We start from the raw sequence: 72,089 nt of genomic DNA on the forward strand, positions 1-72,089 counted from the left end.
AAGCAACACTCTCTGAGCAGTGCCTGTTCCTCAGAGGCCTGAGTCCTAGCTCCGTGGAGTCTCTTCACACCACAAGAAGAACAAGTCTACCCAGGAAGCACACCCTCATCAGAGGACTCTGACCCAGCTCAGTGGAGCACCTTCTCTGGACTTCTCAGTTACAACGGCTTTCAGCTCTCTTTTGGTTCCTCCAGCCCCGGGAGATAAAGCTTCCTTCTGCACTTGCTGTCTCTTTATCATCTCAATGTTTGCCTCATGCCCTTATGGTCCTCCAAAACTTGTCTAACCAATTCCTGTACTAAATCTTCTCTGTGAAGTTGTGTGATATAGTTTGTTTCCCACTTGGGCGTTGATTGATGGAGGCCTCCCTTCATTGGGTGTTTGGTTTAATGCAGCAGCTGCTGCTGTTGCTCCCATGGTCTCCAGCAGGAGTGCTTTGGGCTCTGATCTAAATTCTACTCCCTCCGTTTCTGTCTCAGACACTTGACAGCAGGTCAAGGGAAAGAGCACATTCTGCTCCAGGAGTGAGGAGACAATAATTCTGATTTTGTCATTATTTCTCATGACCTTAGGTGATAGTTCTTATAAGAATTAAGAGTTCTTTCAGTCTTCCTCTTACAAATTTCAGGATCGTTTTAAAAAAGGTGTCAACATTTCCTCATTGCACAACTGGGCCGGAGAGGAATCTCTTTGAATGCTCTAGACAACTTTTTATCCTGACCTGATTCATGGTTTCAGAGTAGTTCGTTTATCTTTATTATCCCATCTCAGGATGACTGTCCTTGTTTTCCTGGTACACCTACCGCTGGGTGTAGGGAGAAGGCCTTTATCTCTCCTTCAATCAGAGGTAATTATTTTGGCATCTGGAAACCTAACCATGTGCATTTTTGGAGGTACTTTGTGAATTAAAGTCTCCCTTATCATCCTTTCTGGGGGTCTTTCATAGATCTTAGGATCCAGTTACATGATTACATGTCAGTGTCCTTGGTTCTTTGGTTAAAGACTTAGGGCCACTGTTCTCTTATTGCTGGAGGCTAATTATAGATTTGAGAGGACTCAGAGATTATAATGCAGTGTGTATAAACAAATTGAAAATAAGACCAACTATTAGGGTATTAATTGGATCAATATGTGTTATAAAACCTGCATAATTTTCTCCCGAAATATTCTTTTTCTGCTGGTATTACTATTTGGCTAGGATCAACTGTTATCATTATCTCAGTTCTGTCTCCTTATAGACTTCCATTTCATCCTGTTCTCTTACCACAAATACTTATTCTGTCTTCATCAATCTCTGTAATACCTCCTGAGGATACAGCAGTGAGAAAGATGGGTAAACATTATCTTACCATGTGGTTGGGAAGGCAGTTTAACAAATAATGAAAGTAAAATGTCATCAAAGGGAAGGCTTAACCACAGCAAGAGAATTTCACCTATAGGTCTCCTCTAACAAATGTCATTTCAGCTGATATCTAAAGGATAAGTCATGGCTAGAAGGGCTACTTTTGAGTGAGAATGGAGAAAGGAGAGACTATTCCAGGCTTAGATTCCTGGCAAGAACATGCGGGCAAGAGTGATTGTGGAACATAAGAATGGTTGGTCCAGATTAAGAATAGTGGGAGTTGACTCAGATGATAACATAGGAGGCTCCTGAACTTCCCTCCTCCCACAGACACACTAAATGTACAGCCACACATACAGCAATTCCCTCTGAAAGAAATCCAAAAACTAGCTGAGGGACTCCTACACATCAAGCAAATGTGAAAATACCCACAGCAAAATGGGTAGAAAAGCTAAGACGTACTCTCACCATAAACAGGACAACATTTAGTATCCCAACTTGTAAGACTCCCACCAAAGTGATGGAGTCCAAAACACCTAGTTCTGAAAGCCAGTGAAGCTTGTGTCCATGAGACTCACAGAACTATAGCAAACAAAGAAATAGTTCTTAACAGTATGTGAGCAGTTGCTATGGCTATCCCCCCAGGCCCAGTGTAAATGAACAGGAAATAAGGTCCATCTTCCAGTCTTTTTTAAAAAAAATTTTTTTTAACGTTTATTTATTTTTGAGACAGAGAAAGAGCATGAACAGGGGAGGGGCAGAGAGAGAGGGAAACACAGAATCCGAAACGGACTCCAGGCTCTGAGCTGTCAGCACAGAGCCCGACGTGGGGCTCAAACTCACGGACTGTGAGATCATGACCTGAGCCGAAGTCGGACGCTTAACCGACTGAGCCACCCAGGCACCCCTTCCAGTCTTTTTTAATATTTGGACATATGATTTCTTATGATAAAAGTACACAATTTAGTTGTTACTGCTATGTAAATAGGATTTGGTTTTATATATGACTGAAGTCCTCATTCAACCTCCCACTGATACAGTGCTAACATATGCACCCCTAAGTTTTCCTGTAGTCAATTTGGACATTTGCTTCATATACGTACAGAATGTAAAATGGATAACAAAAGCAATTTTTTAACATTGTTAAGTTAAACTTGTAACGGTGCCCAACTGAGCGATCAAGTAAGACTTAATAGCATTCAGATCATTGGCTGAATTCACTTAGAAGGATACAATAGGAACCATAGCTTACTTGAAGGGCAGTGTCAAGCATCCTTCTTCAGTGGGAGTTGTCCTTGCGGTAGTCTACATAGTCACCCAGGAGCTATTATCTTTGGCTCTCCAAGATGACATCTCGGGTGGAAGGAGACAAGATCTACATGTCCCACAAAGGCCAATATCTCTTGAATAATGTATTTTCAAAATTCATGTTTATCCTGGGACTTTAAATGTGAACCTACTTGGGAATCGGGTTGTTGCAGATGTAATTAGTTAAGATGAGTAAGTGGGTCCTTACTCCAATATTACTGGTGTCCTTCTAAGAGGACCTTCTCCAGAGGACTGGCGTCCTTCTGTATGTCTATTCATACAGACATACAGATGAAGAGAGAGAGAAAGACATTGGAGTGTGTCAAAGACTGCCATCAACCACCACAAGCTATAAAAGGGAAAGACAGATCCTTTCCTTGAGCCTTCAGAGAGAGCATCGCTCTAATGATACCTTGATTTCAAACTTCTAACATCTAGAACTATGAGAAAATGAGTTGCTGTTGCTTTAAGCCACCCAGTTTGTGGTAACTGTTATGTCATCCCTTGCAAACTAGTACAGGTGACTTCTAAGGTAAGGGAAGCCCAAAATTATGGCTTCTCATCAGGTATTAGTTCCTTATATGGAGAAGCAGCCAACCACTCATGGGTCACAATTGGCTTTTCATATTTATGAGATTTACAGGGGAACAATTCTAGAAAGTAAACAGAAGATCAAGTCAACATGCAGAAAAGGAAGGAACTTGGATAATTCTTTACCGACAAACATAAAAGGAAGTATTTGCTAATTTAAACAGACTGCTGTCATCCTCTTTTGCACTTAGAGGAGTTAAATCCTCACTATTACTATGGGTCTTTTACTCACACACAGGTTGTAGATTGGCTGGATATGATGCGATATGATAGCCGTGGCTCTGGCTGAAGATTAGCTTCAGGGGTGCTGCACATGTCTTCTCAGATTTCAGAGATATGTGGCCAACTGGAGCATGATCTGCTCATGGCTGATGGATGGATGTAGTGCAAGAAACTAAGCCAAACCAAACCAATCCATTTAAAGCCTTGACTTGTATAATGTCTACTAACATTCCACTAATCAAGCCCTACCTCAGTGGGATGAGGAAACATACTTGGCCTGCTCTAGAAACAAGTATTGCTACATCACATGGCAAAGGACATGGATATATACTTATTACAGGGAAGAGGTGAAGAATTGGGAATGATAAACTGGTCCTCCTTGATAACCCTCTTTCAGTTGTGAAAGGTGAATGCTACCTCCTATTTCCTCTGACTTTGTCTCAAACAAAATCCATGAAGAATAACTAGAAAAAAGAGAATCTTTGTCTGAGAATATAAGAAGAATTTGGTGGTTTGATGGGGGATGGAAGAGGGAATTTTGAGGGGGTTAAGAAAAGGCTATGACAAAGATAATCAAAGACAGAGAAAGGGAAAGAATAGAATATGGTGGAAGTGATATGGCACGATATCCAAGTCTAGGAGAACAGAAGCAGTATAGCTTATTCTGTCTGGTTCTGTCTCTTGGGATATTCACTTTTAAGCCATCACATAAGATATCTACTTTGAAGCCACCACCTAGACCATCTAGAGAGACCATCTAGAAAAACTGTATGGAGACCTAGATACTGGAGGAGCCCTCAGCTCTTTGAATCTTTGTAGTTCAGATACCAGTCATGTAAGTGATGAGACCTTCGACCCCAGGCCCAGTTATTGTCTGACTGCAACTGCATGAGAGATTCTGAGTGGGAAACACCTAGCTGAGCAGTATTCCCTGGAATAAACCTCATTTTGCCATGGTATAGAATTCTTTGTATGTATTGCTGAATTCTTGCTAATTTTGTGTTAAAGATTTTTGTATCTATATTTATGAGGAAATTCTGCCTGCAGTTTTCTTTATATACTGTCTTTGGTTTTAGTATCAGGGCATGATATGGACTAAACTGTGTCCCCCCAAATTTATATGTTGGAGCCCTAACCCCCCATGTAACTATATTGGATACAGGAAATTTAAGGTGGTAATTAAGGTTGAATGAGATCATAAGGGTACAGTCTTAATTTGCTAGAGCTGATGCTCTTACAAGAAGAGGTAGAGACACCAGAGTTATCTCTATCATGTGATATTGTGAGAAGGTAGTTGTCTGCAAACCAGGAAGAGAGCTCTCACCAGAACTTGACCAAGATCAAGTGATCAGCATGTTTTATAGGCACTTGAAAGTAATGTGATTTCTTTGTTGTTGGGTGGGTATTCTATAATTGTTAGTTAGAACCTGATGGTTGATGATGTTGAGTTTGTCTATATCCTTACTGCATTTTTCTTTTTTTGTCTACTTGTTCTGTCAATTGTTGCGAGAGGGATGGTGAAGTATCCAAGTGTAATTATTAATTGTCTTTTTTGCTTTTCAGTTCTATCAGTTTTTAGGTTATGTATTTTGCAGCTCTCTTGTTTGGTGCACACATTTAGGATTGCTGTGTCTTGATATATTGACGTTCTCATTATTGTGTAATGTCCCTCTTTGACTTTGGTAATTTTCTTTGCTCTGAAGTGTCCTCTGTCTGATATTAATATAACCACTCCTGCCTTCGTTTGATAAGTATTTGCATGGAAGTCTTTTCCTATCCTTTTACTTTCAAACTGCCTATATTGCTGTATTCAAAGTGAGTGCTTATAGATATCATATAATTGGATGATGTTTTAAAATCCATTTTATCAATATTTAAATTGGTGTTTTCATATTTAATGTAATTTTTGATGTTTTAGGGTTTAAGTATGCTATTTTACATTTTGTTTTCTGCTTGTTTTTCATTTCCATGTTTTCTTTTTCCTGTCTTCATGTGGGTTACTTGAATTTTTTTAATAATTCAATTTTTATTTATCTATAATGCTTTTGAGTGTATCTTTTTATATCTTTTTAGTGGTTGCTCTAGGTATCATTTCCTATGTTTAGAGAACTTCCTTTGGTCATTCTTTTAGGATAGATAAACTGGTGACAAATTCTTTTAGTTTTCCTTCATTTGAGAATGTCTTTATTTCCCCTTCATCCCTAAAGGTTATTTTCACTGGATGTAGGATTCTGTGTATTGATAATACTTTTCTTTCAGCACTTGAAAAATATTGTGCTACTTCCTCTAGCCTCCATGGTTTGTAATGAGAAATTTACTGTCATTTGAATTGTTCTTTACCCTGCGAGTAAAGAACAAATGCGAGTTTGGGGAACCTGGGTAATGTGTTGTTTCTCTCTTGATGCTTTCAAATTTTTCTTTCTCTTCAATTACCAGAAATTTGAATATGACATGTATTGGTATGGATTTCTTTGAATTTATCCTATTTAGAATTTATTCATCTTCTTGAATTTGTAAGTTGTATTGTTTGCCAAACTTAAGAAGTTTTCAGCCTTTGTTTCTTCCAAGTCCTTTTCCAGTCCCACTCTGTTTCTCCTCTTTTTCAGACTCCAATGACACAAATGTTAGATCTTTTGTTATAGTTCCACAGGTCCATGAGGTTATATCTTTTTTTTTCAGTCCATTTTCTTTCAGATTGGTAATTTCTATTCTATCTTGTTAAATTTTTAAAAATGTTTATTTATTTTTGAGAGAGAGAGAGAGAGAAAGAGTGAACAGAGGAGGAGCAGAGAGATAGGGAGACACAGAATCAGAAGCAGGCTCCAGGCTCCAAGCTGTCAGCACAGAGTCTGACACGGGGCTCGAACTCACAAACTGCAAGATCATTACCTGAGCCGAAGTTGGACACTTAACTGACTGAGCCACCCAGGCGCCTCTCTATTATTCTATCTTGAGTTCATTGATTTGTTCCTTTATCTTCTGCATGCTGCTGTTCAGTACATCCATTGAATTTTTTAAGAAACTTAGTTATGATATTTTTCAGTTCCAAAATTTTCATTTGGAATTTTCATTCTAATTTATGCCTGTTATTTCTTGACTGGAATTTCTTTCTTTTTTTAAAATTTTTTAAATGTGTATTTATTTTTGAAGGAGAGAAAGACAGAGTGTGAATGGGGGAGAGGCAGAGAGAGAGTGAGAATCAGAAGCAGGCTCCAGGCTCTGAGCTGTCAGCACAGAGCCCGACGCGGGGCTGGAACTCACAAACCGTGAGATCATGACCTGAGCTGAAGTCGGACGCTCAACCAACTGAGCCACCCAGGTGCCCCTCTTGACTGGAATTTCTATTTTTAAATTTGTTTCAAGCATGTTTGTAATTGCTTATTGAAGCATTTTTGTGATGGCTGCTTCACACTCTGTCAAGTAATTCTAATACCTTGATGTACATTAATTGTCTTCTTTTATTTAAGTTGAGCTCTTCCTTGTTCTTGGTATGGCAAATTATTACCAACTGAAACCTGGGCATTTAGCTCTTATTTAAACTTTGGGTTTTATCTGGTGTTCTTTGACACTGTTCTGGCAGAGTAAGAGAGAGCTTCATCTTATTACCACAGATGGATTTCCCACTTGAGCTTTCAACTCGACCTTAGTAACATAATGCAGTTGGGAGTAACTGAAGTTGGTATGTTACTACCTTAGTAACATAATGCAATTTACTTTGTAAATTCTGGGAGGATTATATGTACCCTATCTTTGAAGATTTTCATGGAGGATAATGGACATTTGGGAGTCCATGTTATTATATTTGTGTACGTAATGAAAGGGTAGCTATGATTTTTATATTATAATTTTCTTTTTTTTAACAATGCCCAATTAGTAGCCATAGGGATCCTAGAGGGACATTGACCTCTAAATAGCTTTGTTCTGTCTTCTAACGAGGCCTAGGATGTCTGGGGCCCGCCCCCTGGCCCTGGTTGATCCTGATTGGTGTTAAGAGAGTCCATTGCTAAAAATATGATGGTGAAAATTAAATTCACTTTCATCTCGGCTTCCAATGACATGTGTGTTCTTCTCAACCTAGAGAGGTCAGGAAGCGGAAATGCATTTTACCTGCCCTGGAATTCATTTAAGAAGAATACCGTGTACAAGAGACCAGTTTGAGTGAGGAGGCTAATGTCTTCCACCATGCCCCAGAGCATTTGCCCAGCAAGCAGGGTCTCCTGCTGGTGGTGGCTGATGTAGGAGCAGAATGCGAGTTTGGGGAACCTGGAGCCTGCAAGGAAGGTATGAAAGCTTTTTGGAGTTCCAAATTAACTCATTCCCAGATTCCAGTAGAACACTGAGGACTATATGTATGTGATCTCCTTTCTTTCCCAGGATTTCATCAGGCAGGATTGCCATGGAGCTTTCCCTTTGGTTTACCCCAGTTTTGGTAAGTTCTGATTTTGTATGAAGAAGCATGCTTAGTCAACGTGATGCACATTTTGGACTTTTCTCTAGGACAAATTAGGGTCATTTCAAGTGCAAATGTTTCTCTCTCTCTCTCTCTCTCTCTCTCTCTCTCTCTCTCTCACACACACACACACACACACACACACACACACACACACACACACACACTTCTAAGTTCCTAGACCAGCATTTTGGTTTGCTGGAAGAATGAGGAGAGGGATACCAAGTTCTGCTTACTGTGAGTTGCATCTGGGTAAGTACATGGCCTTAGTGTGATTGAGTTATTTTGCCATTAAATTTATTGTAAATTGAAGCAGAATCCGTTCCTCTTCAAGCTGATTTGCTATACTTAAAATAATGGGGTTTGGCTAAATCAGAACTAGTTCAGAAATCTGAGATGAACACTAGTTGACCAGAACGACAAAGCCTCACATAGAGAAGTTTATGGATTTAAAGGGTAATGGAGTATTTTATTTAGGTAGACAGTAGAAGAGACAGTGAATCAGAAAATAATTGCCAGAGTCAAGGCATGTAATTTCTCTTTCTGTCCTCAGGCTAGTATCTCTAAAAGTATGTACTAAAAGGGTCAGAAGATAGAGATTCTCCCTTAGAACTGACCACTTAGCACAGGAGGAAGGGAAAACTCTCCTTTCTTACTGACTGGTCTCAAGCTCTGTAGGAAAATGACCTGGCTTCTATCTCCCACAGTATAATTAAAGTCCATCTGATACTCTAGTACTCTCACTTTAGAGGGCTGCATCTGGGACCATAGGAAGTTTTCCTGTAAGTAATGTTATGGCATCAAATATGGATAAAAAATCCTAAGGACATCATGGGGGAATAATTTTTTGTGGGATGACCTACTCATGACTGTAGTTTTTTTTTTTCCCTAAGGCTACAGTTTTCCTTTTGCAATATTCACCCTTTGATGATATTGATGATATCAGTGGTATCTTACCAATAATATGTTGCATGATCAGATATAAAAGTAAAAGAAGGGTTTTTTTTTCCTGCTCGGCAATAGAGTACAGAAAAAATGGCTAACACTCTTAAAATTACATTATCCTTTATGAAAACTTGTAACCATGTGCACAGTTCTTTTTTTTTATCATTTAACATAAATATATTCAAGATAAAATAATTTATTTTTACTTAATAAAGTATAAAAACTAGACATAAAATATAATATTTAAAATAATTAAAAAATCCAGTCACCACGCTTATACTATTTTATTTTTTATTAGTTTTTTCCCCTTCTTAAATTTGAAAAAAATTATAGTTGACACACAACGTTACATTAATTTCAGGTATACAATATAGTGATTCAGCAACTCTATATGTTATGCTATGTTTACCACAAGTGTAACTACCCTCTGTCATCATACAACACTATCGCAATATCATTGACTGTATTCCCTATGTTATACCTTTCATCCCTGTGACTTATTCATTCCATAACTGGAAGACTGTATCTCCCACTCCCCTTCATCCATTTGATGACACTGTTTTATATGTTTCACAAAGTTCTTAATTCTTCAGTCATGATATTCTACAAAATAGCTCAGAGAGTTGAAGAAATGGAAAAGTCAGTGATAGGGGATACACGAAACTGGACAGAAGTTCAGGAATTCACTCTGGAGGGCTTTCCTGCTGTCCAGAACCTTGGAAAGGTTCTCTTCCTGGTACATCTGCTGGCATACCTGGCCTCCATCATGGGAAATACACTCATAATCACCATTACCTGGACTGACCATCGCCTCCAGACACCCATGTACTTCTTCCTCCGCAGTTTCTCCTTTTTTGAATGCTGTTTTGTAACCACTGTTATTCCTAAGTTGTTGGCCATCTTTCTGTCAGGGAGGCAATCAATTTCTTTTGTGGCTTGCTTCACACAAGCCTTTGTCTTTCTTTTCCTGGGAACAACTGTTTTCTTCCTTATGGCGGTATTATCCCTAGATAGGTACCTGGCCATTTGCAAACCTCTGTATTACTCAACCATCATGAACCCAAGGATGTGTTTCCTTCTGGTCACTGCCTGCTTATCTTTGGGATTTGTCCTCATGGTGGTTCCAATTATAATGCTTTCCCAGTCATCCTTCTGTGGCTCCCATGTCATCCCTCACTTCTTTTGTGATTTTGGGCCACTGATTCATCTCTCTTGTTCTGACACCAGATCTACTGAAATGTTGGCCTTTATCCTTGCTTTGTTTATCCTTTTGACATCCCTTATCATAACCATCATTGCATACAGCAACATAGTAGTCACAGTTGTGCGACTTCCATCAGTCAAGGAGCGACACAAAGCTTTCTCCACCTGCTCCTCTCACCTCATTGTCCTCTCTCTGATGTATGGCAGCTGTGTCTTTATATACGTGAAACCAAAGCAAACAAACAGGCTGGACTCTAACAGGGAGGCTGCCCTTGTGAACACGGTGGTGACTCCGCTGCTGAACCCTGTCATCTACACTCTGCGGAACAAGCAGGTCCATCAGGCTCTGAGGGATGCTCTGTCCAGGGTTAGATTGCAGAAATAGAACCATAGACTGTCAGAGGGAGAATGCCTCTTCTCCATCTAATGCAATCTCCATCCTATTTCTGGAATCTCTTACATAGTCTTGCAACTGTGTTTTTAAAGTTTCTGCTCGTTTATTCTTAGAATAAGGGCCAATTTATCTTATAATCCAATGTAATCCACTACTTGAAAGCTCTAACATTCTTGTTCATATTGAAATGAAATTATCTTCCTGCTCTGTGATCTTCTGTTCACGAGTTTTAACTCGATAGGATTCAACAAATTTTAATGAGGAGTCTCATATCCATGATTCTGTTTGATGCATGTGAAATCTCAAAGTTGAGAAGGTGTGGTTTCATGTACCTACTTGTGGTAAGTACATAGGGATGGAAAATGAAATTCACAAGAATTAAGAATATCAAGTTGGTTCAAGGATAGATGTAACATGGTCACTATATTGATTTTTGAAGGACACATGTACATAACCGTCATGATATTAATAGCATTACTTGAAATGACTCAATGCAATTGTTTTCAATTGTGCATTGTCTGTATATAAATAGAATATAAATCTTTACAATTCTAGTTTACGCTATAATGAAGATACATAAATGTCTCTAATTGAAATTGAAAGTTTCCTTTGGTTATGCTCATCTGCTAGTACTGATTTCAGTACTAAAGACCCGAGGATGGAGTACCAGAGAGAGAGAAGCATTATGATTTCTGGAACAAGGAATTGAGTGGTTAAGATTGTTTCCCTACTACAGAAAAGGAATTGAGGGGAATCTAACCAAAGGTGGAAAGGAGTCTGATTGTGACTGTAGAGTCTTTCTAAGTAAATCTATAAGCAAGTATCTTTATTTGTGAAATGAGAGCTTTGATGTGATAATCTCTGGCTGTCCATTATTAGTACTAGTGTGAAATGACACGGCTGATACCAAACATGACACAAAGACACACTGTAATAGAAATACAACTTGAGCGTAGAAAAGAGAAAATGATGAGATGTTTTTGTTTGTTTTAATTTTGTTTAGTGTTAAGTTCACGCATGACATCTTTAATGTGTTTTTTGGCCATGTGTATGTCTTCTTTGGGAAAATGTCAGTGCAGGTCCTCTGCCCATTTTAAAATCAGATTATTTTTGGGGCTTTTTTGGGTGTTAAGTTTTTAAATATATTTTGGATATTAACCCCTCATTGGATATGTCATACGCAAATATCTTCTCTCATTCAGTAGGTTACCTTTTGGTTTTGTTGATGGTTTCCTATGCTGTGAAAGTGATGAGATATTTTAATGAAGAATTACAACTATAATTTAGTTATTCAAGATTTTGGTAGGAAAGGATAGATTTGGACACAAGACACAGTAAGAAAAGTCCTTGAGCTGGTGTTTGCTTGGCATAGTTGGCTATCATGCTTTGCTCTGACCACATTATTCTGTGGTTTCAGGCATAATAATTGACTGTGTTATGAAGATTTCTGGCATACAATTACTAATGAATTTGAAGAATAGACTACTCAATTAACACATTTTTGTTCACCCTTTGCACATATAAAAATTTCCAAGTATTTTTTTGTGTAGGCTTATCTCTTTTTATGACATTTGGTATATTCCCTTTGCTCAAAGCATCACATTGTCAATGATTTTTCCCAGAATGGCCAATTAACAGTACAGTTATTGGCAGAAAGGTCTCCCCATAGGAATGCACATGTCAGTGGAGGCTGGTGATGGCAGTTGGGCTATAGCATGCAGCTTGGGGGCCTAGCTGAAGGTGAGCCCAGTGGTGCAAGCTAGTGACAGGAGTCAAGGCCAAATCTGGGGCCACATGCAGCTAATTCAAAATATATAAAGAACTCATACAAATCAATGATTAAAAAAACACAACTCAAATAAAGTAATTGGCAAAGGACCTGAATAAACATTTTTTCCAAAGAAGACATTTAAATAGCCAATAGGTATATGAAAAGATGTTCAACATCATTAATCATCAGAGAAATACAAATCAAAATCACAATGAGATATTATCTCACACCTAAGCTAGGTTAGAATGGCTATCATAAAAAAGTGAAAGGAAAAGAAGTATTGGTGAGGATGTGGAGAAAGGGGAACTTTGGACACTGTTGATGAGAATTTAAACTGGTGCAATCACTGTGGAAAATAATATGGAGGTTCCTCAGGAAGCTACCTAAGTGTCCATCCATAGATAAGTGGATAAAGAAGCTTTGGTGCATACACACACACACACACACACACACACACACACAATGGAATAATGCACAGGCAAAAAAAATGAGATATTGCCATTTGCAACAACATGGATGATTTAGGGGATATTGTGCTAAGCAAAATGAGTCATTCAGAGAAAGACAGATACCATATAATTAACTTCTATGTGGAATTTAAGAAATAAGTGAACAAAAAAGAGAGACAAAAAACCAGACTCTTAAATAGAGAACAAACTGGTGATTGCTGGACAGGAGGTGGCAGGGTGGGGGCGGGGAGCGGGGGGGAATGGGTGAAATAAATGAAGGGAAGTAAGAGTACACTTTCATGATGAGCACTGAGTTATGTATAGAATTGTTGAATCACTATATTGTACACCTGAAATGAATATAACACTGCATGATAATTATACTTGAATAAAAAATGGTTGAAAATTTAAAAATATATAAGAAAACTACTGTATAATCCAATGATACTACTTCTGGATATATATCCAAAGGAGTCGAAATGAAGATATTGAGGAGATATCTGCACTCCCCTGTTCACTGCAGCGTTATTTATTATAGCCAAGATATAGAAACGACATAAGTGTCCATTGATGGATGAATGAATAAAGAAAATATGCACAGCTTTCTGTATGTTAATCATAATTGAATAAAATGGTTTTAAAAAAGAAAATTGCACTTTTTTGATTCAAAATTTTACTGAATAGTTTTAATAGATGAGATGAGTAGAATATTAGACATGCCAGGTGAAAAATTAGCATATTCGAAGATATAGAAACTTAAAAACACACACACAAAGAAAAAATAATCCAACTAAAATGATAAGAGCATCAGTGAAATATGGGACAAATTCAGGCAATCCAACGAGCATATAATTCGATTTCTGAAACAGAAGTTTGTATGTGGAGAGGGATGACAAAAAAAGATTTAAGGACACGATGGCCAAAATTTTCCAAATTTTCTGAGAACAGAACCAAAGGTCTAAGCAAAACCCAAGCACCAGAAACATGAAAAAATCCACACCAAAATGCATAATACATTGCTCAAAACCAGAGATAAAGAGAAAATCTTAAAAACAGCCAAAAGGAAAAATTACATGTTTCATACTGAGGAACAAAGATAAAGATGACATAAAATTCTCTTTGGAAAGAAGTAAATGAGAATTCAGTGATACAGGCACTTTTGAAGGACTGTGAATAAAAATCTGCCAACCTAGAATTTGATACCTGTAAAACTATCAAAAATGAAGGCTTACGAAAGATAAAAGGATTAATCACTAGCAAGCCTACAGAATAATAACTGATAAAGTCAGTCCTTCCAAGAGAAAGAAAATTACACCAGATGAAAATATGCAGAGCTATGAAAAAGAATGAAGAGCACTGGAAATAGTAACTATATGGTAGGTATTTAAGATATTTATTTTAATTATTTAAATGTCTGAAAGATAATAGACTCCACAAAAATAGTAACAATGCAGTGTGGAGTTCATAACATACGTGGAAGGAAAATATATGACAATAATATCATAAAAGCTGAGGGGGTAGAAATAAAAGTATACTATTATAAGTTTCTTATATGTGAAGTGGTAAAACTATCACTTGGAGGTAGGTAATGATAAGTTAAAGATGTATACTGTAAACACGAAAGCAACCACTGAAATAAAAGTAAAAAGTTATAGCTAAGAAGCCAACAGAAGAGATAAAATGGAATTATCACAATGGGGCAGTAAGAAACTTGGATTGATGTATATCTTCATTATATTCATTATGGTGGTGATTTCATCAGTATTTAAACATGTGAAAATGCCATGCCAAGTCCCTGGAAAAGGCTGGCTGGGCTGCTGAGCCTGCTGGGCCAGACAATAAGAGGCCAGCATGGAAACATATTAAGATGAAGAAACTAGCAGAGACATCAGCTAAAGTAGGTAACTTCAACCCTAGGAAGATCAGCCCTTAAAAAATGTGAGAGGTACCTAAACAGTTACTGGCTGATGAAAGTCAGAGCCAGACAGCCAACCAGAGAAAGGTGTAGCTGTAAACTTAAGTACTGAGCATCTTAAAGCACAGTCCAAGCAGACAGCATACTGGGATGGTGTTTCAAAACTACCAGGACAGGCCTGGAACTTCCTTCAAGCCATGAAGCTGGGGGGAGAAACCTACCATAGCAACTGCAAAGAGCCAAATATCACAGAATTTGTGAAGCTTATGAAGGAGGCTTACCCAGACCACACACAGTTTGAGAAAAACAATCCCCATTATGACCCATCCAGAAAAGAAGACAATCCCAAATGATCCACGGTAGATGTACAATTTGTTCCAGTGATAAAGCATTTCATTACCCTGACTGAGCTCAAAACCCATCACCAAGCCCTTAAAACAATATGGCTCTCTTAGGCAAACCATAAAAGAGACTCTTAACTACAGAGAACAAACTGAGGGTTGTTATAGGTGGGGAATGGGCTAAATGGGTGATGGAGATTAAGGAGAGCACTGTTGTGATGAGCACTGGGTGTTGTATGTATGTGATGAATCACTAATTTCTACTCCTGAAACTAATATTACACTATATGTTAACTAACTGGAATTTGAATAAAAACCCAAAACATTAAAAAAAATAACATGCCAAAATGTATCAAATTATATACTTTAAATATGTCCATTTATATCAATGATCACTTAAAGCTGTTTAAAAGATAATAGAGCTGATTGTAATGCAATATTGAAAATGCATGGTTAATTCAAAAGAAAATAGGAAAGAAGAATGTGAAATATATAGCAGGGGACAAATAAAAGGAAACATCAAGATGGTAGTTAGGGCACCTGGGTGGCTCAGCCAGTTAAGTGACTGATTCTTGATTTTGTCTCAGGTCACGATCTCATGGACATGAGACGAAGCCCTGCATCAGGCTCAATGCTAGGTGTGGAGCCTGCTTAAGATTCTGTCTCTCCCTCTCCCTCCACCCCTCTCCCCCCCCCTCTCTCTCTCAAAAATAAAAAGATGGTAGAGTTATATCTAACCTTATAATAATGACATTACATGTAAATGGACTAAGCACTCCAATTAAAAAAGGGGACAGAGAGAGAGAGAGAGAGAGAGAGAGAGAGAACTACACTGGGTAAAAAGGAAGACCTTACCATGTGCTGGTTATAAGAATAACGTTTAAATATATACAGTAAGAAATTCCAAGAAACATCAAGCAAAAGAAAGCTTGTGTGACCATAGTAATATATATTAAAAAAATAGACTTCACAGTGTATTTTCAGAGATTAAGAGGTAAATTTATAATGATAAATGAAATCACCAGGAAGACATAATTTTATATGTATATTCACATAATGATAGAGCTTAAAATTCATGAAAGAAAAGTTGGAAGAACTAAAGTAAAAAGATCCACAAATATAGAGGTTTTAACATCATTATTTCAGTAATTAATACAACAAACAGACAAAAAAATCAGTACACATAGAGATTTGCATGACTATCAACTAAGTGCACTTAATTGATAATTGTAGATTGTTATATTTAGCACCTGAAGATACACATTATTTTCATGTGTACATGGAAATTGCACTACTAGGTATTTACCCAAATGATACAAAAATATTTATCCAAAGGGATACCTGCACCCTGATGTTTATAGCATCATTATCAACAGTGGCCAAATTATGGAAAAAGCCCACATGTCCATAGACTGATGAACAGATAAAGAAGATACGGTATATATATACAGTGGAATATTAGCCGTAAAAAAGAATGAAACCTTGCCGTTTACAGTTATGTGGATGAAGCCAGTGTGTATTATGCTAAGTGAAATATGTCAGTTAGAGAAAGACAAATATCATATGATCTCACTCATATGTGGAATTAAGAAACAAAACAGATGAACATATGGAGAGAGAAAAAAGAGAGGCAAACCATAAGAATGACTCTTAATTATAGAGATCAAACTGAGGGTTGCTGGAGGGGAGGTGGACAGGGGATGGGCTAAATGGGTGATGGTATTAAGGAGGGCACTGTTTTATAGTTTGATTTGAACAGCGGTTACATGGCTATTTATATACTTAGAAAATTATCAACCTGTACAATTAAAACTTGTTCATTTTACAGAATGTAAATTATACCTCATTCAATAAAATACCAAGTTAAAAAGGGAAACAAGCAAAGACAATTGTAAAAATTTAAGCTTGTCTTTCTTGACATACGCAATTCGGGATTTTGTAAATTTTACCATTCTAGACCACTCATGGAAAATATACCTTTGAAGACTTGTACAAAGAATTGTGTGGGCTATTGATAATGACAGTTGTATGTTACCATATGCAGTGAAATGGCAATTATGTTATATTTCTGCTGAAATTTCTCATTTCCAAATATGGACAATTAAATGTCCTCTGGGACTCTTATGATTTTAGTTCCTGCTTCCTTTTTTCATACTCCTCTAAATGAATTCTCAGTGTTCCAGAGGTTTGTCCTTTTGGACCCTGTGTGTCTCATTGGGGATGGTAAATAATCCTGTAGTAAATATATCATCAGGGCATTTGAATGTATTCTCATTTATGACTGCAATGATCCTCAGCTACTCTGAAAGGTGGGGAGCAACTGGTTGATGGGAAAGTGACTAACAAGAGTCCAAAGGAAAGTGACCTTTGTTATCTCTTCTTCCTGACTTTCTTGTGCTATGGATGCATAACTGACCAAATTTGATGTTTATGATGGACTGGGTCATCGTATGCCATAGACTGGATATAAATATGTTCAGGAATTTTAAATGGTTGCATCAGCAAATTCTGGTGCATATTTGCGATACTTTCTATTGTCTTGATCTAGGATTTATCAGTCCAGTTGCTATAGGGGAAAACTATGACTGTTAATCCTTCAGAGTTTAGAAATCTCTGTCTTCCATGAAAAAAAAATCAGCCTTAATCATTTCCTATTAATTTAAGACATAAGGCATTTATTGATTTCTTCAATAGTTCAAGGAAAAGTACGTCTCATTTAAGAGTGTTCTTCCCCACACTGCGTTCCATTAGCCTAGGAGAAAATTCCTGGCTGTCGGAAGAAAAGAGAAGCATATTGTCAAAGAAACTGTTTCCTGTAAGCTGCTTCTTGGTGAGTACTTGACTATGAGGATACTTGCAACCTAACAGGTCACATATTTAAAGCAGAGACTTGTTATGTTTAAGTTTGTATTGTGGGTCATGCATAGTTACTGTAATAGGTTTAGCTAAATCAAAGAATTAAGTAAAGTACAATTTAATTATGGTGACTTACTCACTAGAGCACTGATTTCCAATGGATGCCCAGATTCGTTCCCCAAAGATTACATATCAATTCATCTGGCTTCTAGGTACACACTGGCATTAACAAAACAAAGCAAAACAAAACAATGTTCCTCTAGTGATTGCAAAGGGGATACAGGTGTAATTCCATCACACCAAAATCTTCTGGTGTAACAAAAATATTCCCAGAAAACAATATTGAAGGGTAATTTATGACTAAGAGCAGAAGGAAGAATTTTTCTCTCAGGTGGGTAGAGTGAGAAGGAAACTGACTCACCCATTAAATGTTTATTCATTGATTCTGAACAACCAAGTCATGTAACCATGCCTCTAGCCCCCAACATTTAGACATGGTTTCTCTTAAACCCAAAGACTGGGTAGTTATGAGATATTGTGATAAACTAGGTTTCCTCCTTACTCTTTTTTTGAATATGAAATTTATTGTCAAATTGGTTTCCATACCACACCCAGTGCTCATCCCAACAGGTGCCCTCCTCAATGCCTATCACCCACTTTCCCTCCCTCCCACCCCCCATCAACCCTCAGTTTATTCTCAGTTTTTAAGAGTCTCTTATGGTTTGCCTCCCACCCTCTCTAACTTTATTTTTCCCTTCCTCTCCCCCATGGTCTTCTGTTAAGTTTCTCAGGATCCACATAAGAGTGAAAACATACGGTATCTGTCTTCCTCTGTAGGACTTATTTCACTTAGCATAACACTCTCTTGCTTACTCTTAAGGTCTTGGGTAAAAAACTCAGGCTGAACCAACTTCATGTCAGGAAAATAACTGGTTTGGAACATGCTAATAGGAAAATGATCTCCTTGCCAATTTCTTTTTCTTTTCTTTTCTTTTCTTTTCTTTTCTTTTCTTTTCTTTTCTTTTCTTTTCTTTTCTTTTCTTTTCTTTCTTTCTTTCTTTCTTTCTTTCTTTCTTTCTTTCTTTCTTTCTTTCTTTCTTTCATGTATGTATTTATAGAGTGTGCACAAGTGGGGGAGGGGCAGAGATAAAGAGAGAATCCCAAGCAGGCTCCACACCATCAGTGCAGAACCTGATGTGGGGCTGGAACTTATGAACTGTGAGATTGTGAACTGAACCCAGATCAAGAATTGGATGCTAAACCGACTGAGCCACCCAGGTGCCCCACCCCCCGCCCACAGTTTCTATTTCCAGAGGACTGAAGTCAGTACATAGGAGAGCTTCATATATTGCATATTATACCTGAAGTATAGAAATTAAAACTGTGACCCCATAAAAATATTCTTCGTGGGATGATAATCTTCATTGTTATCTGTTGGTTTTATACATTATGTGTAAACAATAATTTTCAATTTGCATTCTTTACCTTATGGACTTATTAAAAATATTTTCCAGGGCGCCTGGGTGGATCAGTCGGTTGAGCATCCGACTTCGGCTCAGGTCATGATCTCACAGTTTGAGTTCGAGCCCCATGTTGGGCTCTGTGCTGATAGCTCAGAGCCTGGATCCTGCTTCAGATTCTGTGTCTCCATCTCTCTCTGCCCTATCCCCACTCATGCTCTGTCTCTCTCTGTCTTAAAAATAAATAAAATATTAAAAAAATATTTTCCAAAAAAGTAAAGTTGCACATTAAAATTTATTTTCAAAAATAAACAATAAGCCTTCAATTTTTACAATTTAATAATAGAAAAAGTTCAAAATCTTTTATAATACAGCATTTAAATGATACAAAATAAGCCCTCATTCAGACTTGTAGCTGCAAGTAGTAGTTATTTTTTTAATAGTGGCCATGATTTAAATTTTTTATTCTTTGATGATAGGAATCACTTGATGATAGTGTTGTCTGTTTAACAGATCCAACAGAGTTGATGACAGAGAAATGGAGATAAACATGAAGGTGAGGAATGAGACAACAATCCAAGAATTCATTCTGGAAGGGTTTCCTGCCATCCAGTACCTGGGGAACATCTTCTTCCTGATGCATCTGCTGGCATATCTGGCCTCTATCACAGGAAATATGGTGATCATCATTATCACTTGGGTTGACCATCGCCTCCAGACACCAATGTATATTTTACTCAGCACTTTCTCCTTCTCTGAATGCTGTTTTATTACCACAGTTATTCCTAAACTGCTGTCCATCTTTCTTTCAGGAAGGCAAACAATTTCCTTTACTTCTTGTCTCACACAAGCCTTTTCTTTTCTGTTTTTTGGGTCAATAATTTTTTTCCTGATGGCTGTGATGTCCTTGGATCGATACCTGGCCATTTGCAAACCTCTGCACTACCCGGCCATCATGAACCTGAGGGTTAGTTTCTTTCTGGCTTTCTTCTTCAATGCTTTGTCCTTCATCTTGATCACTGGTCTGGTGCTCAAGGTTTCTCAGTTATCCTTCTGTGGCCCCAATGTCATCTCTCATTTCTTTTGTGACCTCGGCTCCCTGATTCATCTCTCTTGTTCTGACACTGGGTCTGTTGAAATATATGTCTTCTTCCTTGCTCTGCTTGTCATTCTGATATCTCTCATTTTAACCATCATTGCATACAGCAATATAGTAGTCACAATTGTGCGACTTCCATCAGCCAAGGAGCGACAGAAAGCTTTCTCCACCTGCTCCTCTCACCTCATCGTCCTCTCTCTGATGTATGGCAGCTGTGTCTTTATATACGTGAAACCAAAGCAAACAAATAGGCTGGACTCCAACAGGGAGGCTGCCCTTGTGAACACAGTGGTGACCCCACTGTTGAACCCTGTCATCTATACTCTGCGGAACAAGCAGGTCCACCAGGCTCTGAGGGATGCTCTGTCCAGGGTGACGTTGCAGAAACAGAGCTTTGGAGGGTAAGTGGATCTTCTTGGTCTTCTAGTTCAATTTCCCATTATTGCAGAAATCTTTCCTATAGAATCTCTACATATAGTGATCTAGCCTATGCTAATTTCATCTAGATGGGTACTATCTTACTTTGCAATGCAATACTTTTCACTATTTGAAAATTCATCTTAGTTCTCTATATTATGCTGAAGGATATCTTGATTTTCTACTCAGTGGTCTTTTATGAATTCAATTCAAACAACTAGGTTCTCTGTGGAGAACCTAGTATACATAAATCATAAAATATAATTTTTTTAAGCTAAGAATTTAAAAAGTTGTCAATAAAATAATAATAATAATAATAATTGCTGGTACAGTCTTATGCTTGAGTTTTCTGATACCTAAGAAAACATAGAAAACATTACCATTTTATGTATTCATGGTTTGAAATTTTAGAAACAAATTGTTTCTGAAAATTACATAAAGTCATATAATAGCCTAATGAAAATTAATGGTATTTCATTAATTGTATCTTTTATGTAAATGAACCAGCAGTAAGCTGGTTCTTTCTTTGGGTCAATTGGTTTTAGAGGCATAAGTAGCTCAGGGTAACCTAGAGGTGGTTAGGCACTTTGACATTGTCATCTTCTAGTGTATCAAATGTAACCAATAAAATTGTCTTTAATTCTTTCTTGAAACATAAATAAAAGGCAAAACTTTTTAATTTGTTCAACTTTTCCCCCTGTAATTGATATTGCCAAGCCTTGGTCCCAGTAGGTTACTGAAAAATAGGTGATCCCACTACCAGATTCTCTCCCCACATGTAAGAGATATTTTCTCCCAATGTGATTTTAGGTGTGGGAGCTGCCACCATCTTTCAGGTTAAGCTAAATTATGGTCAACATTTTATGCAGCAAACTAACAGAACTCATAATTAGGAAAGTTTAAAAGGAAAATGAATGCATTGATAATTAAAAAATGGATTAAAATTGGGTCAGTTATGGTGTTTGTAGCTTCTTGGAGTAGGTGGCTCCCTCCCCACTGAAGACAATTGGCCCTAATGGGAAGTAGTACCTGTCACATCTGACACGACATGTACATGGTGTGCATTTGATTTTTACTGTGTCTGATTTGATTGTGTATATTCCTTTCCTGCTTGATTTGAGAATTCCTTATATTTAAGGCATATTCTGATTAGGAAGAACTTTAGACTATCAAAGAATGTTGAGTGATTTAGATTTTTATGTCTGGGAATTGTCTGATTATAAACTGTCCTGGGGGTTATGGTCTTCCAAGGACTGTTGTGTCTATGTCCCTCCTTTCTCCAAAGAAGAAGATAATTTCTGAACCTAATCTAAAGGCAGGGAACTCCTGAGAATTATCTGCTTTTGGTTTCTGTGCATTAGATAAAATAGCCACCTCTTCCAATTTTCACAGCCGGACCTCATGAACCAGATTAGTGTAGGAGATGAACCTCTAGGTATTTTTGTAGATGCTGTTTATTAAGTTGAGGTAGTTACCCTGTACTCCTAGCTTATTATGAGTTTATTTTTGTTTTTTATCATGAATGAGCAGGGAAGATACTCCTTGCTTGACTCAGATGAAGCCACTAGAAGAAGGTATGGTTTTTCTGTTGGTATTTGGATGGAGTAGGGTTAGTATTGATAAGAATTCTGTTATTAGGGCATTCTTCTCCAAGTTTGGGTTAGGGGGAAAGTTTTTTTTTTTTTAAACTATTTAAAAGAATCTGTCGGTTCTGAGTTGGAGGCTTCTGAAGACCCTGTCTGGGATATATGAAAGGCAATGAGGTATCTCAGTATGTGGATCCTGAGAAACTTAACAGAAGACTACAGAGGAGGGGACAGGGGAAAAGTTACAGAGAGGGAAGGAGGAAAACCATAAGAGACTCTTAAATACTGAGAACAAACTGAGGGTTGATGGAGGGTGGGGGAGAGGGGAAAGTGGGTGATGGTCATTGAGGAGGGCACCTGTTGGGATGAGCACTGAGTGTTGTATGGAGACCAATTTGACAATAAATTATATTTAATATAAAAAATTTAAAAAAAAAGAAAGGCAATAAAGAAACCCAGGGAAAAGACTGCCATATCATTCCTCAAGTCCCAAGGTCCCTAGGCCATCTACTATCTTCTTTCTATTTTTCAGAATCTTTCTGTCATTCTTTGTTGTGTTATGTCCAGGGTATCTAATTTAAAGAGGGAAGACCTGGGGGGGAAAGGGTTATTTCACCTCAGTGGAACAGAAAGTCCTTAATGAACTCCTTGAAATCAGTTATTTTAGAATGAAAAGTATTACTTTGTTAAAGATGTTTCTCATATGACAGCCCATGAAAATTGAAGGATTGATTCACAGAGGAAACTTCTTAGTAGGTATACAATTTGCAGAGAAGGTGTCAATTTCAGGAGAAATAAACTAGGGAGTTGAAAAAAATTCAATGTTTTGGTTTGAGTTACTCCAGAAGCAGACCCAGAAGCAAGAATTTGAAGACAAGTAGTTTACTGGAGAGTTTATTCTATGAATGACCAGTAGGGAGGAGGGAAAGTGCTATAGTAAAAAGAATTGTGTATTACCAAGCCAGTTACCCTCTGGGAAATTGGAGCCCAATCTCACTGTGGAATTCTGTGTAGCAGTATAATACATTCTTATGAATTATTCAAACCCAGAAGAAAAGAAGATGGGGTATGTATATAACAATTCTGCACCCATCATCCATTGAGGATTGCTTGTGGGAGTGTTCTTTCGCTAGCCCTTCTGGCTTGTCTTATGCACAGAAAAATGTGCTCCCAGGGCCAAAAATAGTGCACTGACAGAGTTTGCAGGAATTTATAGTAAACAACCTATAGGCTGCCTGTCAAGTTGAATCCAAGGTAATATGGGTGGGGCCTAGCAGTGTCTTCAATCCACCCTTTACCCTAATTAGATTCACTTGCCCACCACCTTAAATTCACACTGTTAAGAAAGAATCAGTCAGAAATGAATAATGCAAAACCTGAGATTGGAAACAGGCTTGATGCAATGAACAGTATGCTGGAAGAAACAGAGGAATGAGTTAGTGACATAGAAGACAAAATAATGGAAAATAAGCTGAACAAAATAGAGAAGTAAAAAAATTATAGAATATGAGAATAGACTTAGGGAACTCAGCAACTTCATCAAACACAATAACATTCATATTATAGGAGTCCCAGAAGAAGAAGAGAGAGAAAGGGGGCAGAAAATTGAGGAAATAATAGCTGAATATCTCCCTAATCTAGGGAAAGAAACAGATATCCAAATCCAGGAGGCACAAAAAGTTCCCATCAAAATAAACAAAAGTAGGCCAACACCAAGATGTATTGTGGTTAAATTTGCAAAATACAGCAATTAAAAAAAATCCTAAAAGCAGCAAGACAAAAGAAGTCCTTAACTTACAAGGGAAGACTCATAAGGCTAGCTGTAGATTTCTCAATAGAAACTTGGCAACTGGAAGGGAGTGGCATAATGTATTTATAGTACTGCATGGGAAAAATATGCAGTCAAGAATGCTTTACCCAGTAAGGCTATCATTCAGAATAGAAAGAGAGATGAAGAGTTTCTTAGACAAACAAAAACTAAAGGAGTTCGTGACCACTAAACCAGCCCTGCAAGGAATATTAAAGGGGACTCTTTGAGTGTAAAGAAACACCAAAAGTGACAAAGACGAGAAAGAATCTCCAACAGCAATGACAAATCAAGTAATAAAATGTCACTAAATACATATCAATAATTACTCTGTATTGGACTAAATTCTCTAACCAAAAGACATAGGGAGCCAGAATGGATCAAAAAGCAAGACCCACCTATATGCTGCCTAGAAGAGACTCATTTTAGACTTAAAGGCACCTGCATATTGAAAGTGAGGGGATGGAGAACCATTTATCATGCATATAAATCAAAGGAAAGCCTGAGTAGCAATACTTATATCGACAAAATAGACTTTAAAACAAAGACTAGCAAGAGATGAAAAAGGGCACCATATCATAACAAAGGGGACAATCCAACAATGAGATATAAAAGTTGTAACTATTCATGCACCCAACATGGAGACACCCAAATATATAAAACAATAACAACCATAAAATAACTCATTGGTAATAATACAGTAATAGTAAGGGGCTTTAACATCACCCTTACATCAATGTACAGATCATCTAAACAGAAAATAAACAAGGAAAAAATGGCTCTGAATGATACACTGACCAGATGGACTTAGAAATATTCACAACATTCTATCCTACAACAGCAGAATACACATTCTTTTCGGTGCAAATGGGATAGTCTCCAGAATCCATCACATATTAGGTCACAAATAAGGCCTCAACAAATACAAAGAGACTAGGTGCAAATGGGACATTCTCCAGAATAGATCACACAGTGGTAGCAAATCAGACTTCAACAAACACAGAAAGATTGAAATCATACCACGCATTTTTTTCTAAGCACAATACTACAAAACTTGGAGTCAACCACAAGAAAAAGTTTGGAAACCCCACAAATACATGGGGGTTCAAGAACATGCTACTAAAGAATGAATGGGTCAACCAGGAAATTTGAAAAGAAATTTAAAAAGTATATATGGAAACAAATTAAAATGAAAGCACAGTGGTCCAAAACTTTTGGGATGCAGCAAAAGCAATTCCAAGAGGAAATTATATGGCAATACAGGCCTACCTCAAGAGTCAAGAAAAATCTCAAATAAACAACCAAATCTTACACCTAAAGGAACTAGAAAAAGAACAACAAATGAAACCTAAAGCCAGCAAAAGCAGGGAGATAAAGATTACAGGAGAAGTAAATGATATAGAAAAGCCCCCAAAAAGAGTAGAACACATCAGTGAAACTAGGAGCTGGTTCCCTGAAAAAATTAGTACAATTGATAAACCTTCAGCCAGACTTATCAAAAAGAAAAGAGAAAGTACCCAAATAAATAAAATCACACATGAGAGAGGAGCAATAAAAACCAACACCACAGAAATATAAACATCCAGAAGAGAATATTATGGGAGTGCCTGAGTGGCTCAGTCAGTTAAACGTCCAACACTTGATTTTGGCTCAGATCATGATCTCATGGTTCATGAGATAGAGCCCTACATCAGGTTGCGCACTGACAGTGTGAAGCCTGCTTGGGATTCTCTCTCTTCCTCTGCCCCTCCCCTGCTCATGAACATGCACTTTCTCTGAAAATAAATAAACATTTAAAAATAAAATAAATCACATTTTTTAGAACAACAAAAAAGAAGACAATATTACAAAAAATTATATTCCAATAAATTGGACAATCTGGAAGATATTGATAAATTTTTAGAAACATATAAACACCCCAAACTGAAGCAGGCAGAAATAGAAAACTTGAACAGACTGATAACCAGCAAAGAATTTGAATCAGTTATAAAAAAAAAGTCTCCCAACAAAAAAAGTCCAGGGCCAGATGGCTTCACGGGTGAATTTTAACCAACTTTTAAGGAAGAATTAACACCTATTCTTCTCAAACTGTTCCAAAAATAGAAATAGAAGGAAAACTTCCAAACTCATTCTATCAGGCCAGCATTATCTTGACACCAAACCCAGACAACAATTCCACTACAAAGGAGAAATACAGGCCAATGTCCCTGATGAACGTGGATTCAAAAATTCTAAATAATGAAAGACAGATATCATATGTTTTCACTCATATGTGGATCTTGAGAAACTTAACAGAAGACCACGGGGGAAGGGTAGGGGGAAAAATAGTTACAAACAGAGAGGGAGGGAGGCAAACCATAAGAGACTTTTAAATACGGAGAACAAACTGAGGGTTGATGGGTGTGGGGGGAAAGGGGAAAATGGGTGATGGGCATTGAGGAGGGCACTTGTTGGGATGAGCACTGGGTGTCGTATGTGAGCCAATTTGATAATAAATTATATTTAAAACAAAACAAAACAAAAACAAATTCTAAATAAAATAATAGCAAATTGAATCCAACAATATATTAAAAGAATCATTTACCACAATCAAGTGGGATTTATTCTGGGGCTGCAAGGGTGGTTCAATATTTGCAAATCAATCAATGTGATATACAATATTAATAAAAGAAAGGATAAGAACCATCCGATCCTCTCAATAGATGCAGAAAAAGCATTTGACAAAGTACAACATCCATTCATAATAAAAACCCTCAACAAAGTAGGGTAAGAGGGAACATACATCAACATTTTAAAGGCCAAATATGAAAAACCCACAGCTAATATGAACCTTAATGGGGAAAAACTGAGAGCTTTTCCTCTATGATCAAGAATAAGACAGCGATGTCCTCTTTCACTGCTGTTCTTTAACATTGTACTGGAAATCCTAGCCTCAGCAATCAGGCAACAAAAAGAAATAATGGCCCCCATATTGGCAAAGAAGAAGACAAAGTTTCACTATTTGCAGGTGACATGATACTCTATAGAGAAAACCCGTAAGACACCACCAAAAAATTGTTAGAACTGACTTACAAATTCAGTAACATTGCAGGATACAAAATCAATGTATAGAAATCTGTGGCATATCTAGACACCAATAATGAAGCAGGAGAAAGAGAAATTAAGAAATCAATTCCATTACCAATGCAACAAAAGCAATAAGATACTAAAGAATAAACCAACCAAAGAAGTGAAAGACCTGTACTCTGAAAACTATAAAACACTGATGAAGAAAACTGAAAGGACACAGAGAAATGGAAAGACATTCATACTCATGGATTGGAAGAACAAATATTGTTAAAATGTCTATATTACCTATAGGAATCTACACATTTAATGTAATCCATATGAAATTACCAACAGTATTTTTCACAGAGCTAGTACAAACAATCCTAAAATTTGTATGGAACCACAATAGCCACAGCAACCTTGAAAAGGAAGAGTAAAGATGGGGGTATCATGATTCTGGATTTCAGGTTATATTACAAAGCTGTAGTAATCAAAACAATATGGTAATAGAGCAAAAATAGACACATAGATCAATGGAACAGAATAGAAAATGCAGAACTGAGCCACAACTACGTGGTCAATTAATCTTTGGCAAAGCAGGAAAGAATATCCAATGGAAAAAAGACAGTCTCTTCAACAAATGGTGTTTGGGAAAACTGGACAGCAACATGCGAAAGGATGAAACTGCACCGCCTTCTTTCACTATACAAAAAGATAAATTCAAAATGGATGAATGATCTAAACGTGGGACAGGAAACCATTAAATCCTAGAGGAGAATACAGGCAGTTACCTCTTTGACATAGGCCATAGCAATTTCTTTCTAGAAATGTTGCTGAGGCAAGGTAAAAAAAAGCAAAAATATTGCATTGAGACTACATCAAAAAACATGAAGAAATATTGGTATTGGAGAGCCATGAAGGCACTATCCAGAAAAGTGGAACAATTTGAAATATTTGTTGGTGTCAGTTCACCACCCCTTATGCTAGATACAAAGTGTAATTAGTTCAGCTCATTTCTTTGAGTGTCCCCTTTCTAAACCTTTCCATCAAACCACATGGAGACTCTCTCCTCCCACCCTCCCACTGTTGTGTTGGCATTGGTGCTCCCCAGGTGTAAGGTATTTCTGCACCATGAATCTGGCACTGAATAAAATTAATACCCCATGAAAAGGATCCTTTATCTGAGCATTAAAAAATGTATAGTCTCACTTTGTTTCAGCTTCTGTAACTCATCTCCCATATTCTTTATTTTTCCTAACTTCCAACTGAGAATATTACCATGGAACCCAGGTTTGGCCTGGATTGAAAGCAAAGTGTGTTGATGGAGAGATGTTATAAAAATGATTTTGTCTATTAGTGGAAAGGTGGAACCCACATGAAACTTGTGAAAGTTTCTGTAATATTTGCCTTGACCTTTACAATATGACCAATACTTATGAAGGAAGATTCAAGCAGAACAAATTTCCATACAGCTACCATATGCCCCAGGGTTGCCTGCAAATACACTTGGGAGTGTAGTCCACTTCTCTGTATTTCAATGGGAAGCCAAGGCCACGGAAAAATGGATCACTCCTGCCACTGCAGCCTAGCTGAGGTACCGAGGAGAGGAAGCAGTTTTTCAAGCCAATGCTTGCTATGGATACAGCTTCTCCACCCTAAGGCTCACATCTCTTCCTCTATTCCATCTAGAAAGAATCTGAGGATCCACTTCTCAGATACTTTCAAAGAGAGAGGGTCCTGCCAGGTTAGAGATTTTATAGAAACCACTAAGTATTCCTTTTCTTCCCTGAAGAGGAAGAAGTGTGTGCTTTCCTTTTCAAGGATATTGTGGAACAAAATTAAAATACCTTTTAGATGAAAATATGCAATGAAAAGAATCATAGCATTGGTAGAAGCATGAAGAATGGTTGACCAAGAAAGGTGGACTTCACCAGTATCTTCCCAAAAGACTGATGAAAGCCAGGGTGTAAACAAGCTCTTACTCATAAAATCTGTTCTTTTAACAACTATGCTCTGGCATATACCACATGTAGAAAATTGTAGTCTGGACTTGTACCTCAAATTAGTAGCAACATTCAGCTTGGGATTTTAGAAACCCTTGGGAAATTGTCATATAGTTTTCTTGAAAACTCTTGGCAGAGAACAGTGTGGACATCTGGGAATCAGTGTCACCATAAATAATGAGAAGATAAATATAAGGGTTGCCCTAGTAACTTTTTCTCAACAGTGACCAATTAGCTGCCCCCAGGACACCAGCCGTGCCTTTACTTTCTGCCCCTGTGTCTTCATCATCTAGTAAAATTAGGGGGCTGCACTCTCTGCTCACTGGCTGGGTCCATCCTGTTTGGTGACCAAACAGTCTTATATAAAAAATATCAGAGAGCCTCAGACTTGCATGTCAGCAGATTCTCATTGTCAATGCAGTAAAACAAGGATGCTTCTCTATATGGAAAGGTGAAGATATGATGGAGGAGCATGGTGGAGTACAAGGTATCTTGGAGCAGGTGCACCAGTGACAGTGGAGCACTACGGCAGAAGGACCTTGCCTCAGGACCCAGGGATAAACCTATAAGAAGCCGGTGAATGAGGTAGACCACAATGTTGCATGTTAGGCGGACTTTTACCCACTTGGGAGAAGAACCCTAAGTCTGAGATTCCAGCTCTAGCCCAGAATTGGCAGTAGTGAAATGTGGTTGTTTTACTCCAGCTGCTCCTTTCTGGGGTTTCGGTGGTCAAGGCTGCCATGTAGCCTTGCTGTGGTATGAAACATTTTCGGCTATAGAAAGAGGGCTTTGTCAGCCAGACACTGGCAACATGGGATGCCTATTCACCCTACTGTAGGACAACAGGCTATGATAAATGCGTTTAATTCTCTCCTTTCCTCTCAGCCCACAGCAAGCTCTGGATTTCTTGGAAGATAATAGTTGCAAGAGGAGGAAGTCCTGCCTGCCATGAGGTGACTCCTATGTGTGACTGGCCAAAGGGACCGTGGTGATTTGTGGACTTACTGGGGACAACCGGAACAGAAGCAGAAGCTCCTTCAGGCTGGGGGTGAGCACTTTGGTTTCACAGGCAGCACTTCAGGGGATCTGGCCCACAGTGGGTTAGTGAGAGTGACACATTCCACACTCCCAGTGTTTAGCCTATTTTTGAGATACTAGAGCCAAACACCATCTTGAGAAAAGTCATTGATTGAGAGGACTGAAGAGAGAAGAATGTTCACTGAGTTTCATGGAAGAGTCAGTGTATGTGTGCCAGGTTCCCAGAATATCCTCTTAAGTAGGTTAATCCTGTGACCTACTGTCAGTCCCACCGCCCTCACAGGCCAGCATGAACCCAAGGGGTGGGTGGTCAATTCTGGACTTACAGTTCATGTCCTGTTGTTGAGCAGCACCCAATGTCTCTGGTCTCTAGTTTCTTCTATAAAATTCTTGAGCTAAAGTAGATGCTCTCTAAGCCCTGTGTCATTCCACAGGCCAGTAACTCATCAGTGATTATAACTAAGGGTAGAAACAAGTAAGCTATGAAGCTAATCTTTCACTTAAGGTTGAGAAATCATCAACAATAAATTTACTCCCATTTTAAAATGTTTTGTCACCGCATTTGGAAACAGCAGGTACTCTGGAGTTGGGTATTCTGGCTAAAGTCCCAGCTATGTGACCCAAGTTCTCTGGAACTCTCTAAACCTCAGTTTCTGCTTCTATAAAATAAGGGGTTCATAGTTATTGTGAAGAGTCATAGAAATACTGAATTTCAATGACCCAACACAGAACAAGCATAGATCCTCAACAGATGATGATGATGACAGCTTGGGCAACAGAATGTGTTGCATTATTAAAAGGGATATTCAAAGGGAATGTTACTAACATTACTCTTATGTTTACTTACAAACTGATAATATCATTAAAAACAATAAAATATATAACTACAAAAATGTCAATAATCCTGCCTACGGCTGATGCTATATTTAAGCATTATATTAAAGATCATAGCATTACAGTTAGACTTGAGGAGTAACAGGAAACATTAGCATCATATGTCAAGTGAGTTACACGCTTTAATTCTCACAAGAACATGAACAGGTAGATCTTATCAGTTTCATTTTGCTGAGGGTGAAAATGAAGTTCACAAGGTTAGCTAACTTTCCAAAGATGACCCATCTGAGGGGTTAGAACACACTGTTGAGCTAGTATTGAATTCAGGTCCATCTGATTCAAGAACCAATTGACTAAACTACTTAGCCATCAGTCTAGCCACCTTCTTGGATAGGCAAATACCTTAAGCATGCTCCTCTAAAAGCTTGTGGTTGCTGATTTTAGGTTAAGACCAGCAGGGATGATGCTGTGGAAAGAGATGCCCATGGAAATGGGGAACGGGACCACTGTCCAAGAATTCACCTTGGAGGGATTTCCTGCCATCCAACACCTGGGAAAGGTCCTCTTCCTGGTGCACCTGCTGGCCTACCTGGCATCCATTACAGGCAATGCTGTCATAGTCACCATCACCTGTGCTGACTCCCGGCTCCAGACACCTATGTACTTTTTCCTCAGCATTTTCTCCTTCTTTGAGTGTTGTTTCATAAGTGCTGTTATTCCTAAGTTGCTGGTCATCTTTCTTTTAGGCCGCCGAACCATTTCCTTTCTTGCCTGTTTCATACAAGCCTTTGTGTTTGTCTATCTGGGAGCAGCAGGTTTCCTCCTCATAGCAGTGATGTCTGTGGATCGGTACATGGCCATTTGCAAGCCTCTGCATTACCCAACCATCATGAACCTCAAGACTTGCTTCCTCTTGGTCACTGCCTGCTGTGTTTTGGCCTTCCTTCTCATCACTGGTCCACTAGTAAAGGTTTCCCAGTTATCCTTCTGTGGCCCCCATGTCATTCCCCACTTCTTCTGTGACCTTGGTGCCCTGATTCATCTCTCCTGTTCTGACACAAGGTCTGTTGAAATGTTGGTCTTTGTCCTTGCTTTGTTGATCCTTTTGACATCCCTTATCATAACTGTCATTGCATACAGCAACATAGTAGTCACAGTTGTGCGACTCCCATCAGCCAAGGAGCGACAGAAAGCTTTTTCCACCTGCTCGTCTCACCTCATTGTCCTCTCCATGATATACGGCAGCTGTGTCTTTATATACGTGAAACCAAAGCAAACAAACAAGCTGGACTCCAACAGGGAGGCTGCCCTTGTGAACACAGTGGTGACCCCGCTGTTGAATCCTGTCATCTACACTCTGCGGAACAAGCAGGTCCACCAGGCTCTGAGGGAGACAATGTGCAGAATGAAAATATCAAGATAAAAAAAATTATATGGCCTTGGCATGGAAGTCTTCAGAGAATCATCGTCTTCATTCTCGCCAATGTGACAGTCCATAGGGTTGTAGTGCTGCGTCTCTGGAAGATGTCACTTCCCCTTTGTACATCCCTAGCAAAACAGAAATCCATTTTCTAGGCCACATTTTACTTGGATGTGCAAAACTATCTCTCCCTAAATATCCCACATGTATGTTTTGAAAATGTTTATTTCTGTAATTTGAGAGAGAGAGATGGGGAGCAGGGAAGCTCAGAGAGAGAGAGGGAAGGAGAGAGAATCCTGACAGGGTCCAAACCCCATATGGAGGCCCAATGTGTGGCTGGATCCCATGACTGTGAGATCATGACCTGAGCCAAAATCAAGAGTCAGACACTTAACCAACTGAACCACCCTAACTGCCCCTAAATATTCCACATATTGATGACAATCGATTAATTGCAAGATCCTTTACTGAATTTTGATTCTTATCTTTGATATAAACCATGTGCTTGAAATTTCTAAAATTTAGTAATTTATACTCTTTTTATTTCATTTCTATCTAGCCATGAACATGACTCAACAGAATTAATAAATATTTACCAAAGGCATTTAGATAGCTAAAATGATAGATGCTTGTATATTAGGTTGTGGTTATGAAGAAAATGACAGAAATAGTACCAATGCTTGGGTCTACATTCCCTTCATGCTTAGCCCAAGGAAATAATGGTCATAGTACCCATTACCTTGGAATATATATGGTTTGCATCAGGTGTGCTCTTAAATGCTGTCCTTGGCCTTTAGCTTAGCTACATACATATGCATCATTCTCATGCTGGAGAGGAACAGAATTGTTCTCAGTCTTAGAACATTCTGTAAGGATAGGGAATAACCACAGCATGTCCCACCTGACCAATGCTGCTATTTGCCTAAATTATTTATTCATAATCAGCCCCTCAGATGCATGAATACTTATGATTTGTTCCTATATAAAAGCTGTTACCACAGAATGTTTGTGTGTTAGTATAAGGGAGCACATGTTTCATATTTCTGTAATTTCTTCCAAAGTCTAAGTTGGTGTAATCTAAGTTATTTGCCTATCTTCTTCACATTACTAATGAAAACAAACAAATTAAGCCTTTTTTCCCCCTGGCTGACTTGTGTTGTCAACGATAAGGTTTTGTTCTGATTGATAACCTATTTTAAAACCAATATTTCCATCATCTCAATCTTTAAACTTTGTGTACCTTTAGCACTTATTTTCCAGCTAGAATGTGTCTCCTATTTCTTCAGAAGAATCATCTCTAAAAATATTAAAAACACAAGAAACAACAGTCTTGGCAAGGATGTTACGAAAGTGGAACCCCCTTACAATGTTGGTAGGAAAGAAAACTGGTGCAGCCACTCTGGAAAACAGTATGGAAGTTCCTCAAAAAGTTAAAAATAGAACAATCCAGCAATTGCACTACTAGGTTTTTACCCCCAAAATACAAAAAATATTAATTTGAAGGGATGCATGCACCTCAGTGTTTGTTGCAGCATTATGAGTAATAGCCAAGCCAAATTATGGGAAGAGCCCAAATGTCCATCAACTGATGAATGAATAAAGAAGAGGTGGCATGCATATATGTGGAATATTACTCTGCCATAAAGAGAATATAATTTTGCCATTTTCAATGACATGGATGGAGGTAGAGAGTATTATGCTAAGCATAGTAAATCAGTCACAAAGACAAATACCATATGATTTCACTCATATGTATATTTTAAGAAGGAAAACAAACGAGCATAGGGCAAAAAAAAAAAAAAAAAGGACAAGAAACAGACTCTTAACTATAGAGAACAAACAGATGGTTACCAGAGGGTAGGTGGGTGGAGGGATGAGTTAAATAGGTGATGCGAATTAAGAAGTGCCCTTGTGATGAGCACTGGGTGATATATGTAAGTGTTGAATCATGAAATTGTACACCTGAAACTAATATTACACCGTATATTAACTAACTGGAATAAAAATACAAACTTAAAAAATAAAAAGATTAAGGTAATTATTTTTGTCTGCTTTTTATTATTATATTTTATTCTCAAGTTAGTTAACACACAGCATAGTCTTGGCTTCAGGAGTAGAACCCAGTGATTCATCACTTACATATATCACCCAGTGCTCATCCCAACAAATGCCCTCCTTAATACCCATCACCCATTTATCCCACATCTCCCAAACCCCCAAACCCATCGACCCTCAGTTCTCTGTATTTAAGAGTCTCTTATGGTTTGCCTCCTTCTCTGTTTTTATCTTATTTTTCCTTCCTTTCCCCTATGGTCATCTGCTAAGTTTCTCAAATTCCCCATATGAATGAAATCATATAATACATGTCTTTCTCTGACTTATTTCACTTAGCATAATACCCTCCAGTTCCATCCATGTTGTTGCAAATGACAAGATTTCATTCTTTTTGACTGCTGAGTAGTATTCCATTGAATACATATACAACATTTTCTTTTTTTAAATTATATTTCATTTTTTAATTTACATCCAAATTAGTTAGCATATAGTGCAACAGTGATTTCAGGAGTAGATTCCTTAATGCCCCTAACCCATTCCTTAATGCCCACAACCCCTCTAGTAACCCTCTGTTCTCCATATTTAAGAGTCTTTTATGTTTTGTTCCCCTTCCTGTTTTTATATTGTTTTTGCTTCTCATCCCTTGTGTTCATCTGTTCTATGTCTTAAAGTCCTCATATGAGTGAAGTGATATGATATTTGTCTTTCTCTAATTTCGTTCACCCTCTAGTTCCATCAACATAGTTGCAAATGGCAAGATTTCATTCTTTTTGATTGCCGAGTAATACTCCATTGTATATATATATACCACATCTTCTTTATCCATTCATCCATCAATGGACATTTGGGCTCTTTCCATACCTTGGCTATTGTTGACAGTGCTGCTATAAACATTGGGGTGCATGTGCCCCTTTGAAACAGCATACCTGTATTCCTTGGATAAATACCTAGTAGTGCAAAGGCTGGGTTGTAGGGTAGTTCTATTTTTAATTTTTTGAGGAACCTCCATACTGTTTTCCACGGTGGATGCACCAGTTTGGATTCCCACCAGCAGTGCAAAAGAGATCCTTTCTCTCTGCATCCTTGCCAACATCTGTTGTTGTCTGAGTTCTTAATGTTAGCCATTCTGACAGGTGTGAGGTGGTATCTCATTGTGGTTGTGATTTGTGTTTCCCTGATGATGAGTGATATTGAGCATTTTTTCATATGTCAGTTTGCCATCTGGATATCTTCTTTGGAGAAGTGTCTATTCATGTCTTTTGCCCATTTCTTCACTGGATTATTTGTTTTTTGGGTGTTGAGCTTAATAAATTCTTTAAAGATTTTGGATACTAACCCTTTATCTGATATGTCATTTGCAAATATCTTCTCCCATTCTGTCGTTTATCTTTTAGTTTTGCTGATTGTTTCCTTCACTGTGCAGAAGCTTTTTATTTTGACGAGGTCCCAATAGTTCATTTTTGCTCTTGTTTCCCTTGCCTCCGGAGATGTGTTGAGTAAGAAGTTGCTGTGGCCAAGGTCACAGAGGTTTTTGCCTGCTTTCTCCTTGAGGATTTTGATGGCTTCCTGTCTTACATTTAGGTCTCTTATCCATTTTGAGTTTATTTTTGTGTATGGTGTAAGAGTGGTCCAGGTTCGTTTTTCTGCATGTTGCTGTCCAGTTTTCCCAGCACCACTTGCTGAAGAGACTGTCTTTATTCCATTGGATATTCTTTCCTGCTTTGTCAAAGATTAGTTGGCCATATGTTTGTGGGTCCATTTCTGGGTTCTCTATTTTCTTCCATTGATCTGAGTGTCTGTTTTTGTGCCAGTACCATACTGTCTTGATGATTACCACTTTGTAATATAGCTTGAAGTCCAGGATTTTGATGCCTCCTGCTTTGGTTTTCTTTTTCAAGATTGATTTGGCTATTCGGGGTCTTTTCTGGTTCCATAAAAATTTTAGGATTGTTTGTTCTAGCTCTGTGAAGAATGCTGGCATTATCTTGATAGGGATAACATTGAATATGTAGATTGCTTTGGGTAGTATTATTTTAACAATATTTGTTCCTCCTATCCAGGAGCATGGAATATTTTTCCATTTTTTTGTGTCTTATTCAATTTTTTTCATAAGCTTTCTATGTTTTTAAGTGTATAGATTTTTCACCTCTTTGATTAGATTTATTTGTAGGTATTTTGTGGTGTTTTGTGCAATTGTAAATGGGATTGATTCCTCGATTTCTCTTCCTGTCACTTCATTGTTAGTGTATAGGAATGCAACTTATTTCTGTGCATTGATTTTATATCCTGCCACTTTGCTGAATTCTTGAATCAGTTCTAGCAGTTTTTTGGTGGAATCTTTTGGGTTTTCCATATAGAGTATTATGTCATCTGCGAAGAGTGAAAGTTTGACTTCCTGGCCTATTTGGATGCCTTTTATTTCTTTGTGTTGTCTGATTGCTGAGGCTAAGACTTCCAATACTATGTTGAATAACACTGGTGAGAGTGGACATCCCTGTCTTGTTCCTGACCTTAGGGGGAAAGCTCTCAGTTTTTCCCCACTGTGGATGATATTAGCATTGTGTCTTTTATATATGGCTTTTATGATCTCGAGGTATGATCCTTCTATCCCTACTTTCTTGAGGATTTTTATCAAGAAAGGATGCTCTATTTTTTCAAATGCTTTCTCTGCATCTATTGAGAGGACCATATGGTTCTTGTCCTTTCTTTTATTGATGTGATGAATCTCATTGATTGTTCTGCACATAATTGAACCAGCCCTGTATCTCGGGTATAAATCCCACTTGGTCGTGGTGAATAATTTTTTTTAATGTATTGTTGGATCCAGTTGGCTAATATCTTGTTGAGGATTTTTGCATCCATGTTCTTCAGGGAAATTGGTCTATAGTTCTCCTTTTTAGTGGGGTCTTTGTCTGGTTTTGGAATCAAGGTAATGCTAGCTTCATAGAAAGACTTTGGAAGTTTTCCTTCCATTTCTATTTTTTAGAACAGCTTCAAGAGAATAGGTGTTAACTCTTCCTTAAATGTTTGGTAGAATTCCCCTGGAAAGCCATCTGGCCCTGGACTCTTGTTTTTTGGGAGGTTTTTGATTACTAATTCAATTTCTTTACTGGTTATGGGTCTGTTCAAATTTTCTATTTCTTCCTGTTTCAGTTTTGGTAGTGTATATGTTTCTAGGAATTTGTCCATTTCTTCCAGATTGCCCATTTTATTGGCATATAACTGCTTACAATATTCTCTTATTATTATTTTTATTTCTGCTGTTATGGCTGTGATCTCTCCTCTTTCATTCTTGATTTTATTTATTTTGGTCCTTTCCTTTTTCTTTTTGATCAAACTGGCTACTCGTTTATCAATTGTGTTAATTCTTTCAAAGAACCAGCTTCTGGTTTCATTGATCTGTTCTACTGTTTTGTTTTTGTTTGTTTGTTTGTTTCAATAGCACTGGTTTCTGCTCTAATCTTTATTATTTCCTGTCTTCTGCTGTTTTGGGGTTTTATTTGCCGTTCTCTTTCAAGCTCTTTAAGGTGTAAGTTTAGATTGTGTATCTGAGACCTTTCTTCCTTTTTTAGGAAGGCCTGGATTGCTATATACTTTCCTTTTATAACTGCCTTTGCTGCATCCCAGAGGTTTTGGGCTGTGGTGTTATTTTCATTGGCTTCAATGGACTTTTTAATTTCCTCTTTGACTTCTTGGTTAGCCCATTCATTATTTAGTAGGATGTTCTTTAGTCTCTAAGTATTTGTTACCTTTCAGAAACTTTTCTTGTGGTTGATTTTGAGTTTCATAGCATTGTGGTCTGAAAATATGCACGGTATGATCTAGATCTTTTTGCACTTGTTGAGGGCTGATTTGTGTCCTATTGTGTGGTCTATTCTGGAGAACGTTCCATGCGCACTGGAGAAGAATGTGTATTCTGCTGCTTTAGGATGAAATGTTCTGAATATATCTGTTAAGTCCATCTGGTCCAGTGTGTCATTCAAAGCCATTATTTCTTTGTTGATTTTCTGATTAGATGATTTGTCCATTGCTGTGAGTGGGGTGTTGAAGTCCCCTACTATTATGGTATTATTATCAATGAGTTTCTTTGTTTGTGATTAATTGCTTTATATATTTGGGTTCCCTCACATTTGGAGCATAAATGTTTATAATTGTTAGGTCTTTTTGTTGGATAGACCCTTTAATTATGATATAATGCCCTTCTTCATCTCTTGATACAGTCTTTATTTTAGTCTAGATTATCTGATATAAGTATGGCTACTCTGGCTTTCTTTTGTTGACCATCAGCACGATAGATGGTTCTCCATCCCCTTACTTTCAATATGAAGGTGTCCTTAGGTCTAAAGTGGGTCTCTTGTAAACAGCATATAGATGGATCTTGTTTTCTTATCCTTTCTGTTACTCTATGTCTTGATTGGAGCATTGAGTCCATTGACATTTAGAGTGAGTACTGAAAGATGTGAATTTATTGCCATTATGTTGCTTGTACAGTTGGAGTCACTGGTGGTGTTCTTTTGTCCCTTCTAGTCTTTGTTGCTTTTGGGGTGTGTGTGTGTATCTATCTATCTATCTATCTATGTGCCTATTTAATCTTTTCTTCCCTCAGAGAGTCCCCCTTAAAATTTCTTGCAGGGTTGGTTTAGTGGTCACAAACTCCTTTAATTTTTGTTTGTCTGGGAAACTTTTAATCTCTCCTTCTGTTTTGAATGACAGTCTTGCTGGATAAAGAATTTTTGGCTTCATATTTTTGTGATTCAGCACATTGAATATATCCTGCCACTCCTTTCTGGCCTGCCAATTTTCTGTGTATAGATCTGCAAACCTGATCTGTCTTTCCTTATAGGTTAAGGACTTTTTTTCCCTTGCTACTTTCATGTTTCTCTCCTTGCCTTAGTATTTTGTGAATTTGACTATGATATGCCTTGTTGATGGTCGGTTTTTGTTGAATCTAGTGGGAGTCCTCTGTGCTTCCTGGATTTTGATGTCTGTGTCTTTCCCAAGGTTAGGAAAGTTTTCTGCTATGATTTGCTCACATAACCCTTCTACCCCTATTTCTCTCTCTTCATCTTCTGGGATTCCTATGATTCTGATGTTGTTCCTTTTTGATGAGTCACTGATTTCTCTAATTCTTAAATCGTGCTCTTTTGCCTTAGTCTTTCTCTTTTTTTCTGCTTCATGATTCTTCATAAGTTTGTCCTGCATGTCACTGATTCTTTGCTCTGCCTCATCTATCCTTGCTGTTGTGGCAGCTATTCAAGATTGCAGCTGAGTTATAGCATTTTTATTTCATGCTGACTACCTTTTACTTCTTTTATCTATGCAGAAAGGGATTCTAATCTATTTTCCACTCCAGTTAGTATTCTTATTATCATGATTCTAAATTCTGGTTCAGACATCTTGCTTGTATCTGTGTTGGTTAAGTCCCTGGCTGTCGTTTCTTTCTGCTCTTTCTTTTGGGGTGAATTCCTTCATTTTATTATTTTGAAGGGAGAAAACAAATTGGGGTAAAAAAAATCAAAATATAAAATTTAAAATCAAAATTAAAAAATTAAAGACAACACACACACACAAAAGTCACATAAATGATGCCAGATCCTAGATGTGTTTTGGTCTCGGTGTTGAAAGGGGCTTGATAGATTAGAGAAAAAGGGGAAAGGAAAAAAAAAGGAAACCATTTGAAAATTTGAAAAAATGAATACACTGAAGTAGAATAAAATGTAATGATGGAAGTAAAATAGAATGTGAAAAAAAATTACACGAAAGTAAAAAATATAGTAGAAAAATTATGGAAAATATTTTTAATAAAAACTGAAAATAAAAATAAATTTTTCTTTTTCCATATTCAAGAAAAAAGAAAAGAAATGAAAAAGAGAAAAAAGAAAAAGAAGGAAAATTTACTATATGGACTGGTGAACAGACTGATATATGATTGAAATTACTTCAGTTTCCCCTAGAAGTCAAACTGTGAAGTGCTTTATAGTCCATAAACTAAGTAGGCAGAGAGCCTTGTGTTCCTGGAGAGCAAGGTTAGCCCAGTTGGGCAGGGCTTGGTATAATGGCTCTGTTGTCCACTAGATGGCGCTGCTTAGCTTCCTGGGGTGGATTTTTGTGGCACTTGTAGGTGCACATGCACATGTGTGGGAGAGGTGAAAATGGTGTCACCTGGCTACCCAGTCTCTAGTATTGAAACTGTTTTCCCTGAGCAGCAATTAAAACATCATTTGTTGTCCTTTGTCTTCAGCTTCCATACATTCCCCACTTTTACACTGTGACCAAGCCCCAGACAGCACCTCCCTGCTAAGTTTTATCTCAGATGAAGCTGTTTTTCTTGACCCTTACTTCTGAGGGACTATGGCTTTGACCCGTTCTGCCACTCTGTGGGAGGGTCTCACCAAGCATTGGCCAGGTGCCGGTGCACCCAGGAACATTCATGGGACTGTGCCACAGCTGATGCCCAGAGACTGCAGGTGGGTGCCAGCCCGCCCCAGAAAAAGTTCGCACGATTGTGTAGCAGCAGCGTTTCAGGGATTATGGAAAATTGCAACATAAATCTGGCACCAGGCTTCAGCCTTAATGACCTTTTTCCAGAACAAGCGAATGTAGTTGTTCTCCTGGGTCCACTGGGGACTTTGCCTATGGGGGAGCCACAGCCTCTACCAGGTGTTCTCCCCGCAGGGGAACCGCCTCTCCCCATGAGGCCTGAAGACCCCTCGACTTCACTCTGCTCCTGGGGATTCACCGTTCTCACCAGAGCACCACCAGGTATCAAGCTGCGGCATTTCAGACTCTGCACTCCCCCTGTTTATAGAGTGTTAATGGAATTTAAACCCTCTCCTTTCTCCTTTCTGCCTTTTTTGTTAAGTCCCTGTAGCTGTTTCCACTTTTCCACTCTTTCTCCAGCTGCTTTTAAGGGGGGGATGGTTTTCCCATATTATTCCCCCCCCCATCTCAGTCCTTTCTCTCACACAAAAACAGCTCCCTGCCCTCTGTGGCTTCTCTCTCCTCCAATTCACCTCTCTGAACCGTGTACCTGCTGAGTTCTGTGGTTCAGGTTGTGCAGATTGTTGCGTGAATCCTCAGATCAGTTTTCTAGGTGTGCTGGATGGTTTAGTGTTGATTTGGTTGTATTTCATGGATGCAAGACACACAAAAAAACTTCCATGCTGTTCTGCCATCTTGGCTCTTCCATATACCACATCATTGTAATTGATTCATCAGTCTATGGACATTTGGGCTCTTTCCATAATTTGGCTATTGTTGATAGTGCTGCTTATAAACATTGCAGTTCATGTGCCCTTCAAATCAGCATTTTTGTATCCTTTGGATAAATTCCTAGTAGTGCCATTGCTGGGTTGTTAGGTAGTTCTATTTTTAATTTTTTGAGGAGCCACCACACTGTTTTCCATAGTGACTGCACCAGCTTTCATTTCCACAAACAGCATAATAGGGTTTCCTTCTCTCCACACCCTCGCCAACATCTGTTGTTTCCTGAGTTGTTAATTTAGACATTTTTAAAGGTGTGAGGTTGTATCTCATTGTGGTTTTGATTTATATTTCCCTGATGATGAATGATTTTGAGCATCTTTTCATGTGTCTGTTAGCCATCCAGATGTCTTTTTTGGAGAAGCGTCTATTCCTGTCTTCTGCCCATTTCTTAACTGGGTTGTTTGTTTTTTAAGTGTTGAGTTTGGTAAGTTCTTTATAGATTTTGGATACTAACCCTTTATCTGATATATCATTTGCAAGTATCTTCTCCCATTCTGTCAGTTTCCTTTTAGTTTTGTGGATTATTTCCTTCACTGTTCAGAAGCTTTTTATCTTGATGAAGTCCCAATAATTCATCTTGCTTTTATTTCTCTTGCCTTTGGAGACGTGTCAAGTAAGAAGTTGCTGCGGCTGAGGTGAAAGAGGTAGCTGCCTGTTTTATTCTGTAGGATTTTTATGGTTTCCTGTCTCACACTTAGGTCTTTTATCCATTTTGAATTTATTTTTGTGTATGGAGTAAGAAAGTGGTCCAGTTTCATCTTCTGCATGCTGCTCTCCATTTTCCCCAGCACCATTTGCTAAAGAGACTGTCTTTTTCCCATTGGATACCCTTTCCTGCTTTGCCAAAGATTAAGTCATCATATAGTTGTGATTCATTTCTGAGTTTTCGATTCTGTTCCATTGATCTATGTCTATTTTTGTTCCATTACCATACTGTTTTGATCACTACAGCTTTGTAATATATCTTGAAGTCTGGAATTGTGATGCCTCCAGCTTTGTTTTTCTTTTTCAATGTTGCTCTGGGTTTTTGAGGTCTTTTGTGGTTCCATACATATTTTAGGATTGTTTGTTCTATTTTGTGAAAAATTCTGGTGGATTTTGATAGAGATTCCATTAAATGTGTAGATTCCTTTGGCTAGTATAGACATTTTAACAATTTTGTTTTTCCAATCCATGAGCATGGAATATCTTTCCATTTCTTTGTGTCCTCTTTAATTTTTTTTTCATTAGTGTTTTATAATTTTCAGAATAGAGGTCTCTAACTTCTTTGGTTAGGTTTATTCCTAGGTATCTTGTTGTTTTCATTGAATCGGTAAATGGGATTGATTTCCTAATTTCTCTTTATACTGCTTCATTATCGGTGTTTAGAAATGCCACAGATTTCTATATGTTGATTTTGTATCCTGCAACTTTACTGAATTCATGTATCAGCTCTAGCAGTTTTTTTGTTGAATCTCTCAGGTTTTCCATGTAGAGTATCATATCACCCGTGAAGAGTGAAAGTTTGACTTCTTTTTTACCAGTCTGGATGCTGTTTATTTTGTTTTGTTGTCTGATTGCTGAGGCTAGGACTTCCAACACCATGTTAAACAACGATGGTGAGAGTGGACATCTCTGTCGTATTCCTGATCTCAGGGGGAAAGCTCTCAGTTTTTCTGCATTGAGGATGATATTAGCTGTGGGGCTTTCACATATAGCTTTTATAATGTTAGGGTATGTTCCTTGTATCCAGACTTTCTTGAGGGTTTTTATTAAGAAAGGATGCTGTATTTTGTCAAATTCTTTTTCTGCATCTATTGACAGGATCATATTGTTCTTATCTTTTCTTCTATTAATGTGGGGTATCACGTTGTTTCATTTGCAAATATTGGATCAACCCTGTAGCCCAGGAATGAATCCCACTTGATCATGGTGAACAATTCTTCTAGTGTAATGTTGAATTTGATTTGCTAGTATCTTGGTGAGAATTTTTGCATCTATGTTCATCAGAGATATTGGCCTGTAATTCTCCTTTTTAGTGGGGTCTTTGGTTTCGGAATCAAGGTAATGCTGGCTTCATAGAATGAATCTGGAAGCTTTCCTCCATTTCTGTTTTTGGAACAGCTTGAGAAAAATTGGTATTAACTCTGCTTTCAATGTCTGGTAGAATTCCCTTGGGAAGCCATCTGGCCCAGGATACTTATTTGTTTGGAGACTTTTAAGAACCTATTCAATTTCTTTGCTGGTTATGGGTCTATTCAAATTTTCTATTTCTTCCCATTTGAGCTTTGGTAGTGTGGGTGTCTAGGAATTTGTCCATTTCTTACAGATTGTCCAATTTGTTGGCATATAATTTTTCATAGTATTCTCTAATAATTGAATTTCTGTGGTGTTTGTTGTGATCTCTCCTATTTCATTCATGATAATATCTATTTGGGTCCTCTCTCTTTTCTTTTTGATAAGTCTGGCTAGGGGTTTATCAATTTTATTTACCTTTCAAAAAACCAGCTCTTAGATTCATTGATCTCTTCTGCTGTTTTTTTTTTCTGATTTATACTGTTTATTTTTGCTTTAATATTTATTATTTCCCTTCTTCTGCTGGCTTTGGGCTTTATTTACTGCTGCCTTTCTAGCCCCTGTAGGTGTGAATTTAGGTTCTGTATTTGGGACCTCCTTGCTTCTTTTTTTTTTTTTTTTTCAATATATGAAGTTTATTGTCAAATTGGTTTCCATACAACACCCAGTGCTCATCCCAAAAGGTGCCCTCCTCAATACCCATCACCCACCCTCCCCTCCCTCCCACCCCCCATCAACCCTCAGATTGTTCTCAGTTTTTAAGAGTCTCTTATGGTTTGGCTCTCTCCCACTCTAACCTCCTTTTTTTTTTCTTCCCCTCCCCCATGGGGTTCTGTTAAGTTTCTCAGGATCCACATAAGAGTGAAAACACATGGTATCTGTCTTTCTCTGTATGGCTTATTTTACTTAGCATCACACTCTCCAGTTCCATCCATGTTGCTACAAAGGGCCATATTTCATTCTTTCTCATTGCCACATAGTACTCCATTGTGTATATAAACCACAATTTCTTTATCTATTCATCAATTGATGGACATTTAGGCTCTTTCCATAATTTGGCTATTGTTGAGAGTGCTGCTATAAAAATTGGGGTACAAGTGCCCCTATGCATCAGTACTCCAGGGCACCTCCTTGCTTCTTGAGATAGGCTTTAATTGCAATGAATTTTCCTCTTAGGACTACCTTTGCTGCATCCCAAAGTGTTTGGACTATTGTGCTTTCATTTTCATTGTCTCCCTTATATATTTTTTGATTTCTTTGTTAATTTCCTGGTTTATCCATTCATTCTTTAGTAGGATGGTCTTTAACCTCCATATTGGGGGCTTTCCAATTTTTTTTCTTGTGTTTGATTTCAAGTTTCATAGCATTGTGATCTTAAAATATGCCTGTGTGGTCTCAATCTTTTTGTACTTGTTGAGAGCTGTTTTGTGAGCCAGTATGTGATCTATTTTGGAGAATGTTCCATGTTCACTCATGAAAAATGTGTATTCTGCTGATTTTGTATGAAAAGTTCTGAATATATCTGTTAAGTCCATCTGGTCTAATGTGTCATTCAGAGACATTGTTTCCTTATTGATTTTCCTCCTAGAGGATCTGTCCATTGCTGTACATGGAGTATTTTTTAATTTTTAAAATGTTTATTTATATTTGAGAGAGAGAAAGAGACAATGCATGAGCAGGGAAAGGGCAGAGAGAGACAGAGATAGAATCTGAAACAGGCTCCAGGTTCTGAGTTGTCAGCACAGAGCCTGACACAGGGCTCAACTCATGAGCCGTGAGATTATGCGCTGAGTTGAAGTTGGACCCTTAACTGACCGAACGACCCAGGTCCCCACTGTAAGTAGAGTATTAAAGTTCCCCACAATTAAGCTATTATTATCATCAATACATTTGTTTATGTTTGTGATTAATTGATTTATATATTTGGGTTCTTCCACATTGGGAGCATAAACATTTATAATTGTTAGCTCTCCTTGATGAGTAAACCCCCTAATTATGATCTAATGCCCTTCTTCATCTCTTGTTACAAACTTGTTTTAAAATCTAGTTTGTCGGTTACAAGTATGGCTACTCTGGCTTTCTTTTGGCCTTCATTAGCATGATAGATGGTTCTCCATTCCCTCACTTTCAATCTGCAGGTGTCCTCAGATCTAAAATGAGTCTCTTGTAGGCGGCATATAGATGGGTCTTGTTTATTTTATTATATTTATATATATAAAGCATAAGTATATTTATATGTATATTATAAATATAAGTAAATTTAAGTATATATATATATATATATATATATATATATATAATTATGTCTGATACCCTATACCCTATGTCTTTTGATTTAGTCGATTTACATTCAGAGTGACTTTTGAAAGATAAGGACACTAAATTGTCATTGTGTTATCTGTAGGTTTCGTGTGTGTAGTGATGTCTCTGGTCCTTTGTAGTCTTTGCTGCTTTCCATTTACAGAGCCCCCTTAGGATCTCTCACAAGACTGGTTTAGTGGTCACAAACTCCTTTAGTTTTTGTTTGTCTGGGAATGCCTTTATCTCTACTTCTATTCTGAATGACAACCTTGCTGGATAAAGGATTCTTGGCTGTATATTTTTCTTATTCAGCACATTGAATATTTCCTGACACTCCCATCTGGTCTGACAAGTTTCAGTGGACAGTAGACAGTTCAGTGGACATTCCCCCTACTTTCAGGGTACACTCTCTATAACACTTGGGCAAAAATTCATTTTACAACTATGTTTGTGGGCGTCAATAGAACATTTTTCCCCCAGCACTTTCTAGGTCTATCCGGAATGCCTTGGCATTATTCTGACTACCCAGATGCATATACAACTTGAAACACAATTTCCTCAATAGGCTCTTTCATCTGCTACTGTTCTTATGTGTCTACCCTTGTAGGTTAAGGACCATTTGTCCCTAGCTGCTTTTAGAATTCTCTCTTTATCTTAGTATTTTGCCAGTTTCACTGTGATATGTTGTGTGTTGGCCTGTATTTGTTGATATTGAAGGGAGTTCTCTGTGCCACTTGGACTTGGATGCCTATTTCCTTCGCCAGATTAGGGAAGTTCTCAGCTATAATTTGTTCAAATAAACCTGCCCCTTTCACTTCTTCTTCTTCTTCTGGAACTCCTATGATACGGATATTGCTTTGTTTTATGGAATCACTAAGCTCTGTAATTCTCCCCTCGGATCTAGTAATTTCCTTTTCCTCTTTTTTTCAGCTTCATCATTTTCCATAATTTTTTCTTCTTTTTCACCTATTCTCTCCTCTGCTTCTTCCATCCTCATTGTCACTGAATCTAGTTTATTTTGCATCTCATTTATAGCATTTCTTAACTCATTGTGACTAGTTCTTAGGTTTTTGAACTTTGTAGCAAGAGATTCTTTGCTGTCTTCTATGCATTTTTCAAGTCTAGCTATTAATCTTATGATTGTTATTCTAAATTCTTATTCAGTAATATGGTTTATATCTGTTTTGAGCAATTCTCTGGCTGTCATTTCTTCCTGAATTTTCTTTTGAGGGGAATTTTTCTGTCTTGTCACTTGGCTATTTTTCTGTCTTTTGCATGCTTTAATAGCTTTTTATGTGTCCTGCACCTGAGAGTATAATCGTGGTTTTAAATTTGAGCTCAGGAATCTTACTTACACCTGTGTTGATTAAATCCCTGGCTATTATTTCTTTTTGTTCTTTCTCATGGGCTGAATTCCTGTCTTGTCATTTTGGAGGAAGAAAAAAATTAATAAAATACAATAAAAAATAAAAATTAAAAAATTAAAAACAAACCAATGCAAAAATAAAGGAACCCAGGTGTGTTTGGCCTGCTTGTTAAGAGAAGCTTGATAGAAAAAGAGAAAAAACAGAAAAGAAAAAAAGTTTTAAAGAAATTAAAATTTAAAAAATTGAAAAAAATAAGGAAAATAAAATGGAATAAAATATTTGCTCTTTCTGTAGCCAAGAAACAAAAAGAATAGAGAGAAAGGAAAAAAAAACCAACATGAACAAACAGCAAAGAAAATGAACAAACAAAAAGAAACCCAAGTGAAGCCAAATCCAGTTTCTCCTAGAACTGAAACTGTGGCTCACTATGATCTGTAGACTAAATGGGTGGAAGGGATTTGGCTGGTCTTCTGGGGGAGGGGCCTGCTACTCTAGGTCTCAGGCTGACTTGCCCTGCGGGAGATATTTCTGGAGGGCACAGGTGGACAGACCTGGTATAACAGCTTCATTCTCCACTTGGTGGTGCTGCTTAGCTCACTGGGGTTGATTAATGCAGGTGTGTTAGTATTTGAAAATGGCTTCACCCCACTCTCTAGTTTCCAGAGAGGGAATCTAACACCCTCACAGATATGTGAACAAACCCCCCCCCCCCCGCCTTTGTCTCAGGTTTCTGTCTGCTCCTTGTGTTTTCCCTGTCTCCTAGCTGTCCACCTGCCAGGTGGTGCCACCCTCCAAAATCTTAAGGCTGTGTTTCAAAACCCCACACTCCAGAGACCCCTGCAGTTGGGACCTGGGCTGATCCTCTGGGGGAAGGTCTCGCTGAGCAATGGCTGGGTACTGACTTGTCCCAGAAAATGGTTGGGACTCTGCCGTGGCACAGACTCAGAGTTTATAGTAAATTGTGGGCACAGGGTTTGCTGCCATCAGCTAGCGTCTTTGTTCCTATACCAGTAGATGTGGCAGCTCTCTGGGGCCCGCTGGGACTTTTGCCCTTGGAGGGGCTGTATTGCCTCTACCAAATGCACTCCAGGTAGGGGAATTGATTCTCCTTGTGCAGTACAGGGGCCCCTCAGACCACACTGCCTACACCAGGGGATTCACCCTGCTTCCTTGCCAGAGCACCGCCAGGCACTGAGCTTCAAACTTCAGATTCTGTACTCAACTATTTATAAAAAACTGTTGGTACTGAAACCCTCTCCTTTCCCCTATTCAGTAGTTTTGGGGAACAGATTTCTTGTCAGTCCCCTGCTAGTGTTTTCACTCACTAGCTACTTTCAGGGGGATGCTTTTCTTGTGTGATTCTGATGCACTGCATTCTCTCCCCCTTTCTCTTTCTCTCTCTGTCCTCTCTCCATGAAAACAGCCCCCTACCCTCCATAGCACCATTGATTTTCTCTCCCCAAATTCATCTTTCTACATGGTACCTGCAAAGATCCCTTGCTCAAATTATGCACATTGTTGCATTAATCCTCAGATCAATTTCCTAGGTGTTCAAAATTGTTTGATGTTAATCTAGCTGTGTTTCAGGGATGAAACAAGCTAGGGTCCCATACTACTCAACCATTTGAACTCCTAAGTTATTGCCATTCTAGCACTTTAATGCTAGTGCCTCCCCTATTGCCCTCAGAGTAAGCTAATAATAGCTTATCTATTTTGGTCCCTGAAAGTCTATCTATTTGAGTTCAACAACTGAAAAACTCTTCCTGCACATGGTATGTGACATCACTTATAATTTAGACTCTGTCTATGGCTTCAGCTCATCTCTTTCCATTTCTTTTCCCTCTCGTCATCACTGCAAACATATTGAAGCATGATTTTGTAGCTGCATGCTTCACAAATGCTTTTGACCAACTTGAAATGATCGCCATTTTCTTGTCCAAATGGAAAATTGTTTGTCTTCCAAAATCGCCTTTTCTATTAATACTCCAAATTGTATAAAGAGACAAAAAAAAAAAAAACAACAACTCACCACCAAAATATCAAAAAATGGGCAGAGAAATTGAATAGACATTTCTCCAAAGAGGACATATAAATGGCTGACAGGTACATGAAAAGTTGCTCACCATCACTAATGGAAAGGCAAACATCACTAAAGGAAAAAGAAGTAAAACCACAATGAGCTATCACCTCACACTTCTTTGGATGACGGTTACCAAAAAAAAAACAAAGGATAAGAAGTGTTTGCAAGGATGTGTGTAAAAGGAACCTTTGTACAGTATTGATGAAAAGGTAACTTGGTGTAGCCACTCTGGTACACAATAGAGTGTTTTCTGATAATTTTCAAAATAGAATTACCATTTGATCAAGCAATCCCACCTCTGTATATATATCTAAATGAATTGAAATATGTATCTCAAAGGGATATCTGTACTCCCATGTTCCCTGCAGCAGTTTTCAAAATAGCTAAGATGTGGCTATAACCTAAAAGTTCAGGTAAAGAAGAATGGATAAAGAAAATGTGGCATATACACATTATGGGATATCATTCAGCCTTTACAAAGAAGAAGATCCTGCCACTTGAAACAACATGGATATGCCTGGAGGATATTATCCTAAGTAAAATAAGCCAGGCACAGACAAATACTGATCACTTATATGTGGCATCTAATTAAATACATAGAAGCAGAGAGTAGAATGGTGGTTGTCAGGAGGCGGGGGAGAAGGGAAAACAGGGAGGTATTGAACAAGTTTGAGTTATACATAATAAATAAGTTCTAGACATCTGTCTAACATAGGGCCTATGATTAACAATACTTTCTTGCCTACTTAAACATTTGCTAAGAAGGTAGATCTTAAATGCCTTTAACTGCCATGTAAGGACAAAATATCAACAACAAAGGGCCTAGGAAGAAATATTTGGAGATGATAGATAGGTTAATGGCATTGATAGTGATGATAATTTCAACGGTGTATACTTATCTCCAAACACATCAAATTGTATACACCAAATATCTTCAGCTTTTTGTATATCAATCATACTTTAATGAAGTGGTTTAAAAATTATGAGTGGAAATATCTTCAACCTAGAATTAGCCTAGGGGATTTTCTAAATAAAATGTTTTATGGCACCAGAATCTAGAGCATTAATCTGCTCATTAGGGTTTGTCCTTCACTGGGTACCATCTATGGCTGGTAACGACCATCCTGGATTTATAGATTGAGTTTTGGATTTCATTCTTCTATTTGTCAAGCTTACCCTTCAAGCATAGTCTATCTCAAGGTAATATAAAGTGCATTCAGTTAAAGTATAATAAATTATTATCAGATCCTGACTAAACCCACACTTTTTTCAGTAGTTTGGCCACAATTCCTTAACTTATTCCTGCCTTGCCAAACTTCAGCCATTTCAATACACCCTTCAGTAGTTCAGCTCTGAACTAGTTCCTTGTTCCCACAGCATCTTGTTGCTATCTCCATGAGTATTTTCAAGTGGACCCCAGAGATTATCTGGCTCAATCTCTGTATTATATGGAAATCGACCAGTCAGGATTTTACACAGAGTATGGAAGAGCTCTCAATACTACCCCCTCCAAACCAAACTCCTTTAAAATGGGGGCAATGTTCACATTTTTGAGTTCACACCTTTTCTAGTAACGCCCTTAGAGCTTATTACATGAAATAATTTTACTGTTAATGGAGGGGAACTATGTAGAGGAGAAGATGAACAGTGTGCAATGGAGAGAAAACTAATTTATATAATCAATCCCCTTTTATGAAATGGGATTTTTTTGGCTGGGCTTAAGACATCATCTGATGAATTAGTATTGTATTGGTTCGTGTCATAAAGTCAGGGTCCAAGATTCCTAAGATTCAGTAAACCAGACTGATCTCTTTTCACACATTTGCCTCTGGGGATGTAAGGGTGATCAGAACCTTTATATAGGTATTGGTTTGGGAAAGTGTTCTCACGACTGACCACACAATCAAATTCTGTGTTCTTATCCAGCACTTATCACTGCTTGGAGACAGAGGTCCTAAGAAGAGTTCTCAGGAACCAGAGGAGATAAATTGGAATTCGTCAGCCCCCCAATATGACTGGACTGCTGAGCCTTGGGTGGAGGTATCTATCATCATCTTCCTTAGCTGGGAGGTCAGGCGACTCACAGAGCAGGGCAGGACAGTGGCCAGTGCGGGCATAGTGGGGAAGCCCACGCTCAGATTGACTGAGAGGATACTGCCGGGGTGACATGTGCTGCATCCTCAGAAGGCTGGCTTCTGCCGGCAGTGTGCCTCACCTTGGCGCATCATGTCTGCTACTGGGGAAAGATACATCCAGCCAAAAACAGAGGAGCTGGGTGGGCTCAGCTCTGCTTTCTCCTCATGCCCATCTTAGTTCGACTCTTTGTCTTGAAAAGAATGGAAATCCTATCAATCATGGCTAGCGAGGGGTTTTCTTTCACAAGTAGCATCTCATTCATTAAAATCCTGAATCAGGTGTCACAATAGGCCTGGTCCTATGGACACTGAAGGTGGAGAGTGATTCTACATTCAGACAGCTCTCGGAACTTCACTCAGCATTGGGTGTAGGGATCCTCTTTCCACTGCTTTTCCATTTTCCTTCTAGCCTCAGTCTTCATGTCTGCACCTTAATGGGCTTCTACTAAATAGTGTCCTCTATACTCTTAATTTCTGTCCTATTTCTCAGTGATACAGGGTTTCTTATGGTACATCTCAGTGCTTCATTGAAAGGAGGAACAATGCAAATCTTATGCACTTTTTCAAAAGGTATCAAAGAGTTAATGTAATTTCTAAAAAACTTTATGAAGCTCAATATTTTTTTCCCACCTTTATTGAGATATAATTGACATATAACATTGTGTAAACTTAAGGTGTACAAAGTGATGATTTGGTACACACATATATTATGAAATGTTTACCACAGTAAGGTTAACTAAAACGTCCTTCACTTTACATAATTACCACTTTGTTGTTGTTATGGTAAGCATGTTAAAGCTCTACTCTCATAGCAGTTTTCAAGAGTGCAATGCGGTATTGTTAACTATAGTCACCATGCTGTGCCTTAGATGCTCAGAACTTACTCATTTCATAATTTAAAGGATATGGATATGTATGGATATGGATATGTATATATCCTTTGACCAACATCTCCCCATTTCCCCCACCCCTCAGGCCCTGACAACCACAATTTCACTATCTGTTTCTGTGAGTTAGATATTTTTAGATTTCACCTACAAATGAGATCATACAGTGTTTGTCTTTCTCTGACTTATTGAGTTATCAATAAAATATACATCACCACATCCATGCCAAAGATGATAGTCTGAGGAAGTAGGGCAGCGATAATCTTTTCAATGAATGTAACTGGTGTTGCATCAAGTGGGTACTCAAGTGGAGAAAATACAACTTGACCCTTACTTTATATCGTACCAAAAATAAAAGCTAAAAGAGGAGAAAAAAAGTAAAGAAATCCAGAAGATGAGTTGCAGCTATATATGTAAATGGTATAACAATCATGTAAAAGAAAACATGGCCAAATATGTTATCTTTGGGGGCAGATAAAAAACTACTTGACCAAGACAAAAGTTTGCCATAAAAAAGCAGTAATATTAAGTACCTCTGTTTATTGAAAGACAGCATTGAGGAATTGAAAAGGCAAGCCACAGTCTGGGAGAAGCTATTTTTAATATGACAAATGTACAAACCAGTAAGGAAAAGACAGTGGAATAAAAGAAAACTGGGCAAAAATCTCTTCACAAAAAGAGATTACACAAAAGGCTGACATTATATTAAAATGTTTCGGTTATTTATTTACTATGGAAATAGAAATTAAAACCACAATACAATAATATTTCACACTAACCAGAATGTCTAAAATGCAAAAACCAGACAGTGCCAAGTGTCAACAGGAATACTGGAACCCCATTTACTCTTGCTGGAAGTGTAAAATTTGAAATCTACCGAAGTTGAGCATGTTTTACATATTTGCCCTATAATCTAGCAGTTTCATAACATTGTGTATATATATAATACATAGGAAATTTTAGATAAAATGATATACATAGATATGTACATATGTGTGTGTATTGTATATATATGATATATTTATATATACACACATATGTATATATATATATATATATATATATATATCAGAAATATATTTGTAGAACTAATTGTAACATCTCTAAACTTGTAGTGCCATAAATGTCCTTCAAGAAAAAGATGAAAAAAAGAAATTGCAGCATATTCGAACAGAAATACTGAGCAAAACACATGTTCAGGAAATAACATGTGTAAAAATCACAAACATAATGTTGAGTGAAAAGCCTGCAAAAAGACCCATAATGTCTGCTTCTACTACTAATAAAAAGTATCCAGAAAACTCGCAAAACTAATGTGCAGTTTTCAAAATGAGTATAGTGGTTACCTAGTGGTTACCTGGTTTCTTGCATGTGTTTAGTTTGAAAAAGCATAGCTATGTTTTGGAACTTTAAAAACATACACCTTATGAAGGAATACAAATTCTATTTGAAAGTTTATAAATACCTTTTTTTAACTTTTTATTTTTTGGAGACAGAGAGAGACAGCACAAGCAGGGGAGGGCCAGAGAGAGAGGGAGACACAGAATCCAAAACAGGCTCCAGGCTCTGAGCTGTCAGCACAGAGCCGGATGCGTGGCTTGAACCCACGGACGTGAGATCATGACCCGAACCGAAGCCAGACACTCAACTGACTGAGCCACCCAGTGCCCCAAAGGTCCATAAATACTTTTAAAAGGAGATTAAAGGAGAACAAAAGAGAGAAGTAGAAAACAAATAGTAGGACATTAGGGATTAACTCAAATTTATAGTAATAAATTAATGAAAATAGGCTAAATACCCAATTTAAAAGAAGATTGTCAGATTAAATAAAAAATAAATAGACTGAGCTATACGCTGCTCAAGAGAGTCACACCTGATGTATGAGAACATAGAAAGGTTATAAGTTAACGGATAGAGAAAGAGGAACTAAACATATAGTACACAAACTCAAAGGATGGTGAGGTAACTGTGTAAGTACTAGACAAAGTAGACGTTAAGACAAAAACTACCACAAGAGGTAAAGATGTAAAGATTTGTATACATACAAACACGTATAAAATGCATTATAATAATAAAAGTATTAATAGGGAGACATGATGGTCTAAATTTGCCTTAAAATATATGAAGCGACAGCTGACAAAGCTAAAATTAAATCCAAAATCATGAATGGAGATTTTAAAAAACATCTCTCTCAGTAAGCAGTAGAACAAACAGACAAAAATCAATAATAACATAGAATATTTAAACCACATGTTTAAACACTTACACATAGAACACCATATCCAGCAACCATAGAGTAACATTCTCCAGTGTACATGGAATATTTACTAAAATTTATCATCTGCTGAACAACAGAGGAAGTCTCAACAGAGTTTTAATGATAGACTTAACAAGGACATTACATAAAAAGGAAAATTATAGACTAATCTGTCCCATATATATGGATGCAATTGTAATAAAAAAATCCCACCAGGTATTTTTGTGGAAATTCATACACAGATTCTAAAATTTTATAGAAATTAAAAGTACCTAGGATAGCCAAGACAATCTTGACGAATTAGAATAAAGTTGGAGACTAGATAAGATTCAAGACTTATAAAACTATGGTGAGGACACAAAGTCCATATGTTGAATCCCTAATCCTCACTGTGACTGTAGTTAGTAACAGAGCCTTTAAGAAGGTGACTAAAATTAAATGAAGTCATGATGGTGGGACTTTTAACACAATAGAACTGGTATCCCTGTAAGAAGAAGGGATGCCAGGAGTATGTGTGTTTGAGGACTCAGTAAGAAGGTGGAAATCTGAAAGCCAGGAAAAGTCTCAACAGAAACCAAACCTGCAGTCATCTTAATCTTCAACTTCGCCTCCAGAACTTGAGAAAATAAGTTTTTTGCTGTTTCAGCCGCACATTGGTAGTATTTTGTGATGGCAGCCCTAACGAATGAATACACTTCCCTATTATAGCACAGCCATTAAAATCAAGACATTAATATTCATACAGTACACCATACCACCATCTAATATAGATCCCATTTAAATTTTCCAGTGGTCCCAACAATGTTTCTTATGGTAAAAACAAAACAAAAAAAACAAAGAAAAGTTAACTTCTCTTTTCTCCATTTCTAGTTCATGATCCAATCCACGATCACATGTTCATTTACTTGTTGTGTGTCTTTAGTTACCTTTGATCTGGAATGATTCCCCAATCTTTCCTTATCTCTCTTGACCTTAGAATTTTCTGAATACTGGTCAGTTATCTCATAGAATTCCTCTATTTGGTTTGTTGGATATTTCCTTATAGTTTCATTCTATATGTGCACTTTTGGCTAGAATACTAGAGAAGTGAATCTGTGTTCTTTTCAGTGTAATATACCAAAGACACATGATATGCCAGTTTTATCACATGGCTCAGATGGTGTGAGCCATGTTTCTCCACATTAATGTTAACAAGTATTTTTTATTGACTAATATGTATAACTACTTTATTAACTAATTAATAAGTAGTTAATAAAGTATGCATATTACTTATCAATGAATAAAGAATCATTATATGTTTGTGGGACAATACTTTGAGACTATGTACAAACCCCTGTCTCTTCAAACGTTTATCCATTAATTTTAGGATCCCCTGATGATCTTGCCTGAATCGGTTATTACAAATTGTGATTTTCTAATTCATTGTAGAAAATACTAGCAAAGAAATGGAAGATACAAAAAGTAAAATGGATATAATAGAACTGAAATATATAAATAACCAATATAAAAAACTCACCAGGGAGGCCAAAGAACAGAATTAATATCACAGGGGTAAAAATAAGTGAACTCAAAGATAGAACAATAGAAATAACCCAATTTGAACAATAGAGAGAAAATAGACTGGAAAGAAATGAACAGAATCTCAGGGACATGTAGGGAAATAACAAAACTTCTACCATTTATATCAGCAGGGACCCAAGAGTAGACTAGAAGGACGTGGGGCTGAAACCATTTTCAAAGAAATAATGCTAAAAACATCTCCAATTGGTAAAAGACATACATTTATGGATTCAAGAAACTGAATGAACCCCAAACAAAAATCCACATCAAGATACATCAGAAATATACTTCAAAAAACAAAAGAGAAAGGAATATTCCTGAAAGCAGTCAGAAAGAAATGATGCGTTACCTGCAGGGAAGAACAGTAGATCTCTCAGTTGAAACCATGGAACCCAGGAAGAAGTGGTATAATATTTTTAATGTGCTGAAAGGAAAGAACAATTTTTCTAGAATTCTATGCCTAGCAAAGATATCCTTCAAGAATAAGGTAAAATCAAGGTATTCTTAGATGAAGGAAAATGAAAAGGTTTGTTGCCAGTAAACCTGAATTCAAACACACACGCACACACACACACACACACACACACACACACACGAAGTTCTTTGGGCAGAAGAGAAATGATACTAGGAGAAAATTGGAATATCAGGAATAAAGAAAGAATAACAGAGAGAGGAAAAATGTGGAATGCAGCACAAGTGATGTTACAATTCTTTGGCTACTAGGACCGAAGCGGCATCACAGCCTCTGCTTTCCCTCTCTTAGGATCTTGAAGCCTCCATGTTGTGAAGAAGTCCAGTCTAGCTAACTAGAAGATAAGAGGCTTCTTCGAGGAAGAGGCATACATAACAATAGCCAGCACCATTTCTAGACATGTATGTAATGTCATTTGGGGCCTTCCAGTTCCAGTTAAGCCATGAGATATCTGTAGTTATCTGAATGATCTGGGGCAAGACCAGCAGTAAAACCACCAAGATTGCCAAGCCAGAGAACTGAAAAATAATAAATCTTTGTTGTCCTAAGCTTGTTTAATAAATGCTTAAGAGAATAAACATGAGCTACTAACTTTGAGAAAACCTACCTCAAAACACATATCTGAAAAAGGACTTGTATCCAAAATATATAAAGAACACTTGCAATTCATTAATAATAAGGCACTAAGCCCAATAAAGAAATGGAAACGTATTGTATCAATACTTCATCAGAGGGGTGCCTGGGTGGCTCAGTTGGTTGAGTGTCAGTCTCTTGATTTGGGCGCAGGTCATGATCTCACCATTTGTGAGATTGAACCCCACATCAGGCTCTGTGCTGAGAGTATGGAGTCTGCTTGGGATTCTCTCTCTCCCTCTCTTTCCCCTGTACCCCAACCAACTCATGCTCTCATTCTCTCTCTTTGTCTATCTCTCAAAATAAATAAACTTAAAAAAATAGTTCATTGGAGAAATACATGGAAGCCAATAAATATATAGAAAGATATTCAAAATCATTAATCATTATGGAAAGGGATTACTACTTAGCAATAAAATGAAACCAACTAGTGATACATGCAACAACATGGAGGGATCTCAAAGACTGTAGAATGAAAGAAGCTAGACATAGAGAGTGTATGGTATTATTCCACTTATATAAAGTTCAAAACCAGGTAAAACTATTATATGATAATGAAAATCACAGTAATCAGGGTAGAAGGAAGTAATTGTGAAAAGAGAAGGGAACTTTATGGGGTTATAGAAATGCTATATATCTTAATTACGATGGTGGATACATGGAGGTATACACTTGTCAAACTAACCAGCTTTAACTTATGAACTGTGTTTTTCATTTAAATGTAAATCATTCACCCCAAAAAATTAGGAATGAAAAATATAAATGCTAAACATAAGCCAAATATTTAACATAAATTATGAACAAATACATATTTTTTTTCTCAAAATACAATGTACTTACCAAAAATTGAAATAGAATCTTACAAAACATTATAATCATGTTTGAGTTGTGAGTATATTTTCATGAAAAAATTGTTAACTGTTGCAAAACTCTTTCTACCTCTGATGGGAGGAGGACTGCGGCCGTAGTTGTGAGCTAACCACAAAAATGTCTTCTGACTCTTTAATGTTCAATAATGTCCTCTCTTATTTGATAAGTTTGAAGAAATACTTGATTTTCTCTTCAGGGGCTAGCCTTTTTATTGATGGTAAACTGTAGTCTATTAAAAAAAAACTTATGCTTTCATAGTCATTATTTTCATGATGTTTAGGTGGAATTTCTGATGTCAGATAACCAGGATCAAATTCAGTATTATCCTGGACATATTCCACTTGCTCAAAATTTCTCTGAAGTAAAGGAAAAAATTTTCTTGAAATAGAAGTTTTGTTTAGTCAATCGCTGTTTCCTTCTTTCCCTTGAAGATTATGGTCATATGGGGGAATGCTTTGTACACGAGGGCAAACTTTGTTCTTTTATAGATTCTAGTGCAGCATATAATTCTGTTTCTATCACAAGACATAAAGATTCAGCTTCCAGATTATTTATAATACTGAAATAAGTATTACATCAGCAAACTCATTTTTTGGTTGAATCCAAATTTATGTGATGTTAAGAACTGCAAAAAGTCAGCCAAAAAATGTCAGTGGGTTATGGGAGTAATATATGGAAAGCATGATAATGCCATATTTGTGAAGACTAGTCATTAAAAACGTGTTGTTTTTAACAAAAAATGGAGAAAAAACCTGGAAGAATAATGAATGAATTTTTATTAGAAGAATGCCACTGGGTATCATTGCCAAAGTGTTATCAGTAGCTGGAGAGATTAATATCCAGGCCAACAGATGGAGCAGGTAGACAGAAAGGGAATGAAGGCTTCTCGCATTGTCAGCCCATCTCACTCAACATTTATACTTCGCCTCCCCTCCTTCACCTCACTCAGCCACTCAGGGTACTAGCACTAAGTCTTCTTCCAAGCATGGTGGAAAACCAGTTCAATTTGCCAGGTAATCCACTTCTTAAACACTCTTCTTCTTCATCCTGCCCCTGCTAAGGCAATTATTAAGTCCCTAGTTGCAATGGTTCCCAAACTTTGGCATGCATCAGTGTCACTTGGAGGGTTTGTTAAAACACAGATTATAGGGCCCCATCCCAAGAGTTTCTGATAATGTATATGGTGCCCACTAATATGCATTTATAACCAGTTACCAGGTGATGTATTACTACTGATGTAGGGAACACACTTTGAGACCCAACGAAATATTTCACTCCTTTGACATTATTCCAGTTCTCTTCCAGGAAGTATAAGTTTGTCTTTCAAGAAGATTATCAGAGAGGAAAATGAAGTTAAGGAAACTGTTATGCCCAGAATTCGTGATCCCCAAAGACCACCAGGGAGCTGAGTCCAATGCAAAAGCAAAGAGCCTTTATTCGAGCTAGCTCGAGCTCAATCCCCTACCTGCACCGACACAGCGGTGAGATACCAGAGAGAGAGCGAGTTTCAAAAGCACAAAGGTTTTATAGGGGTCTAGGGGCAGTTGGTGGGGTGATGGTCGTGGCCTTAGCTGATTGGCTGGGGAAGGGTCAGAGTCCCGTTGCGCAGGTTGCCTGGTGTGGTTTGAACGGGAAGTTTGAACGGGTGAGTGGGAGGTTACTCAAGGGGAGGAGGCATGGTCTGAGGTTTGAGTGGGAATTTCTTTCTGCGGTTTTCCTGGAAAGGGGGCCATGTCGGGGACATAGTCACTCAAGATGGAGGACAAAGAACAAAATGGAGTCGTCCGGCCTAGGTCTGCTCTTTCAGAAACAATAAGCTGTTTTGTATCCAGGAATAAAGTGGAGTATAAGCAAATCAATGCAGTGGGGAATAGGAGCCTCAGGCAAGGGGCTTATTAAAATTAAACTGTTTGTAGGAAGAAGGGATACAAAGAATAAAGAAGCAGGGTGACAGGCAAGAGGAAGTTTGTTTATTTTTGCTTACTTTGCATGTCAACTGGCTCTGAGAGCCCTGAGCAGAAGTGGCTTTAGAGTTAGTGGTAATTGTGATAGCATTATCAGGGAATTCTGCAGGGCTACATAGGACCCTAGTCATCCCTGAACACCATGAGTAAGGAGCTACCATACAGAAATTCTCTGTCCACTGGGCTTATAATAAAAAGTAACAAATTCATTAGCCTACCAGTGACTCCAGAGAGGATAAATTAGCAGATGATTAATTCTTCAGGGAGTACTTTTTCCATTGTTTAGGTCAACTTGAAAATATTTTTCAGTGAAACTTACATGCCTGTGGGAAATCATAAAATGTTGCTTTCATTATCTTGCTGATGCTCTAGGTAATTAATGCAGGGAAGTAGTTATCAGGCATTTCCCCCCAAGAAACCTCAGGGAGTCTTCCCTTTGATCTCAGGATGGGGCTAGGCAATGCAGTTACAACACAAAAGGTGTGCAAATGATTGAATACTACAGTGACTGAGTACTGGACTTTGGCTGGGGAACAAGGAAAATGAGTCAAGATCAGAAGGTGTTCAAACACTGGAGGTCCAAGATTGGATGTAGGTGATAGGCAGAAATAAAGAAGTAAATAAATAACTGTAGGAACCAATTTCAGGTAGGTTGGGGCAAAGATGATATGCCCTGTCTCCCCCACTGAAAATGGCTATAAAACAGGATGGATCTGGCAGCCATTAGAGGATTCTGTACTGTGAATAGTAGCAGAAGGACTGAAAAGAAGATCAGAATTTGAAGTACCACCAAATCAGTGGTGCATTTACCATGTTTTCATCTTCTGGTTCTCTCACTTCTTGGTCCAGTCAAAAGAAAGTAGCAGAGAAGAGTGATGAAGTCCCCATGCTTCTGGCCACAGAAGTAGAAGAGGTATTTAGGGAAGTGAGATATATTGTAGATACCATGATGAGGGGGAACCTGAGGAAACATAGCACATTAATTTGTCAAATAACTCAAAGATTTACTCCCAAACTCTGCATGAATGTATTTGATCTTAATCAGCATAATAAGGAGTCTGAAAGCTGAATTACCAGAAAGATTTCTGGCCAGAAGCCAGGCTTCCCTGGGTGATGCACATGTGTGACTTATGTGAATACTTTTGCAAAGGTTTTGAAGAGTTCACTGACATTGAAACTGTAGACTATAGAAGATGGGATGGAATTTATGACCTGAACTGAGTCAGGTCTATTTCTTGCCTAAATTAGGAAATAAACGCTTTCCAGAGTTTTTAAAAAGACTTAGAGTCTGCAAACATGATATCCAAGTTCAAAATGACTCAGCACATGAAGAACCAAGAAAATCTCAATTCTCATGAGAAATAATAATGAACTCAATAATGATGTTATCAACTCTCACATGACAGAGATGCTGGAAGTATCTGACAAAGACTTAAATCAATTATTTAAAAATATCCTAACACACAATTACAAGCACTTGTAAAATTAATAGAAATATAGGATTCAGCAACGATATTTAAAGAAGAAGCAAATGGAAATATTAGATCTGAAATATACACTGACTAAAATATAAAACTCACCGGCTGAGCTCAGAAGCTAAGTGGAGATGACAGATAACATTGTCAGTTAAATTGGAAATAGATCAGTAGAAATTATCCAACTTGGAAAAGACAGAAAAAAGAAGACTTAAAACAAATGAACAGAGACTCAGGGACCTGTGGAAGAATAAAAGGTAAAACTTCTTGTCATCAGAAGGACAAGTACAAATTGTTCAGTGCTGAGAAATATGTTTCAAGAGATAATGGCTGAAAAATTTCTAAATTTGGCACACTACATAAACCTACAGATTCTAGAAGCTAAACAAACCCAAAGAAGTACCAGTCCAAAGAAATACCATGCTAGGACCAAACAAAATTAAACTGTTGAAAACTTAACACAACAAAAATATTGAAATGACTCAGAAAAAAAAAGGTATATTACGTGTAAGGGATGAACAACTTGAATGACTGTGGATTTCTTTTTTCTTTTTTTTAATTTGTTTTTTTACATTTATTCATTTTTGAGAGACAGAGACAGAGCACAAGCGGGGAGGGCCAGAGAGAGGGAGACACAGAATCTGAAGCAGGTTCCAGGCTCCGAGCTATCAGCACAGAGCCCGATGCAGGGCTCGAACTCACAAAACACGAGATCATGACCTGAGCCGAAGTCGGATGCACAACTGACTGAGCCACCCAGGCGCCCCATGAATGACTGTAGATTTCTAACCAGAAACTACAGAAGTAAGCGGCATGATGTTTTCATTTGCTGAAGGAAAAGAACTGTCAACTTGAATTTTTCTTTTTTTAAAAACGCTTATTTGTTTTTGTGAGAGAGAGAGCATAAGTGGGGGAGGTGTAGAGAGAGAAGGGAACAGAGGATCTGAAGCAGGCTCCAAGCTGACAACAGAGGCCAATGTGGGGCTGGAACTCACCAACTGTGAGATGATGACCCTAGCCAAAGTCAGATGTGCAACTGACTGAGCTCAGCCACCCAGGTGCCCCTGTCAATTTGAAATTTTATACTTAGTAAAAGTCACCAATCGTGCTGGGCAAAGTGGACACTGACATGCAGAAGAATGAAACTGGACCACTTTCTTACACCATACACAAAAATAAATTCAAAATGGATGAAAGACCTAAATGTGGGACAGGAAACCATCAAAATGCTACAGGGGAAAACAGGCAGCAACCTCTTTTACCTTGGCCACAGCAACATCTTACTTGACATGACTCCACAGGCAAGAGAAATAAAAGCAAAAGTGAGCTATTGGTACCTCATCAAGGTAAAAAGCTTCTACACAGTGAAGGAAACAATCAACAAAACTAAAAGGCAACTGACAGAATGGAAGAAGATATTTGCAAGTGACATATCAGATAAAGGGTTAGTATCCAAAATCTATAAAGAACTTACCAAACTCAACACCACCCCCCTGAAAAAAAGTAATCCAGTAAAGAAATGGGCAGAAGACATGATTAGACATTTTCCAAAAAAGACATCCGGATGGCTAAGAGACACATGAAAAGATGCTCAACATCACTCATCATCAGGGAAATAGAAATCAAAACGACAATGAGATACCACCTCACACCTGTCAGAACAGCTAAAATTAACAACTCGGGAAACAATAGATGTTGGTAAAGATGCAGAGAAAGGGGAACCCTTTGCCACTTTGGAACACAGTATGGAGCTTTGTCAAAAAATTAAAAATATAGGGGTGCCTGGGTGGCTCAGTCAGTTAAGCGTCCAACTTCGGCTCAGTTCATGATCTCGCAGTCCGTGAGTTCGAGCCCCGCGTCGGGCTCTGTGCTGACCGCTCAGAGCCTGGAGCCTGTTTCCGATTCTGTGTCTCCCTCTCTCTCTGACCCTCCCCCATTCATGCTCTGTCTCTCTCTGTCTCAAAAATAAATAAACGTTAAAAAATTAAAAAAAAATTAAAAATAGAACTATCATACTGCTCAGCAATTGCATTACTAGGTATTTATCCAAAGGACACAAAAATGTTGATTTGAAGGGACATATGCACCCCAATGTTTGTAGCGGTACTATCAACAGTAGCCAAATTATGGAAAGAGCCCAAATGTCCATCAACTGATGAATGGATAAAGGAGATGTGGTATATATACACAATGGAATATTACTCAGTAATGAAAAAGAATGAAATCTTGCCATTTGCAACAGTGTGGATGGAACTAGAGGGTATTATGCTATGAAAAATGAGTCCATCGGAGAAGGGAAGATATCATATGATTTCACTCATAGGTGGAATTGGATGAATAGAGGGGAAGGGAAGGAAAAATAAGATAAAAACATATGGAGGCAAACCACAGGAAACTGTAATACAGAAAAGAAACTGAAGGTTGTGGGAGGGGAGGTGGGTGGTAGGGATGGTAGGGAGGTAGGCACTTTTTGGGATGAGCACTGGCTGTCACATGTAAGAAAGGAATCACTGGGTCCCACTCCTGAAGCCATGATAACACTGTGTGTTAACTAACTAGAATTTAAAAAAAAAGAAAAAAAAAGGAATGAAGGTAAAGTGAATGTGTTCTGAGATGAAGGAAAGCTAAGAGTATTTGTTGTGATCAGCTCTGCTGTAAAAGAATTACTAAAGGAAATTATTTTTATTTTTTTTGATGTTTGTTTGTTTGTTTGTTTATTTTAGCTAAACCAAGTTCTTAAAGACAGAAGGGAAATGATACCAGAAGAAAATGGTGCATCAGGGATAAGAAGATAGAGAAATGGTAAATATCTTGGCATATATTCCACTTTGAGTTCTTGAAAAATATATCTGATGTTTGAAAGGAGAACAAATAATGTTATCTGCATGGGTTTCCAAAATATACATATATAATATATAAAATAATTACAACATAAAGAGGAAGAGGGTAAAGGGATCCATGTAGTTGAAAGATTTCTCAATTCCACTTAAGTGGTAAAGTGTTGACTGTGGAAAATTAAATATGTAAATTGTAATTTTCATAGTAACCAACTAAAACAATCTATACAAACAGATATTATTTTTAAAAACCTGATCAATTAAAATGGAATGATAGCAATATTCAAGGAACTCAAATGGAGGCAGGATTAGGGGAAATGAAGGAAGGAAAAACAGGAAAAACTGCATAAAACAAATACCAACATGGTACACCTAAATCCAAGCATATGAATAATTTCATTAAATGGAAATGACCTAAACTCACCCAACTAAAAGAGAGAAGTTGGTATTAATAAATACTGCAAGATTCCACTTATATGAGGTATATATGATTTATATGTAGAAATTAAATAATAGATACTTAGAAATTAAATAATACATTTCAGAATAATTTCTTGGCCAAATAGGAATTATTTATTTATTCCAATCTATTATTTATTTATCACCAATAGGAAGTATTAAGGAAAATATTTTCATTTCTTGAACTGAATGAAAAATGAAAACATAACATCAAAATTGGTGGGTTGAAGCTAAAGCAGTGTTTCCAGGGAAATTTATAGTGTTAAATGGTTATAAGTAAGTCGCCAGCCTTGCCCATACTCAGTGGAAGGAGATTACACAAGGGTGTGAATACCAGGAGGTGAGATAATTGGAGGCCATGTGAGAGTCTATATGCCACACCACCTTTATAAGATTTCCAGTGGAGTAGAGTTGGAAAGGTGGTCAAAGGTAAATCTGTCCTTATAGAGGAGAATGGATTTTATTAGCCTTCTACACAGAAAGTGTTTAGAAAAAAAGTGACTAATCTCTCCTTTCCCTTCCCATCTCACGTCTCTATCTCCATCCCAACACAATCCCTTCCTGCAGCCAGCGTTAGTTACAGAGTTTGTAGCCTTCCTTAAATGCTTGTGTGCTTGAATACTCATGTATTAACTATACTTAAGTAGATTCGATGGGCATTTTTCGCTTTATAAAAGTCAGATCATATTGATTACATTATTTTTAAGCTTGCTTTTTTCCTCTTAAACTTTTCACTTTGAAATAACTTTAGACTTACCAAAAAAGTTGCAAAATGAAGGAAAAGAAATCTCATATACCTTTCATATAGCTTCCTCAAATATTAGCATATAACTACAGAACAATGATCATGATCAGGAAATTAATACTTAATTTGCATATCTTATTATATTTTTTCAGTTGTCCTAGTAATGTCCTTTTTCTGATTCAAGATCCAATCCTGGGTATATATTCTATCCAGGCAGTTTCTTGTCTTCTAGACCTTCTCCAGTTTGGGATAGTTTCTTCCACATTTCATTGCCTTTCATGACTTTGATACTTTTGAAGAGTGCTATTTATTTTATACAATGATTGTCAATGTGGGTTTATCTGATGACAGTTATGAAATTTTGTCAAAAATCCCATAGAAATGATGTCGTGGGTTTCTCAGGTATATGATGTCACCATATCTTACTACTGGTGATGTTCGTTTACTAGTAGTTACAGGTAATCACTTGTTTAAAGTGGTGTGTGTTTAAAATTAATAAAGTTAGAGAACTCAGTTAAGCATCTGACTCTTGATTTTGGCTCAAGTCATTATCTCACGGTCATGGGATCAAGCCCTGCATTGGGCTCCATGCTAACAGTGCGGAGCCTGCTTGAGGTCTCCTCTCTCCCTCTCTCTCTCTTCCCTTCCCCCACTTGCAAATGCTCTCTCTCTCTCTCTCTCAAAATAAATAAAATAAACATAAAAAATAAAATTAATAAAGTTACTATTTTTTCCCTTTGTAGTTAATATCTTATTGGCAGATGCTTTGAGACTACGTAAATATTCTACCTTATTCTTTTGCCCACTCATTTAGTATCCAAGGATGATTCTTACTTGAAACAATTATTACTGTGGTATTTTCAAACAGTGGTGTTCTATTTCCATTATTCCATCTACATTTATTAGAATTCTACTATAAGGAAGTGGTTTTCCTTCTCCTCCTATTCAATTCTTTACCCATATCAGTATGAACTCATGGGTATTTGTTTTGTTTAATGGTCTATATCTATTAGTACCACTGTTCATTGTGTTACTCAAATTGTTCCACACATGGCCACTGGGAGTCCCTTCAAGTTAGCTCCTGTGCCTTTTGACATGTCTCTATTATTTGGGGGGGCACCTCCTAGCTTTTTGACATCACAAGGAGCTCCAAACTCATCTTGTTCTTTCTTGTAGCAACATTGTAATCAGCCATGGTTCCTTTTATCATGGTGACTTGGGCCATCTCAGCCCAATAGTGGTTGATGTATGTTCTCATTGGTCATCTGAAGCTTTCTTTTTTTTTTAATTTTTAAAAATGTTTATTTATTATTGAGAGACAGAGAGATACAGAGCGTGAGCAGGGGAGGGGTAGAGAGAGGGGGAGACATAGAATTTGAAGTAGGCTCCAGGATCTGAGCTGTTAGCACAGAGTCCGATGTGAGGCTCAAACTCACAAACTGCGAGATCATGACCTGAGCCGAAGTCGGTCGCTTAACCAACTGAGCCACCCAGGCGCCCCCTGAAGCTTTTAATTCTTTAACAGAGCTTCTTACCACTGAATCTAGCTGTGTTTATTTTGCTTTCCTAGAACTAGTGGTGTGTAAGTCCTTGTGCACTCCCACATACTTAGGTTTAAAACAAATATAAATAAATAGGAACTTGTGATAGAAATTCTTCCTGGGAGAAGTACTGACTTTCCATACCATCATTTTCTTTTACTGTTATTAACCAAGTTCTGAGATGACCTCTCTTTTTTCTTGCTTATTTTGTTTGACCCTTGCTTGAATGTTAAAACGGAAGCTTCTTAAGGACAGGGGTGGGATAGAGACTTTCCTACTCACCATTCAGCTGGCTTTGGGACTAGTTGGTATGCATATGCTGTTAGGCCAGCTTTTGCCTTTGTTTATTGCTGGAACAATAAACTCTTCCTCTAAAAAACACTCCATGGGAAGGTTCTGTCTTGTCTGTTTAAACAAGAAAACACAGGAGGTCTTTATTCTTAGTTTCCCTACTCCAGAGCTAATGATTTCCTGGCTATTACAGGTTTATAATCAAAAGTATAACACACCATTTCATAAGGACCACTAGATGCTGGCTATGGAGACTTGCACTTTTTTGTGCCCAAATGGATGTCTCTGTCCACACCAAACCTTCAAGCAGAACTCATATGTATTCTCACTATAACCACAATTCACGTGCTTCTTTTCTTAGATAGCACAATTTCACTAAACATGAATAAGAATTGCAAAGACTATTATGGGGAACTTTTGAAATGGTGAAGACAAAGCATCTTGGACTAACTTCTGGCAAGAAGGAAACATACCAAATATTCAGAAGGCCATTTTGGGGGCCCCTAAGTGGCTCAGGTCATGATCTTGCAGTTTGTGGGTTTGAGCCCTGCGTTGGGCTCTGTGCTGATAGCTCAGAGCCTGGAGCCTGCTTCAGATTCTGTGTCTCCTTCTCTCTCTCAACCCTCCCCTGCTCATGCTCTGTCTCTTTCTCTCAAAAATAAATAAACGTTAAAAAAAAAAGCCATTTTTAATTGGTATGTGGAGGGCTCAAAACAAACTTCTTACTCCATTACAGGTTTCCCCCCAAATTCTCTGGGGAATGCTGAAGTGAAGGAAACACTTTATTTGGGGCACCTGGGTGGCTCAGTCGGTTGAGTGTCCGACTTCGGCTCAGGTCATTATCTCACAGTTCGTGGGTTTGAGCCCCGCATCGGGCTCTGTGCTGACAGCTCAGAGCCTGGAGTCTGCTTCAGATTCTGTGTCTTCCTCTCTCTCTCTGCCCCTCCCCTGCCCACATTCTGTCAGTCTCTCTTTCAAAAAATAAACATTAAAAAAAAAAAAACCACTTTATTTGGATCTTCATACACTGGCCCTTCTTGTGCATTCTTTATGTTCAACTTGCTGTGATTTCACAACTTAGACTACTCTCAAGGTCTTGCCCAGAAGACTATTGATTTAATGGGCCATTCCTCCCTCCAGATTGCTTTGCCAGAAGGTAAATCAGAGGAAGATGAAATAAGCTGAATTATATTAGAACCATAATAAAGAATTTCCCAGACCACAGAAAAACCAAAACATTGCTACAGGATTTTGAATTATATTAGTCACTTACTGGCCAGGGATTTTAGATCTAAACCAGTTACTCTTTTCCCATTAAAGACAAGATTTATTGAAACCTATCATGTTGGAAAGTGAAAACAATTTAAAAAATTCCATCATGGAGGGGAGCCTGGGAGGCTCAGTTGATTAAGCATCCAACACAGGCTCAGGTCATGATCTGACAGTTAGTGAGTTTGAGCCCCGCATCCAGCTCTGTGCTAACAGCTTGGAGAATGGAGCCTGCTTCAGATTCTGTGTCTTCCTCTCTCTGCCCCTCCCCTACTCGTGCTCTGTCTCTGTCCCTCTCTCTCAAAAAAAATAAACATTAAAAAATTTTTTTAAAGTTCCATCATGGAAAATACTTTAAAAAGGCCTGGAAACAGTAAGAAAAGAAAAGTAGTCCTTTTTGAATAGCTATGATTATAAACAACAACAAAAAAGACTTGAAAAGATTCTAGAATTCTGTTTCAAGAAACTTTAAACAATACTCTTGGGTTGACTCTAAGCTAATGTGGAAGGATCCCTATTCTCTCTTCGTATAAATGGGCTAAAACCTGAAATAGGAAGCTTGGTCAGAAAATTATATGAGAAATTATGGATCTGGTGGATGTCTAACATTTAGCTGAACATTAGGATGGACTTAAAAGTATTGATCCATAAAACACCTTGGAATAAACCTAATCAAAGATGTAAAATATCAGTAGGCTGAAAACTATAGAAAACTTATGAAGGAAATTGAAGAAGACAGAAAGAAATGAAAAAACATTCCATGCTTATGGATTGGAAGAATGAATATAATGTCAATACTACCCAAAGCAATCTACACATTCAATGCAATCCCAACCAAAATTGTACTGGCATTATTCTCAAAGCTAGAACAAACAATCTTAAAATTTGTATGGAACCACAAAAGACCCTTGAATAGCCAAAGTAATATTGAAAAAGAAAACCAAAGCAGGAGGCATCACAATCCCAGACTTTAGCCTCTACTACAAAGCTGTAATCATCAAGACAGTATGGTATTGGCACAAAAACAGACATAGACCAATGGAATAGAACAGAGAACCCAGAATTGGACCCACAAATGTATGGCCAACTAATCTCTGTCAAAGCAGGAAAGAGTATCCAATGGAAAAAAGACAGTCTCTTTAGCAAATGGTGCTGGGAGAACTGGACAGCAACATGCAGAAGAAGGAAACTAGACCTCTTTCTTACACCATATACAAAAATAAACTCAAAATGCATGAAAGACCTAAATGTGAAACAGGAAACCATCAAAACCCTAGAGTAGAAAGCAGGCAACAACCTCTTTGACCTCAGCCTCAGCAATTTCTTGCTCAACACATCTCCAAAGGCAAGGGAATTAAAAGCAAAAATGGACTATTAGGACCTCATCAAGATAAAAAGTTTCTGCACTGCAAAGGAAACAATCAACAAAACTAAAAGGCAACCTATGGAATAGGAAAAGATATTTTCAAATGACATATTGGATAAAGGGGTAGTATCCAAAATCTATAAAGAATTTATCAAACTCCACACCCAAAAAACAAATAATCTAGGGAAGAAATGGGCAGAAGACAAGAATAGACACTTTTCCAAAGAAGACACCCAGATCAACAGACACATGAAAAGATGCTCAATGTCACTCATCATCAAGGAAATACAAATCAAAACCACACTGAGATACCACCTGACACTGGTCAAATTGGCTAAAATTAACAATTCAGGAAACAACAGATGCTGGCGAGGATGTGGAGACACAGGAACCCTCTTGCACTATTGGTGGGAATGCAAAGTGGTGTAGCCACTCTGGAAACAGTGTGGAGGTTCCTCAAAAAATTAAAAATAGAACTACCCTACGACCCAGCAATAGCACTGCTAGTAATTTATCCAAAGGATACAGGAGTGCTGATTCATAGGAACATATGTAACCCCAATGTTTATAGCAGCACTATCAACAATAGCCAAATTATGGAAAGAGCCTAAATGTCCATCAACTGATAAATGGATAAAGAAGATGTGGTTTATATATACAATGGAATACTACTTGACAATGAGAAAGAATGAAATCATGCCATTTGCAGCAGCGTGGATGGAACTGGAAGGTATTATGCTAAGTGAAATAAGTCAGTCAGAGAAAGGCAGATATCATATGTTTTCACTCATGTGGAATTTGAGAAACTTAACAGAAGACCATGGAGGAAGGGAAAGGAAGGGGGGAAAATAGTTACAAACAGAGAGGGAGGAAGGCAAACCATAAGAGACTCTTAAATACAGAGAACAAACTGAGGGCTGGTGGGTGAGTGGGGGAGAGGAGAAAATGGGTGATGGGCATTGAGAAGGGCACTTGTTGGGATGAACACTGGGTATTGTATATAAGCGATGAACCACGGGAAGTTACCCCAAAAAGCAAGTGCACACTTTACACACTGTATGTTAGCCAATTTGACAACGTTATATTTAAAAAAAAAAGTATTGATAAATGTAGGGCCAACAACAAACTTATTGCCACTGTGATAAAACAACCGGTCCCTGAAACAGAAATTGAAAGGCCCTCCATCATCTAAGAATTACAGAACTATTATAGAACTATTAATGAGGATTTGTGCAGCTATATAAGCAAATAAGTAATGGGAAGACTCAATATCCCATTTTATGTATGTATGTATGTATGTATGTATGTATGTATGTATGATCTATTTATGTGCTTTCATTGTGTGCCCAAAGGGCTCCACATGCTTGGCAAGTCTGTAGACTTTGGTTCTTCACCAATGACCCACTGTTTTTTTTAAGTCTTTATTTAAATTATAGTTAGTTAACATACAGTATAATATTAGTTTAAGGTGTACCATTTAGTGATTTAACACTTACATACAACACCGAGTGCTCATCACAAGTGCGCTCAATCCCTATCATGTATTTAGCCATCCCTCCACTCACCTCCTCTCTGGTAACCATCATTTTGTTGTATATAGTTAAGAGTATGTTTCTTGGGTTGCCCCCCCCACACATTTTTTTCTATACTTGAAGCTTTTTATTTTGACGTAGTCCCAATAGTTTATTTTTGCTTTTCTTTCCCT

General features: G+C 37.8%; 3 protein-coding genes and 1 pseudogene across 3 annotated transcripts; all 4 read left to right on the top strand.

The window, feature by feature from the left end:
- The first annotated feature begins 9,408 nt into the window (after nt 1-9,408).
- On the top strand, nt 9,409-10,446 carry LOC102948709 (olfactory receptor 6C75-like). Its single transcript, XM_007080085.2, has one exon. The coding sequence runs from the start codon at nt 9,409-9,411 to the stop codon at nt 10,444-10,446; it is 1,038 nt and encodes a 345-aa protein (XP_007080147.2).
- A 4,013-nt stretch (nt 10,447-14,459) lies between these two features.
- On the top strand, nt 14,460-15,045 carry LOC102948990 (annotated as a pseudogene).
- Nucleotides 15,046-19,785: 4,740 nt separating this feature from the next.
- LOC102949287 (olfactory receptor 6C74-like) lies at nt 19,786-30,159 on the top strand. The gene is made up of 2 exons (XM_015536598.2): nt 19,786-20,747; nt 30,093-30,159. The coding sequence occupies exons 1-2, from the start codon at nt 19,786-19,788 to the stop codon at nt 30,157-30,159; spliced, it is 1,029 nt and encodes a 342-aa protein (XP_015392084.2).
- LOC102960806 (olfactory receptor 6C74-like) lies at nt 30,160-32,502 on the top strand. Its single transcript, XM_007080050.2, has 2 exons — nt 30,160-30,255; nt 31,524-32,502. Exon 2 carries the CDS (start codon nt 31,540-31,542, stop codon nt 32,500-32,502), a length of 963 nt encoding a protein of 320 aa, XP_007080112.2. The 5' UTR covers nt 30,160-30,255; nt 31,524-31,539.
- Nucleotides 32,503-72,089: the final 39,587 nt, after the last annotated feature.

Source organism: Panthera tigris, chromosome D2 (genome assembly GCF_018350195.1).
Source record: "Panthera tigris isolate Pti1 chromosome D2, P.tigris_Pti1_mat1.1, whole genome shotgun sequence".
NCBI classification, from domain to species: domain Eukaryota; kingdom Metazoa; phylum Chordata; class Mammalia; order Carnivora; family Felidae; genus Panthera; species Panthera tigris.

What these genes read in the sequence shown, in the direction of transcription:
- LOC102960806 (XM_007080050.2), top strand. Translation starts at nt 31,540, where the DNA reads ATGATGCTGTGGAAAGAGATGCCCATGGAAATGGGGAACGGGACCACT.
- LOC102949287 (XM_015536598.2), top strand. Translation starts at nt 19,786, where the DNA reads ATGGAGATAAACATGAAGGTGAGGAATGAGACAACAATCCAAGAATTC. An exon ending in CAGAAACAGAGCTTTGGAGG is followed by an intron (nt 20,748 to 30,092) that starts GTAAGTGGATCT and finishes CTTTCCTCTCAG; the next exon opens with CCCACAGCAAGCTCTGGATT.
- LOC102948709 (XM_007080085.2), top strand. Translation starts at nt 9,409, where the DNA reads ATGACACTGTTTTATATGTTTCACAAAGTTCTTAATTCTTCAGTCATG.